Below are 72,089 nucleotides of genomic sequence, written 5' to 3' on the forward strand. Positions count from 1 at the left end.
CTGACTGATGGTTCGGCCCCATTCAACTTCTGGGTCTCCAAATTGTCCACGTGGCCAGAGCTAGCCTTTTATGCCTTGGAGGTGCTGGCCTGCCCGGCGGCCAGCGTTTTGTCTGAACGTGTATTCAGCACGGCAGGGGGTGTCATTACAGACAAACGCAGCCGCCTGTCTACAGCCAATGTGGACAATCTGACGTTCATAAAAATGAACCAGGCATGGATCCCACAGGACCTGTCCATCCCTTGTGCAGATTAGATATTAACTACCTCCCCTTAACAATATATTATTCTACTCCAGGGCACTTCCTCATTCAATCCTATTTTTATTTTCATTTAACCATTATATTGCGGGGCAACCCAAAGTTGAATGAACCTCTCCTCTGTCTGGGTGACGGGACCTAAATGTGTGACAGCGGCCTCTTCCAGTGGTGGGTGACGTGAAGCCTGATTCTCTGCTATGACATGAAGACTGATTCTGCGCTGACATAAGGCCAGATTCTCTGTTACGGGACCTCTCTCCTCTGTCTGGGTGCCGGGGCCTAAATGTGTGACAGTGGCCTGTTCCAGTGGTGGGTGACGTGAAGCCTGATTCTCTGCTATGACATGAAGACTGATTCTGCGCTGACATAAGGCCAGATTCTCTGTTAAGGGACCTCTCTCCTCTGCCTGGGTGCCTGGGCCTAAATATGTGACAGTGGCCTGTTCCAGTGGTGGGTGACGTGAAGCCTGATTCTCTGCTATGACATGAAGACTGATTCTGCGCTGACATAAGGCCAGATTCTCTTTTACGGGACCTCTCTCCTCTGTCTGGGTGCCGGGGCCTAAATGTGTGACAGTGGCCTGTTCCAGTGGTGGGTGACGTGAAGCCTGATTCTCTGCTATGACATGAAGACTGATTCTGTGCTGACATAAGGCCAGATTCTCTGTTACGGGACCTCTCTCCTCTGCCTGGGTGCCGGGGCCTAAATATGTGACAGTGGCCTGTTCCAGTGGTGGGTGACGTGAAGCCTGATTCTCTGCTATGACATGAAGACTGATTCTGTGCTGACATAAGGCCAGATTCTCTGTTACGGGACCTCTCTCCTCTGTCTGGGTGCTGGGGCCTAAATATGTGACAGTGGCCTGTTCCAGTGGTGGGTGACGTGAAGCCTGATTCTCTGCTATGACATGAAGACTGATTCTGCGCTGACATAAGGCCAGATTCTCTATTACGGGACCTCTCTCCTCTGTCTGGGTGCCGGGGCCTAAATGTGTGACAGTGGCCTGTTCCAGTGGTGGGTGACGTGAAGCCTGATTCTCTGCTATGACATGAAGACTGATTCTGTGCTGACATGAAGCCAGATTCTCTGCTATGGCATGAAGAGACTGATTCTCTGCTGACATGAAGCCAGATTCTTTGCTATGGCATGAAGAGACTGATTCTCTGCTGACGTGAAGCCAGATTCTCTGCTATGGGACCTCTGTCCAATTGATATTGGTTAATTTTTTTTTTTTTTTTTTATTTTAATTAATTTCCCTATCCACATTTGTTTGCAGGGGATTTACCTACATGTTGCTGCCTTTTGCAGCCCTCTAGCTCTTTCCTGGGCTGTTTTACATCCTTTTTAGTGCCCAAAAGTTTGGGTCCCCATTGACTTCTATCGGGTTCGGGACGAAGTTCGGGTCAGGTTCAGATCCCGAACCCGAACATTTCCGGGAAGTTCAGCCGAACTTCTCGAACCCGAACATCCAGGTGTTCGCTCAACTCTAGTTGCTATCAGTCAGGAATTGGCCCAGAAGTTGATTGAGAGCATGCCCAGTCGAATTGCAGAGGTCCTGAAAAAGAAGGGCCAACACTGCAAATACTGACTCTTTGCATAAATGTCATGTAATTGTCGATAAAAGTCTTTGAAACGTATGAAGTGCGTGTAATTATATTTCACTACATCACATAAACAACTAAAACAAAGATCTAAAAGCAGTTTAGCAGCAAACTTTGTGAAAACTAATATTTGTGTCATTCTCAAAACTTTTGGCCACGACTGTACATTAGAGTTGGCAGCTTGTGGTTTTGAATTACAGCCATTGTGTTCAATGGCAGTTTATACTACCACTACTTCGCATATCCCGGCATAGGTTACTTGTGGGCGTGAATTGTGCCAATGTGCTTGTATTTCTCTTTAATGCGATATTGCAATGGTTAATGTTTCCTGGCCTTGTGTCTGCATCTGTTTGACTAATGAGTTTGTTAAGTCTGCTATATATTTCTTGAGTTCTGTGTCAGTCTGATATGTTTTGAATTCTGTGACCTACCCTGGCTGTGCAACATTGATTCTGTTGGATCTTTGCACGTTATGTCTGCATCTGGATTCTATGATGTCTGTTCCATGGATACTGCCTGTGCGTGTCCGAATTCTTCCCAAATTCTGTGCATGTATGAACTTGATCCTAGTTCTGTTTGCCAATGAATTTTGACGTTTTCGTTTTTGTCTGATCTGCCTAGCCAAGTTCCTGCACTCTGACGTGTTGTGTGTGAACTGTTTCCTACATTCTTATGCCTGTTTTACCATGCCACGTTTCTGCATATGTATCTGCTATGTCTGAACTGTGTCCTGAAGTCTGTTCTGTGGATTTTGCATGTTCTATGATTGTTTGTCTGAAGTCTGGTTCTGTTCATGTTTTGCCTTGGATTCGCTTGTGTTCTGCCTGTTAGTTCTTGTCTGGTTGTGTCTGTGATCTTGCCTGTGCTTCCAGTGCACTGGTAGTTCTGACCCAGTGTGACAGCTCCCACCTACACCAGAATTATTCTAAGAGGTAGCCTGGTGGCTTCCCTGCAGTGAAGTCCAGATTCCTGTATAGAGGCTAAAGGATGAATACCAGGGAACCAACAGGTCTAGCCCAACACCAAACCAGTGTGTTGGCACAGTGGTTCCACAACCATTGTCTGCAACACGGAATCCCATCTACAAGTCACTCCTTCCCAAAGAATTAGTTTGAAAACTGACTCATATCCCTTTTTGATAGGCCATGTGTGTATATTTTTTATCAGTTAAAGTTAAGGTTTATTAGCTACACTTACAATTATTAGTTACCCTTGCATCATCTCTCTCTCTGAGACCAATATATTAACAGAAGAGAGAGCACCATAAGAAGTATGCAAAACTGTACCCTGTCTTTTCACCATACGAAACACCCTCCTAACTTCCTCCTTAGTCCATTTTGTCTTGATATTTCCCTTTTCTTTCACCCCCATAAAAGAGGAGTAGTTACATATTTTATACTTGCAGCAAAAATGCTAATCCCCCTAAATTGGCTGTATGAACCCATCCTTCACCAAGCCTGGCAGAAGACATCTCCTTCAGGATGGACTTCTACAATGAAACATTTTTTAAGATATGGTTTCCTCATCACTTTACCAAAAATATTGAGTTGACCAATGCAGACCTTTTCACATTTATATTTATACCTGTGGAACATCGTGTCTTTCTTGCATTTCTACCTACCACTCTATTTCTGACCCATTTATTGGGTTTCACACGCGCTGTCCTGCTGAAGGATATCTATGCAGAAGCAATGTTTCTTATTCTGTTTTGATTTGAATTATTATTCAACTCTTAAAGGGTTTCTATCACTTGGTATCACATATTTAGGTGTCAGACACTAGCGATCCGCTAGTGTCTGCTGTAACAAACCATCCTAACATGATAGGTTTTGGGGCAGCCGTTTTGCTAAAATAACAACTTATATCTATATGCTAATGAGCCTCTAGGTGCTATGGGGGCGTCATTAGCACCTAGAGGCTCCGTCTACCTTCATAAACTGCCGCCGCCCAGCGCGTCCCTCCAGCCCGCCCATCTCCTGCTGAATGCGATCCTCTCCGTGCTGGTCTCTGTTCTGCGCATGCGCAGTGAATGTCTGACCGCTCCCCTGCTCAGACATCTCCACTGCGCCTGTTCCTCGGAGCACTATGATGTCATCGGCGCAGGCGCAGTGGAGATGTCTGAGCAGGGAAGCGGTCAGACATTCACTGCGCATGCGCAGAACAGAGACGCGCACGGAGAGGATCGCATTCAGCAGGAGATGGGCGGGCTGGAGGGACGCGCTGGGCGGCGGCAGTTTATGAAGGTAGACGGAGCCTCTAGGTGCTAATGACGCCCCCATAGCACCTAGAGGCTCATTAGCATATAGATATAAGTTGTTATTTTAGCAAAACGGCTGCCCCAAAACCTATCATATTAGGATGGTTTGTTACAGCAGACACTAGCGGATCGCTAGTGTCTGACACCTAAATATGTGATACCAAGTGATAGAAACCCTTTAAGTGCACAGTGAATCCCTACTTAGGTCTGTATCCTCTGTGATACAATTAATCTCATATGCCAATACAGCAGTCTAACATATTATATTTTTCATACTTTTAAAGAGGATGATTCATTGATTAATGGTGGACTCTTGATTTCACAGGGTTTTAACACCCTCGTTGATGTCTATCTGTGCTACATTCTTCTTTTTGTATCGTCTTTGTGCTTAATAAAAAGAGGTTCATGAAAAACTAGCATGTGAAAAATGCAAAGCTGTACTAATTTTTTAATTACATGATCAAACATTTTTCATTTGGGTCACATAAAGAGGATGGCAGGCAAATACACATGCTAAAAGACCAAAGCAGATTAAGCCATGATAAGCTTCTCCATAAGAATTTGTAGTGAAATTGCTTGAAGTGAATGAGTCATCACTGGCTGTCTTCCATCTATTCAAATGTAGATTCCTAACATAAACCATTGTTTCAGCTTCCTGGTGCTATTACATGTTTAAAAAAAAATGTAAATTCAGCTTAAAAATATTATTGCTAGTACTATCACTATGCCTTCTGTGACTTAGTGAACTTTTGGTTGTTTTGTTAACTATGCAAGGAATGATTGCAACACTCTTGTAACATCTGAGAAAGTCCAGGTTTTGCAGCTACTATAACTCTAAGGATGTTTTGCAATCAAATTTCCCACAAAATTTTACGATGGTATGTTTTGTTTCCCAATACCTGTCTTGAACTTATAAAAGGGGTCTAGGCTACAGTGTGTAGTTTGTCTTTGCTATATTGCAAACAAGGCATACCAGTATATGGTAAGTTATTTTCTCTGTCAGTCTAAGCTTTTATATATAAAGTATATAATCTTTTATTACGAATTTTTACAAAAAAAATTTAACTAGATGAAAAGCTGCAATCCTGTGACTAAATACTTTAGACTAGTTTAGGTTCACTTTTAAAAAAAAAGAAAATCTGAAGTAATAGGTAGCACAATGATGTTGCATTGTAATAAAGTAATAATAATGTACATTATGGGGTGTATTTAATCCAATTTTCTGACTGCATTTTGTGAAAAGCATTACAATGTGTAACATTTTTCACCACTCATGGCACTTTTCAAAAAGTGAGTGGGGCTTACTTAGATTTTAAAACTAGACTAAAGGTTATTGTTCAACTGGATGTTGACACGGGGAGACCCAGGACCTGCAGAGCCAACATGGCAACAATGGAACAGGAACTAACCAAAAGGGATCAGTTAGGTATGATTATCACTGCAAATCCACTCAGTGAAGTCTTGTAGTAAAGGTCACTAAAGATGAACAACCTCTTTAAAGCTGGCACTATCCCTAGAATGTTTGTCACACTACAAAAAAAGCACTATGAAATCACTGTCCATAGGGAATGATTTGTGTAGCTTGAAAATGTCTTCAATATAACTATTGTTGTGAAATTACTACAGACAAGTGACTAGCTAGCAATGTTGTTTAATTGCTACATGCTGGGATATCAGAGGGATTGCAGAGCTGTTTTTTCTCCGCAGAGAAATGTGAAAATCTTTAGCAAATTAAGTAATTGTTTTGCTAGCAATTAAGGCGCTCAACAATGTCTAAGTGACTTTAAGTGACTGCAGCCATTTTGAAGAGATTTTCGAGTCACTTAATGCAATTCTATAGACTGCCATTTCATAATGACTTTTATGTATGCTAAAAAAGCTAGATGTAGCCCCACCCTACATAAATAACATATAGACTTCATCAATTCTTCAGCCACATATACCATATATTTATGGACAAGTACACTCCAAGTTATACAAATGGAAATCAGATAAAGCTGAAAAAATTGTTTTATTTCTATTTTACCTATTTTATCTCTGGCAAGGCATGTCACAAAAGAGAGAGACAGTATGACTGCAATTTCAGACTACACAGGCTTTGTTAGTAACCTGTAGCAATTGACACACATAGGTCTGCAGAGGAGCTTTAGACATCAAACTGTAGGGTATTTTGTTTATCAAGAGAATTACAAAGTTGAATCATTTTGAATTAACATTTTGAATGAATATTATTCCTTATAAAGTCCCATTTTATTCAGCAGAATAGACAACTTTTTGCCAAAGGGTTGTTTCTCACTTCAGCAAATGGCATTTATCATGTAGAGAAAGTTAATACAATGCACTTACTAATGTATTGTTATTGTCCATATTGCTTCCTTTGCTGGCTAGATTCATTTTTTTCATCACATTATACACTGCTCGTTTCCACGATTACGACCACCCTATAATCCATCAGTGGTGGCTGTGCTTGCACACTATAAGAAAAAGCACCGGTCTCTCTGGTGGCCAGGACTGTGGCAGGGCATGTAGGCTAGTGCTGTTTCCTGTGCAAGCACTACCACGACTGCATTGCAGGGTGGTTGTAACCATGGAAATGAGCAGTGCATAATGTGATAGAAAAATGAATCTAGCCAGCAAAGAGAGCAATATGGATAATAAAAAATACATTAGTAAGAGCCTTGTATGAACTTTGTCTACATAATTAATGCTATTTTCTAAAGTGAGACAACCCCTTAAAAGCATACCTGAGTTTTTTTTTATGTTTGCATAATGGTTGTGCTTCATTGTAGAATCTTAACAGTATTTTATAGGCTTTTCTAATGTCTTTCTCAGCCATATTATTCCCTGCTTCATCAGCACCACTAGATGCATTTCTCTCACAAGCAGGAGGTGTCTCCCTTCCATAGAATCTTCAAGCACGGTACTGCAGTTACCTCACTTCCCTCTAGAAAGCAGATAAGGAGGAGTAGATCAGGCTTATAGACACATAGGAGCTTCTCTGCTCTTTAAAAGGTGTGTAGAGGAAGTGTTTCTATCAGGCTGAAGAGCTTAGCTAGGTCTGACATGCCCCGATTTCTTGTGAATCTTCTCTGTTACTCTCTTTTATTAGAGATAAATCTAGCCTAACAACAGGCAGTAGACTGCTAATTAGGTAGAAGTGAGATCTCTAGTGGCCATGACTTTACAGCATTTTTTTTTCCAGGTGAATGCAGGAAGACCTTTTAATTGAAGTGATTTAAAAATTAGCTAATAACACCATTCTCTATTGAATTAAATTGTGTGAAAGTACAGTGACTGCTCAAATTGAGGGATATAAAACATTGCTATACATTATATAAACACAGAGCCATAGGTTTGCACTTGGGCCTTGGGTTCTGATGGATTCTAAAGGCCCCTCTGCCAAATGGAAAGACATCAATATTACAGATGGCAATTTGTAGAAAAGTGGGCTCTGCCACTGATTTTGCATTGGGCCAGTAATATGTGGAAATAGATAATTTGATGTTGTAGTAGCCAGCAGTTATGCTAAAGGTGTTGTACCATGAAAAATATTCTATAGTTTTCCAACCAGCACTTGGATCTGAATACTTTTGTAATTGCATGTAATTGAAAATTTAGCATAGCCACTCAGTTATTCAATACAATATATCTGTATAGCACCACCTGCTGTTTGTTTGTTTTTTTCCTATTTCTTTGATTTGCTCACTAAGAAGGTCGCACATGCTCGGTTTCATTCTTCAACTGCCTCCTGTGCTGTGATAGGGAGAGCTGAGACAGGCTTCCTTAGCTGCAGCAGAAAAGACACTCCCCTTAGGCTTTCAGCTTGATATAAATCTAGCAGAGCAATGAATGGATCTCTGGATCCATGTGAGGTACAGAGTGGGTTCTAGTTTGGTTAGAAAGAGGCCCGATGTACTATATGATGTCTAATTTTCATTAGTCACTAGTGATGAGCGGCAGGGGCTATATTCGAATTTGCGATATTTCACGAATATTTGGTAGAATATTCGTCATATATTCGCAAATTTCGAAAATTCGAATTTTTTTTATTGATTGCGAGAAATCGACAATGTAAATATCATGTAATGTGAATTCGTAAACGCGAAATACAGGCGTGGGTCACTTTGGCTACATTTTTCAAGCTGGTATAAGTTTAACGAGACTGGAGAAAATGGTTGGCATGGCAGAACATTAGAATAGCTTTATATGCAGATAGAGTCAAGTGGTCCAATATATTCACGATTGCGCTAATCGGCAGTGATTAGAATATTTTTTTCGCACTACGTGCAACTTCACATTTTAGCAGGTCTGACTACAGATTACTGATTGGTGCACTAAGTATTGTTGTGAACTTCACATTGCTTCCTTCTCATTGGCCCACAAGCAAGAAGCAGAGAGGAATCATGTGTTCAGATGGAAAAAATGCTGAATATTCAGTATAATAAATATAACAAATATATAGCACTATATTCTAAATATTTGCGAATTCTCGAAGTGGCGATAATCGTGATAAAAATTTGCCATTCGAATATTCGTGCTCAACACTATTAGTCATGGGATAACCGTTTTAAGGAAAATAAATTTCCATGTACAGTACACACTTCTGAGATGTAACCAAAATATGCTCTTGATATACCATAGATGTGTGAACTTATCCAGAAGAATATGGGGTTCTGCAAAAAAGTCGTCATTATTATGCTGACATCCTTCCTCCTGGCATCATGTGAAGCTCCAGAAAAACCAGTTGTATGCTCAGTTATCCAAGGATTTCAAGGTCTTAATGGCAGAGATGGTAGAGATGGTCCTCCTGGTACCAAGGGTGAACCAGGTAAATTCACTTGTAATAAGACAAACAGATGTAATTATTTTTATATTACAGTAAATTACTTATTTGTCACATATTATTAGTGTTGAGCAAAGACAAACAAATTGACCTTGATCTGCATTTCAGGAAAAATTTGATTCACCGTAAAATCGGAAATTTGTGGAGCTTTGTGGTAACAAATTACTTAAAAAATAAAATAAAAAAAAAACAAAAAAAAAACACTCACCTCATCCATTTGCTGCGGAGAGGCCATTGCAGCCATCTTGATTAAAGAAAATGCTCCAAATCTTCCATGCGCGGATGTGTGACGCCATATCCATTTCATCACGCTGGACAGATATGGTGACGTCACAAATCAAATTTCGTGTTGAAGCTCGTCAAAGCAGTCAAATCAAACTTTTCAAAACTTTGCTCATCACTAGTTATTATGTTACAGTTTTATTTTTATGCAATTAAGCAGCTAAAATGGTCATTGTAGTATACGTCGAATAAAAGGGGTTTACTGGTTTGCATAAACATCTTTTAAAATAATCTTTTATAAAGGTGGATATAATTTTGTAATCTATTTTTATTACCTGGTATATTGCTCTCATTAAGAGGAACAAAATAAGAGTCTTGCAGTTATTATACTTTTTGGTAAGTGTTGAGCGAATTCAAGTGAAATTAATTGACTTCGATCCGAATTTCTGAAAAAATTTGATTCGCCACAAATCCAAATTTCCTGTCGCTTTGTTGTATCAAATCATTTTTTTTTTCCTAATATAGTGGCCCAGGAATGCAATATGACCCATTATGGCATGCAGCCAGCCAATAGTGATGGCCTTGCGGTTTGCCCTGCGGTCGTTTCATTGCGAAATTTGTACGCTCGCTATTCGCCGAACATGCAAACATATGGCGATGTCCGCGGGCGCCATGTTCTTTTGCATTGTTCCCAACTTTGACCCATGACACACACATCAGGTGAGACAGGACAACCAATTGAGATGTTTCAGCACATGGACACACCCCCACTCTATAACAGAACCCGATCTGGCAGCCATTTTACATTCTGTGTTTTGCCAGTGTAGGGAGAGTTTGCTTTGGGAAGCAGGGACAGACTGTTAGGGACACCAAACGCTAGCTAATAGGGCCACAAAAGTCCTTTTAAGGACTGGTATAGGTGTGCTATCGATAGGTGTGATATAATGAGGGGTGCGATATACTTATAATATACTTACTAACATAGAAAGTATATTATAGCGTATTTGTATTGTGCAGCAGTTATGTGCGGTTCTGCTGTGATACCGCAGCTATATAGAGGGACAAACGCTATTGGAGTAACTAGTTTCAACTGGTGTGATATACCTATTGCCCCCCAAAAAACTGATTGAGGGGTGTGATATACCTATAATATACTTTCTAACATAGAAAGTATATAGTGCATTTGTATTGTGCAGCAGTTGTGTGCGGTTCTGCTGTGATACTGGAGGTATGTAGAGGGACAAGCGCTATTGGAACAACTATTTGCAACGGGTGTGATATACCTGTTGCTCCCTAAAAAACTGATTGAGGGGTGCGACATACCTGCTTCCACCAAATATAGATTTTTGGCCTACGATATACCTGCTTCCACCAAAAATTGATTGAGGCCTGCGATATACCTGCTTCCACCAAATATTGGTTAAAGGGTTCTATATACCTGCTTCCACAAAATACAGATTGAGGGGTGCGATAAACCTGCATCCACAAAATACTAATTAACGGTTTTTTATATACCTGCTTCCACAAAATACTGATTCAGGGGTATGAAATACCTTCTTCCACCAAATATTGATTAAAGGGTTCTATATACCTGCTTCCACAAAATACAGATTGAGGGGTGCGATATACTGGCTTCCACAAAATACTGATTGAGTTTTTTTTTATATACCTGCTTCCACAAAACACTGACTGAGAGGTGCAATATACCTGCTTCCACGAAAAATTGATTAAGGGGTTCTATATACCTGCTTCCACAAAATACTGTTTAAGGGGATTGATATACCTGCTTCCACAAAATATTGATTGAGGTGTGCGATATTCCCGCTTCCACAAAATACTAATTACGTTTTTTTTTTATACCTGCTTCCACAAAATATAGATTGAGGGGTGCGATATACCTGCTTCCACCAAATATTTATTAAGGGGTTCTATATACCTGCTTCCACAAAATAAATCAAATCTATATACTTGCTTCCACCAAATATTTATTAAGGAGTTTAATATACCTGCTTCCACAAAATACTGGACGCTGGACAGACATGGTGACGTCACAAATCGAATTTCATGTTGAAGTTCGTCAAAGCAGTCAAATCAAACTTTTCAAAACTTTGCTCATCACTAGTTATTATTTTACCGTTTTATTTTTATGCAATTAAGCAGCTAAAATGGTATATTGCTCTCATTAAGAGGAACAAAATAAGAGTCTTGCAGTTATGATACTTTTTGGTAAGTGTTGAGCGAATTCAAGTGAAATGAATTGACTTCGATCCGAATTTTAGAAAAAATTAGATTCGCCACAAATCCGAATTTCCTGTCGCTTTGTTGTATCAAATCATTTTTTTTTCCTAATATAGCGGCCCAGGAATGCAATATGACCCATTATGCCATGCAGCCAGCCAATAGTGATGGCCTTGCGGTTTGCCCTGCGGTCGTTTCATGGCGAAATTTGTACTCTCGCTATTCGCCGAACATGCAAACATATGGCGATGTCTGCGGCGCCATGTTCTTTTGCATTGTGCCCAACTTTGACCCATGACACACACATCAGGTGAGACAGGACAACCAAGCACATGGACACACCCTCACCCTATAACAGAACCCGATCTGGCAGCCATTTTACATTCTGTGTTTTGCCAGTGTAGGGAGAGTTTGCTTTGTGGAGCAGGGACAGACTGTTAGGGACACCAAACGCTAGCTAATAGGGCCACAAAAGTTCTTTTAAGGACTGATATAGGTGTGCTATCGATAGGTGTGATATAATGAGGGTGCGATATACCTGCTTCCACCAAATACAGTGGGGGAAATAATTATTTGACCCCTCACTGATTTTGTAAGTTTGTCCAATGACAAAGAAATGAAAAGTCTCAGAACAGTATCATTTCAATGGTAGGTTTATTGTAACAGTGGCAGATAGCACATCAAAAGGAAAATCGAAAAAATAACTTTAAATAAAAGATAGCAACTGATTTGCATTTCATTGAGTGAAATAAGTATTTGAACCCTCTAACAAAAAAAGACTTAATACTTGGTGGAAAAACCCTTGTTTGCAAGCACAGAGGTCAAACGTTTCTTGTAATTGATGACCAAGTTTGCGCACATTTTAGGAGGAATGTTGGTCCACTCCTCTTTGCAGATCATCTCTAAATCCCTAAGGTTTCGAGGCTGTCTCTGTGCAACTCTGAGCTTGAGCTCCCTCCATAGGTTTTCGATTGGATTAAGGTCCGGAGACTGACTAGGCCACTCCATGACCTTAATGTGCTTCTTCTTGAGCCACTCCTTTGTTGCCTTTGCTGTATGTTTTGGGTCATTGTCGTGCTGGAACACCCATCCACGACCCATTTTCAGTTTCCTGGCAGAGGGAAGGAGGTTGTCGCTCAGGATTTCACGATACATGGCTCCGTCCATTTTCCCGTTTATGCGAATAAGTTGTCCTGTGCCCTTAGCAGAAAAACACCCCCAAAGCAAAATGTTTCCACCCCCATGCTTGACGGTGGGGACGGTGTTTTGGGGGTCATAGGCAGCATTTTTCTTCCTCCAAACACAGCGAGTTGAGTTAATGCCAAAGAGCTCTATTTTGGTCTCATCAGACCACAGCACCTTCTCCCAGTCACTCTCTGAATCATTCAGGTGTTCATTGGCAAACTTCAGACGGGCCTGCACATGTGCCTTCCTGAGCAGGGGGACCTTGCGAGCCCTGCAGGATTTTAATCCATTGCGGTGTAATGTGTTTCCAATGGTTTTCTTGGTGACTGTGGTCCCTGCTAATTTGAGGTCATTAACTAACTCCTCCCGTGTAGTTCTAGGATGCTTTTTCACCTTTCTCAGAACCATTGACACCCCACGAGGTGAGATCTTGCGTGGAGCCCCAGAGCGAGGTCGATTGATGGTCATTTTGTGCTCCTTCCATTTTCGAACAATCGCACCAACAGTTGTCACCTTCTCTCCCAGCTTCTTGCTAATGGTTTTGTAGCCCATTCCAGCCTTGTGCAGGTCTACAATTTTGTCTCTGACATCCTTGGACAGCTCTTTGGTCTTTCCCATGTTGGAGAGTTTGGAGTCTGCTTGATTGATTGATTCTGTGGACAGGTGTCTTTTATACAGGTGACTAGTTAAGACAGGTGTCCTTAATGAGGGTGACTAATTGAGTAGAAGTGTCTAACCACTCTGTGGGAGCCAGAACTCTTAATGGTTGGTAGGGGTTCAAATACTTATTTCACTCAATGAAATGCAAATCAGTTGCTATCTTTTATTTAAAGTTATTTTTTCGATTTTCCTTTTGATGTGCTATCTGCCACTGTTACAATAAACCTACCATTGAAATGATACTGTTCTGAGACTTTTCATTTCTTTGTCATTGGACAAACTTACAAAATCAGTGAGGGGTCAAATAATTATTTCCCCCACTGTATCGATTAAGGGGGTTTTATATACCTGTTTCAGCAAAAAACTGATTGAGAGGTGTGATATTCCTGCTTCCACAAAATACTGATTAAGGGTTTTTTATATACCTGCTTCCACAAACTACTGATTGAGGGGTGCAATATACCTGCTTCCACAAAATATTGATTAAGGGGTTCTATATGCCTGCTTTCACAAAATAGTAATTGAGATGTGCGATATACCGGCTTCCACAAAATAATGATTAAGGGGCTTTTATATACCTGCTCCCACAAAATACTAATTGAGGGGTGCAATATACCTACATCCACCGAATATTGATTAAGGGATTCTATATACCTGTTTCCACAAAATACTGATTAAGGGGATTGATATACCTGTTTCCACAAAATATTGATTGAGGCCTGCTATACACCTGTTTCCACAAAAAAACGATTAGGGGTATTGATATACCTGCTTCCACCAAATATTGATTGAGGCCTGCAATACACCTGCTTTAACAAAATACTGATTAAGGGGTTTGATACACCTGCTTTCACGAAGTACTGATTGAGGGGTGTGATATATTTGCTTCCACAAAATACTGATTGAGGGGTGCGATATACTCGCTTCCACCAAATATTGATTAAGGGTTTCTATATACCTGCTTCCACAAAATACAGATTGAGGGGTGCCGTTACCGTGTGCGACGATAGTTATATATATTTATATGTCTATTGATATAAATATATATAATTATAGCAATAATAGACTGTAGACGTGTAATTGTTTTAATAAATTCCTTTTTATTATTCAAATTATAGCAAATAGTCATTTATTGTAGTAGTCGCCGCAGTAGTAGTATAACGCACGTAGTTCAGGAAAAATGTGTAAGTGCAACAGAGGTAGATTATTTTAACGTATAAATAGGCATCTATTGATGACTCCGCCTATTTATTCCTTAAAAGAAACTACCTCTGTTGCATTTACACGTTTTCCCTGAACTACGTGCGTTATACTACTACTGCGGCGACTACTACAATAAATGACTATTCGCTGTACTTTGAATAATAAAAAGGAATTTATTAAAACAATTACACATCGACAGTCTATCTTATATATGAAGCTGAGTGTATGTGTGTGTGTGTATGTATGTACAGTACAGACCAAAAGTTTGGACACACCTTCTCATTCAAAGAGTTTTCTTTATTTTCATGACTATGAAAATTGTAGATTCAAACTGAAGGCATCAAAACTATGAATTAACACATGTGGAATTATCTAAATAACAAACAAGTGTGAAACAATTGAAAATATGTCATATTCTAGGTTCTTCAAAGTAGCCACCTTTTGCTTTGATTACTGCTTTGCACACTCTTGGCATTCCCTTGATGAGCTTCAAGAGGTAGTCCCCTGAAATGGTTTTCACTTCACAGGTGTTCCCTGTCAGGTTTACTAAGTGGGATTTCTTGCCTTTTAAATGGGGTTGGGACCATCAGTGGCGTTGAGGAGAAGTCAGGTGGATACACAGCTGATAGTCCTACTGAATAGACTGTTAGAATTTGTATTATGGCAAGAATAAAGCAGCTAAGTAAAGAAAAACGAGTGGCCATCATTACTTTAAGAAATGAAGGTCAATCAGTCAGCCGAAAAATTGGGAAAACTTTGAAAGTAAGGGCTATTTGACCATGAAGGAGAGTGATGGGGTGCTGCGCCAGATGACCTGGCCTCCACAGTCACCGGACCTGAACCCAATCGAGATGGTTTGGGGTGAGCTGGACCGCAGAGTGAAGGCAAAAGGGCCAACAAGTGCTAAGCATCTCTGGGAACTCCTTTAAGACTGTTGGAAGACCATTTCAGGGGACTACCTCTTGAAGCTCATCAAGAGAATGCCAAAAGTGTGCAAAGCAGTAATCAAAGCAAAAGGTGGCTACTTTGAAGAACCTAGAATATGACATATTTTCAGTTGTTTCACACTTGTTTGTTATGAATATAATTCCACATGTGTTAATTCATAGTTTTGATGCCTTCATAGTCATGAAAATAAAGAAAACTCTTTGATGAGAAGGTGTGTCCAAACTTTTAGTCTGTACTGTATGTCCGCTAAAGGAATCCGTACTGTCGCATTTACAATCAACGAAATTTGGCACACAGGTACATCAGGTGTCCGGGAAGCTTTTAGACCAGGTCTCTGCTCTCTAGCACGTACCGTTCCTCAGAGATTCCCAAAAAATGCATTAGCCAATAGATGCTTGGTCACATGACCCTTATCAGCCAATAGAAGCTCGCAGGTCCTCCAGCCTCCACATACACAGTTTTACTCCAGGTTTCCATAACAACCAAGCCATTTATCTTTACTGCAGTAGGAGAGCTTTAAAGGAAATCTGTCACCAGGATAATCGCTATTGACGTAAAGCCATGGTCTAATAGCACTTAGTACCTTATTTCAAGATGTGCCTTTGTTCCAGCAATAGATGTTTTTATCCTTTGAAAATCCAGTTTATTTGGTATGCAAATGAGCCATTAAGGTGCCCAGAGGGGCGTCACTCTTGCAGGAAGGAGCCCAGACAACCCCCCTGCCACAATGTGTCCACCCTCAAAAGACTTAAAACCCAGCCCCCAGGCCCTGCTAAGCCACAGCCAGATCTGGTTAGGCCACGCCCCTCCCACGCCTGAGCCGACGGGGATTGAAAAAATGAAGGCAAAAATCTACTTCTGTCAGCTGCAGGGGTGGGAGGGAGAGTATCCTCGCCCACTGCATAAGTGGCGTCAGAGTACCCGTTTCTGTACCTGTACTGGCCAACAGTTACATATTTATCCTGTGACCGCCTAATGTACCTCCAGCTACAGAATCCAAAGTTCTTTGCTGTCAGGTGAACGCCTATTGGCTAATTTTTGGGGCCTGCACTGGCCGACAGTTAAATTTTTATCCTGTGACCGCCTAATGTCCCTCCAGCCACAGAATCCTACAAACTTGTGTGCTGTCAGGTGAATGCCTATTGGCTAATTTTTGGGGCCTGTACTGGAGTGGCAAGTTCTCACAACAATACTTAGTGCACCAATCACTAATATCTCATGAGACCTTATAAAATGTCAAGTTGTGTGTACCGCGAAAAAATAAATCGCATCATTAGGGATTTTCGCAATGGCGCTTTTTTTAAACACTCGATCTGCATATACAGCGATTTAATGAATTTAATGTCAAATTACTTACAGTGATCAGAAATTCTTCCTCAACGTTGCAAAAATTGTTGCCAAACATCTTTTCTGATCGCATCCAACTTCAGTTGTTGTAGTAGGCCGCACATATTTAGCGCATGCGCATAAGCGAAAATTACATTGCCGATATTTTGCATTGAAAAAAATAATGAATGGAGATCGCAAATTCGAATAATACATCTGGTATGTCACTGTCCATATTGTGGGACTATTTGTGCACTTCTAGTAATTATTTGGTGGCAGCAAATATGAGCTACAGGTTTTTCAGGTTTGCCTGCCATTAAAGTGAATGGGGACCGCCGCGAACTTGCGGTTCGCGAACATTTGATCGCGTTTGCGGGATCACGTTCGCGAACTGTCCCGGCCGATGTTCGTCCATCACTACTCATCCTTAATCAGGACTCATTGACACTATACTGGAGCTGTTCTATGCAATATTTTAGCAGTTAAAAAAGTGACCCAGCATTTTGCAAAGGGAACCTGTCATTCGTTTATTCTGCCCTCAGGACGGCATACAAATGGTAATATATTCCCTTTAATGCCTGAATGCTCTGTCCCTGTTTTTTCAACACATCTGTCTTTTATAGCATAGATGTTCTGCTTCAAAATAACTGAACAGTAATACAATGCTATAAATCTAACCCTGTGTTATTAAAAATAAAAAATAATAATTTACTATACTGCTTAGTATACTGAAATACTCCTAAATTTGGTGTATTTCAGGCGCAGATGGCGGTGCAACGGTTAGTTGCACCGCTATTTGCGACTTTGCCCTGCTCGCACCAGGAATAAAATTGTGTGCATGGCATGGGGGACAAAGATGGCATGGAAAATGGTCTAAATGTAAGACAGCTTGGAAGCGGTCTTACATTTAGAACTGGCGCTGGATGCGCAGAAGCTATGGAAAGGTTGCACCAACACGGGGCCTTTATTAAGACTAGTGATGAGCAGCTGGGGTCATATTCGAATTCGCAATATTTCGCGAATATTTTGTAGAATATTCGTCGAATATTCGAAAATTCACGATTTTTTTTTACTCAAAAAATTGGAAAGGTAATGATTGTGTAATATGCGAATTTTCAGAATTCGAATTTTTCAATTTACAACTATTAGACGAAGATTATAGCACTATATTAGCTAAATTGCTCTATATTCGATTTTTTTCGAATATTCTCTTTATTGCTATAACTTAGTTTTTTCGAATATTCGTAATATTCTAAAACAAGAATATATAGCAATATAGCAAATATAAAAAAAACGAATATAGAGCAAAATTCGCAAACACTACTACTCCTAAAGTCAAGTATATTGCAGCCTTCTTATTGGCCCACAAGCTAGAAGCAGTGAGGGATCATGTGTACTGATTAAAAAAATAAAATTAAAGAAATTAGAATATTCGAAATTACGAATATATATAACTATATTCGAAATATTCGCGAATTTTCTAAGTACCTATATTCGCGATAAAAATTCAAAATTCGAATATTCGTGATCAACACTAATTAAGACCAATGTCTAAAACGGCGGTGACCCAATGTTTCTATCACACTAATAGTTTTACCTAAAATACTGCTTTATATATATCATTATTGTCATGTTTTTTTTTTTATTCTAGGTTTGATTGGGCCAACAGGAAGCTCAGGTTTAAAAGGAAATCCAGGAATTCCAGGCAAAGCAGGCCCTCAAGGTCTGAAAGGCGATCGGGGTGATAAAGGGATAAATGGGACACCAGGTAACACAAGTCGCAATTATAGAATGTACAGTATATCATACAGTTTGGAAAGAATGCACAGTAAATGTAATTTTCTGACAATGGCTGGTATAGATATTGGCCATTGTCCCAAAATATCCAGTAGGTATTAGTATAAAATAATTTTCCTTTCTAAATGGTGGCTAGTCTCATGGTTCACTGTATGCTAAAATAGACAAAAAATGTTTATGGTAGGTTTATATATTATCTCTATGCAAAATAAACGTAAAATACAGGCCATTGCTGAAAGGCATTTTATGGAAGTAAAATATTAATGATCTATCGTCAGGATAATATCAGACCAGTGGAGAATCTGACTCCTGGCATTATCACTGATCAGCTGTTTGAGTGCTGCAGCCTTTTCTTAAAGGGAATCAACTTTATGCTGCCCATACTAAAGGCAGAATAAAGTAGAGACAGGTGAGTTGATTTCAGCAGTCTGTCATTTATAGGTTAAAAGTAAGTGGTTGCCGAGAACCAACATCACAATTATTGCAGACTGGGCCTGGAAAAGAGACATGGCCACTTGAGAAGAGTCCTGGTTATTCATGAATTCCTGCCCACCTGCTGATGACTGAGAGTCTTCTACCGAGTTTTCTCCCTTTCTCTTTAGGAGAGAACTGCCAATCATCAGCAGGTGGGCAGGGAAAGCAGGAGATTAGGAATAACCATGACTCTTTTCAAGTAGATTTGACTCTTTTCCAGGCCCAGGCTGCAATGATTATGATGCTGGTTCTCAGCAACCACTTACTTTTAGCTCATGAGTGACACACCGCTGAAATCAACATTTCTGTCACTATTTCATGCTGTCCTCAGTGAGGTCAGCATAAAGTTGATGACAGGTTCCCTTTAAGCTATTGATGTCATGTTCATTGGTTACATGATCCACAGTATGTGTAGCTTAGTCCAATTCAAGTCAATGGGCCTGGGCTGCAATACCAAGCCCAGCCACTATATATGTATGGTGCTGTACATGTGTAGAGATAAAATTGGGAGAGTAGAGCGCCACATGTGCATTAAACGCTTCCTTATTGAGTTAAAAAGCTTACGAGTCTGCTTACCAGATGTTGTTGTGAAGAGTCACAACAACTGTAGATCGCTTTGCTGGTTATTTGGTGTCCCGACCAGCGTGCGGTTGTCTTGGGCTGCGGCCGCGGTCTTCTGCGTGTGCTCAAGGCAGGTGGCAGATGAAGAAATAACCTTTAAAAAATGTTGTTGCGGACCCCTTTGGCCCTGCCTAGACCTTGATTGAATAAACTTCACAATTAATGTGTCTGGTATTAAGAGATCTTTTATTATTATACGATATAGTCAACGCGTTTCTGGGGCAGGATTACCCCCTTCAGCAGGATTACCCTTATTAATAGTCCTGACGAAGGGGGTAATCCTGCCCCAGAAACGCGTTGACTATATTGTATAATAATAAAAGATCTCTTAATTCCAGACACTTCAATTGTAAAGTTTATTCAATCAAGGTCTAGGCAGCGCCAAAGGGGTCCGCAACAATGTTTTTTAAAGGTTATATATGGTGCTGTACATGGTATTACTGATATACTGTGAGGAGGCTGCAGGACATCACCATGCGATGCAACTTTTTAGACAGTTGTTCAGATTGGTGCTGGGAGTTAGATCCCCACCAATCTGATATTCTTGGGGATAGGTCATCAATATTGTACTTCTGGAAATCCTTTTCAGTGTTAAAAAGTTAAATATTAATTGCCTTGACATTTGTATTAAAATAGCTGTCAAACCTGTGTTGAATTCTACAAATTACAACAATTATATGTTAATTATTTCTGGTTCAAGGTCCACAGGGTCTTAAAGGAGAAAAGGGTTCCCTGGGTCCCGCAGGTGCTGCTGGAGTTCCTGGTGCTAAAGGTGCTACTGGTACAGCTGGAGCCCCTGGGACTCCGGGCATTAATGGAGCCACTGGTGCCAAAGGAGACAAAGGTGACCTAGGTAATTTACGACATGATATTTTGTACTTATGATATCATCAATTGTGCCATTTTGTCTGTGTTCCAACTGTAGTAGCTGAGTGGAGGGAAGGAGCAACATATGGTTTTTGGAGCGCAGATTTTGATTGAATAATTTTATGGGCCCATGTTGCATTTGAAGACCACCTGATGCACCCCTACAGTGGAAACCCCCAAAAAGTGACCCCATGTTGGAAACTACACCACCAAGGAATATTTCAAGGGGGGCTGTGAGCACTTTGTTTCATAGAAAAAATAAACACTTGGCCATGAAAATGAAACATTACATATTTTCCAAGAAAATGTCACTTTAGCCCAAATTTTTAATTTTAACAAGGGGCAACATAAGAAAATGCACCCCGCTATTTGTTATTAATTTTCTCCTTAATACATCAGCACCCCATATGTGGTCATAAACTGCTGTATGGGCACATGGTAGGGTTCAGAAGGGAAGGAGAACCATATGTCTTTTGGTGGGCAGAATTTGCTGGGATGGTTTTCGGATGCCATATCACATTTGAAGAGACCCAGAGGTACCCCTAGAAAGGAAAACACTAAAAAGTGGCCTCATTTTATAAACAACACCCCTCAAGGCATTCATTGAGGGGTGTGGTGAGTGTATTGACCCAACAAATGTTTCATAACATATAGAAACACTTGGCTTTGAAAAGGAAAAATTTTATTGTTTACAATAAAATGTTACTTTAGTCCCAAATTTCATTTTCACAAGGGGTAACAGAAGGAAATGCATCCCAAAACTTGGTAGGCATTTTTTTCTGAATATGTAAACACAACATTGTGATTGTAAACTGCTGTTTGGGGGCACAGCTGCGTTCAGAAGGGAAGGAGCAGCATCAGGATTTTCTAACATGGATGTTATGCAAGCGGATGTGGACCCATGCGCTACTAACCGGCTATACCCTGGAGGGGCGTGACTAAGTAACTACCTGGTCTTCACTAGAGCCTCTGATGGTAAGGATAGGCATTGGGCCATTAGGGTAGTTAACAGGTGCCACTCCAGAGCAGTTCCTGGGTCAGTGGCAGCTGACCAGGGTGTCAGAGATACCAGTGCAATCACAAAGGGGAAGGACATAGTCATGAAGTTCGGAGTCAGGGCAGGCAGTGATCAAGCAAAGTCCGTAATCGAAGTCCAAGGTCAGGCAGGCAAACACGCAAAATCTGTTAAATCAGGAAGCAGGGTCCAGTACACAGAAAAGCAGAAACTTCCAAAACACCTTTACACAACACAAGAAACTAGACAAGCTAGTGACCAAGATTGCTCAGGTGCCTTCCTGGGGAATGAAGCGCCTTTAAATACTTCCTGCAACACAGCCATAGGCTGGGGAGACAGAGGATATGTACGTGCTGCCTTACAAGGGAGGAGAGACATGCCCAACAACAGTACAAGACTCAAGCAGGAAGTAAACTCTGGCAGGGAGCACAGATACAACAGTTAAGCTACCTGCTGCCCACGCTTGTCAGCATGGCGCACATTAGCAGAAGGGAATGAGGGAGCTCGTGCCCGCGTGTAGGGCCAGGGGCACAGGCACGGAGCGCTGGGCTAACAATGGAATGTGCCTAAATTGATTTTAGGTGCCATAACTTTCTTATTTTTTTGTTGACTGAGCTGTGTGAGGACTTATGTTTTGCGTGAGAAGCTGTAGGTTTTTTTTGTACCATTTTGGGGTACATATGACTTTTTTGATCACTTTTTATACCATTTTTTGGGAGGTGAGGTAGGAAAAATTGCAATTTTGTCATTGTTTTTAATTTTTATTTATTATGAGGTATTCCATGTGGTAAATATTATATCATAACTTTATTCTGTAGGTCGATACGGTTATGGCGATACCTCATTTATATAGTTCTTTTCATGTTTTAATTTTTCAGCGTAAAATAATTTTTTTATTAAAAACAAGTTATATTTTGCATCGCCACATACTCATTATGGATGTTGCGATACCAAACATTTGTAATGCATTTTTTTTAATTTTTAACCAATTATAAATATGTGGATACAGTAAAAAGCTATATATTTTGCTATTATTGAAATGTTTTTGTTTTTACTTTTATCACGTTTTCTTTTTTTAACACTTTTTTGTACCCTGTGGGTCTATTAGCTGTACAATACACTGCAATAATGTATTGCAGTATATTGTCACTTACACTAAGCCTGATCAGGCTCCTGCCTCTGGCAGGAGCTGTCTGACTGGTACACGGCAAGCCAGGAGGCTTTTGTAAAGCCTCCAGTTGCCATGGTAGTCATTGGGATGCTGCCACAGCAGTGCAGCAGCCAGATGGGAGAGGGAGAGAGCTCCCTCTGTTAAACCCTGAACCATCTGGATGCTGCCACGGCAGAACAGCGGCCCGAAAGGAGAGTGAGGGAGATCCTCTACAGACTGCTGCATGGAAGGGGTTCAATGGCCAACATCGGTGCCAGCACTGATGTCGGCCATTGCAGCAGAATGTTAGCTGTATGTTACAGATGACACTTGCTGCTAAGGCTCTCAGCCATCCTGAAAATGATTGGGGGGGCTGATATTGGGGGGATGCTTAGCTATCATGAAAGTGAATTGGGGGATCAGTGACATTGGGGGGCTGCAGGGCCCCATAGGAGCACAAAGAGGACTCGGATGACAGTGCAGCTTCTTCCTCCTTATCGGTCACTGACAGGATGAGGAGACTGCAGCTGTGCTTTTACATTTGAGCCTGCCGCCAATCAGGCTCATGCTGGGATTGGTCAGTCAGATTTGACTGACCAATCACATTGATTGCAGAGCAGGGACCATTCTGATCGGTCCCCTGTCGGGTGCCCGGACCACTCAGCTGTCCGTGAAATCTGTTTACATGCCGGTGTCGGCATGCATAAAGGAGGTGACACTTGTAGTTCATGACATACTGTGTCCTTCATGATGCGGGAACTAACATCAGATCATGACGTACACAATACTTCATGGGTCATTAAAGGGGTTTTCCCATCACATACAATGGGGGCCTATCGCTAGGATATGCCCCCATTGTCTTAAAGGTGCGGGTCCCTCCTCTGGGACCCACACCTACAACGAGAATGGAGCAGGGAAATGAATGGAGGGCGCACTGCACATGCGCAGCCACTCCATTCATTGCAAAGGGGCCGCCGAAAATAGCCAAGCGCTGGCTTGGCTATTTCCCTCTGCCCCATAGAAATGAATGGGAGCAGGGGACGCGGGTGCACGGTGTGCTCCCATTCACTTGTGTGGGAGCAGCGGGGAGCAGCGATTGGTTGTGGACGGACCCTGAGGTCCTCCAGCCACAGCTCTCCCAGCTCCGCTCTCCTCTCCACCTCTGGAAACCGCACCTATCAGACAATGGGGGCATATTCTAGGAATATGCACCCATTGCATGTGATGGGAATACCCCTTTAAGTGGTAAATGGTCTCCTCGTAGCATCCTCATTAGTGTTGAGCTTATTGAAGTCCACAAAGTGGACTTCGATCCGAATTTTAGGATAAATTCAATTTGCGGCAAAGCCAAATTTCCTCGTGCTTTGTGGTGGCGAATTGATTTAACCTGAAATAGTGTAAAAAAAACAAAAAAAATCATACTTACCTGATCTATTTGATCACAACAGGCCAGCCTCCACCATCTTGTTTGAAGATCTCGAACGACATCCTGTGCGCAGTGACATATGATGTCATCATGCCAGCCAGTGTGATGATGACATCATGGACTATGCAAGATTTTGTGCCAGATCTTCAAGCAATTTGACACTCTGTTATTATCAGACGCCGCAATCATGTATGAACTCTGGTACAATGACGGGGAGCGGTGCAATCGCCGCTCCCTGTCATTGCATCCACTACTTACAAAGAAATGCCCTTCGTGATGAAGTAATTCATCACAAAGCAATTAAAAAAAAATAATTTGTTGAAGCAGTCGAATCGAACTTTTAAATAATTTGCTCATCTCTAGTCCTCATCAATGGTCCCTCCTGTAGACTTGTATGGATCACCACAAGTTGCTGTAGGTAGCCACTCGGCAGCCCCTCAGACTTTCAAATCACAGTTTACCAGCTGGAGCTGTGTATCTTAGAATCAGATCATGATTCCAACACTCACAGGAATATGGAGACACAAAGAGACAGAGCCTTATGCAGGATCATTTAAGATAAAACAGCCTGCTGTATTTATTCAGAATATTCACAAGATAAACATCTTGTATAAAACATGTAGTAAAATAGTAGAAATCCTGTTGAATCCATTGAATCCTACTATTTTTCTATCTACACCAACTTGTGGTGATCCAAACAAAGTCTACAGGAGGGATCGTCAACAAGGACAGTGTCTACATTGCTGGTGAGTAGATTGCTCCTTTTTGAGTAAGGGCTCATGCACACGGCCGTTGCCTGGGTCCGCAATCCAGAAGGTCCGGTGCTAAATGTTCTATTTTTTGCTCTATTATTTTTAAGTTGAATGGGTCTGGATCCGTCTGCGGAATCCGCACGGATGTTGCCCGTGCATTGGGGACTGCAAATTGAAGTCCCCAATGCACGGAAGGGCCGACCAACGGCCGTGTGCATGAGCCTTTAAGCAGATGTTTTCACATTGACTGCACTACTGACCCTTACTACTAAAGTAGAGGCCATTTTCAATTTACAGTATACTAACAGTGTTGTGCTTAGATTTTTAGGTTTACCTGTTGCACTCCGGGTCATTACTTGGTATATGGTTATTTGTAGTTCTCATTTGTTTTACATTGCAGCCAGGGTAGTTTGCACCTAAACCCCCTTTTTAAACATAATTGTACTGTATGTGAATTGCTGTTTTTAATGCATTTTTAATAATGCCATTAAATAAATACAACTCTAACCTAAAAAGAACTTGTCAAGTCCAGCTTAAATGTTCAAGCAGTAAACTTTATTCCAGCGGCTTTAAAAACCGCACGTTTTTAAAGCCGCTGGAATAAAGTTTACTCCTTAAACATTTGAGCTGAACTTGACAAGTTCTTTTTCGAGGTTTGATATAGTACAAACCAGGGTCTATGTCCGCGCTCGTGGCAAGAAGACGCAGGTGAGAGCTGTACTTTTCTGTTTTGTAACTTTAACCTAAGAACAATAAGTTAGTTCTCATACAGCTACAATGCTTTCAAAAAGTAGGGATGAAAAAATGAAAACCAATTATTATAAATTTATATTGTTTTTCTAAGGTGCTCAAGGAATTAAAGGAGAGAAGGGACTACCTGGTGCTACTGGGACACCAGGCATTGCAGGTGCAAAGGGCTCTGTTGGTGCAACAGGATCTCCAGGCAGCCAAGGTTTAAATGGAAGCCCAGGTGCAAAGGGAAACAATGGAAGTCCAGGTATATAAAAAAACATACATTATCTAAGGATTTCATTGATATAATAAACTCTTTATGAATATATCTTGTCCTAAGTAGTAAATTAAACTCATTTTCAATTTATATTCAAAGGTATTCAAGGAGTAAAAGGAGACAGAGGCCTTCCAGGCCCTTCAGGTGCTGCTGGTTCTCCTGGTATAGCAGGCGCTAAAGAAGCAACAGGAGCACCAGGTACTCCAGGAGCCAAAGGTGCAACTGGTGCTAAAGGAGACAAAGGAGATTTAGGTACGCTTGTTAGTAGTATGATAAAATTTGTAGAGGTAACTTATGAACAATGAGAAGCAATGCCAAAGCTCATTGTTCTCTTCTTCAGCATGTGGCTCCTGTATTACACCTGTTGATTTTTTGACCGATGAATGATAATGAGTGTTTATAGTAATGCTCGTTAGCGCTCATCTGGCAGTGTTTGAGCGTTTATAGTAATGCTCGTTAGCGCTCATCTGGCAGTGTAGTACTGACGCTCGTTCATCAGGCAATCCAAATCTTTTGACAGATTAAAAAATCATTGTTTGCTGGAGGCAGATCGTGGAGTCTAATCACAATCTGCTGCCGGCAAACAATGATTCAGTATAGGGAAGAGTGATTGTATAATAATCTCTCCTCCCCATACGGAGGAGGAGATCGCTGCATGTAATAGCAGCAGTCTCCTCCACTAACAAGCAGACTATTGCTGGGCAGGAACGCTTCCTTACCGACAATCGCCTGTTAAATTGGGCTGTCTATTACAGCCTTTAGGCTGTTGCAAAAGTAAAACTCCAGGATATCAAAGTATGCTGGAAGTTGTAATTTCACAGCAGCCATAGGTCAAAGACCACTGCCTTGTGTCTGATTCATACATCAGTGTTAGGTCAGTGATTTCCATCAGTGATTTTGAGCCAAAACCAGGAGCAGCTCTAAACACAGAACTGGTGCAGATATTTTTTTTTATCTCTTCTCTTTATGACAATGTTGTACCTCTATTTAACATATTTTAAAGATATATTTCTATTAGAGTTGAGCGAACACCTGGATGTTCGGGTTCGAGAAGTTCGGCCGAACTTCCCGGAAATGTTCTGCTTCGGGATCCGAACTCGACCCGAACTTCGCCCCGAACCCGAACCCCATTGAAGTCAATGGGGACCCAAACTTTTCGGCACTAAAAAGGCTGTAAAACAGCCCAGGAAAGGGCTAGAGGGCTGCAAAAGGCAGCAAAATGTAGGTAAATCCCCTGCAAACAAATGTGGATAGGGAAATGAATTAAAATAAAAATAAAATAAATAAAAATTAACCAATATCAATTGGAGAGAGGTCCCATAGCAGAGAATCAGGCTTCATGTCACCCACCACTGGAACAGGCCACTGTCAGATATTTAGGCCCCGGCACCCAGACAGAGGAGAGAGGTCCCATAGCAGAGAATCAGGCTTCATGTCATAGCAGAGAATCAGGCTTCACGTCACCCACCACTTGAACAGGCCATTGTCAGATATTTAGGCCCCGGCACCCAGACAGAGGAGAGAGGTCCCATAGCAGAGAATTAAATAGCATGTCATAGCAGAGAATCAGGCTTCACGTCACCCACCACTGGAACAGGCCATTGTCAGATATTTAGGCCCCGGCACCCAGACAGAGGAGAGAGGTCCCATTGCAGAGAATCAGGCTTCATGTCACCCACCACTGGAACAGGCCACTGTCAGATATTTAGGTCCCGGCACCCAGACAGAGGAGAGGTTCATTTAACTTTGGGTTGCCCCGCAATATAATGGTAAAATTAAAAAAAGAGAATTGAATGAAGTGCCCTGGAGTACAAGAATATATTGTTAAGGGGAGGTAGTTATAAATGTCTAATCTGCACAAGGGATGGACAGGTCCAGTGGGATCCATGCCTGGTTCATTTTTATGAACGTCAGCTTGTCCACATTGGCTGTGGATAGGCGGCTGCGTTTGTCTGTAATGACGCCCCCTTCCGTGCTGAATACACATTCAGACAAAACACTGGCCGCCGGGCAGGCCAGCACCTCCAAGGCATGAAAGGCTAGCTCTGGCCACGTGGACAATTTGGAGACCCAGAAGTTGAATGGGGCCGAACCATCAGTCAGTACGTGGAGGGCACACGTACTGTTCCACCATGTTAGTGAAATGCTGCCTCCTGCTAACACGTTCAGGTGGTGGTGCAGTTAGCTGTGGCGTGGTGACAAAACTTTTCCACATCTCTGCCATGCTAACCCTGCCCTCAGAGGAGCTGGCCATGACACAGCTGCGTTGGCGACCTCTTGCTCCTCCTCTGCCTTCGCCTTGGGCTTCCACTTGTTCCCCTGTAACATTTGGGAATGCTCTCAGTAGCGCGTCTACCAACGTGCGCTTGTACTCGCGCATCTTCCTATCACGGTCCAGTGCAGGAAGTAAGGTAGGCACATTGTCTTTGTACCGGGGATCCAGCAGGGTGGCAACCCAGTAGTCCGCACACGTTAAAATGTGGGCAACTCTGCTGTCGTTGCGCAGGCACTGCAGCATGTAGTCGCTCATGTGTGCCAGGCTGCCCAGAGGTAAGGACAAGCTGTCCTCTGTGGGAGGCGTATTGTCATCGTCCTGTGTTTCCCCCCAGCCACGCACCAGTGATGGGCCCGAGCTGCGTTGGGTGCCACCCCGCTGTGAACATGCTTCATCCTCATCCTCCTCCACCTCCTCCTCGTCCTCCTCGTCCTCCTCGTCCTCCAGTAGTGGGCCCTGTCTGGCCACATTTGTACCTGACCTCTGCTGTTGCAAAAAACCTCTCTCTGAGTCACTTCTAAGAGAGTGGCCTGAAAGTGCTAAAAATGACCCCTCTTCCTCCTCCTCCTCCTCCTAGGCCACCTCCTCTTCCATCATCGCCCTAAGTGTTTTCTCAAGGAGACATAGTGGTATTGCAACGCTGATAACTGCGTCATCGCCACTGGCCATGTTGGTGGAGTACTCGAAACAGCGCAACAGGGCACACAGGTCTCGCATCGAGGCCCAGTCATTGGTGGTGAAGTGGTGCTGCTCCGCAGTGCGACTGACCCATGCATGCTGCAGCTGAAACTCCACTATGGCCTGCTGCTGCTCGCACAGTCTGTCCAGCATGTGCAAGGTGGAGTTCCACCTGGTGGGCACGTCGCATACGAGGCGGTGAGCGGGAAGGCCGAAGTTACGCTGTAGCGCAGACAGGCGAGCAGCGGCAGGATGTGAACGCCGGAAGCGCGCACAGACGGCCCGCGCTTTATGCAGCAGCTCTGACATGTCGGGGTAGTTGCGAATGAACTTCTGCACCACCAAATTCAGCACATGCGCCAGGCAAGGGATGTGCGTCAAACCGGCTAGTCCCAGAGCTGCGACGAGATTTCGCTCATTATCGCACACCACCAGGCCGGGGTTGAGGCTCACCGGCAGCAACCACTCGTCGGTCTGTTGTTCAATACCCCGCCACAACTCCTGCGCGGTGTGGGGCCTGTCCCCCAAACATATGAGTTTCAGAATGGCCTGCTGACGTTTACCCCGGGCTGTGCTGAAGTTGGTGGTGAAGGTGTGTGTCTGACTGGATGAGCAGGTGGAAGAAGAGGAGGAGAAAGCCGAGTAGGAGGAGGAGGCTACAGGAGGCAAAGAATGTTGCCCTGCGATCCTTTGCGGCGGAAGGACGTGCGCCAAAGAGCTCTCCGCCTGTGGCCCAGCCGCCACTACATTTACCCAGTGTGCAGTTAGGAAGATATAGCGTCCCTGGCCGTGCTTACTGGTCCACGTATCTGTGGTTAGGTGGACCTTGCCACAGATGGCGTTGCGCAGTGCACACTTGATTTTATCGGATACTTGGTTGTGCAGGGAATGCACGGCTCTCTTAGAGAAGTAGTGCCGGCTGGGAACAACATACTGTGGGACAGCAAGCGACATGAGCTGTTTGAAGCTGTCTGTGTCCACCAGCCTGAATGACAGCATTTCATAGGCCAGTAGTTTAGAAATGCTGGCATTCAGGGCCAGGGATCGAGGGTGGCTAGGTGGGAATTTATGCTTTCTCTCAAATATTTGTGAGATGGAGAGCTGAACGCTGCCGTGTGACATGGTGGAGATGTTTGGTGACGGAGGTGGTGGTGTTGGTGGTACATCCTCTGTTTGCTGGGCGGCAGGTGCCAACGTTCCTCCAGAGGCGGAGGAAGAGGCCGAGGCAGCATCAGAAGAGGTAGCAGGGGGAGCCTGAGTGAGTTCCTTGTTTTTAAGGTGTTTACTCAACTGCAGTTCATGCTTTGCATGCAGATGCATGGTTATGCAGGTTGTGCTAAGGTTCAGAACGTTAATGCCTCGCTTCAGGCTCTGATGGCACAGTGTGCAAACCACTCGGGTCTTATCGTCAGCACATTATTTGAAGAATTGCCATGCCAGGGAACTCCTTGAAGCTGCCTTTGGGGTGCTCGGTCCCAGGTGGTGGTGGCCAGTAGCAGGCGAACTCTCTTGGCGGCGGGTGTTCTGCTTTTGCCCACTGCTCCCTCTTTTGCTACGCTGTTGGCTCGGTCTCACCACTGCCTCTTCCTCCGAACTCTGAAAGTCAGTGGCACGACCTTCATTCCATGTGGGGTCTAGGACCTCATCATCCCCTGCTTCGTCTTCCACCCAGTGTTCCTCCCTGACCTCCTGTTCGGTCTGCACACTGCAGAAAGACGCAGCAGTTGGCAGCTGTGTTTCGTCATCATCAGAGACGTGCTGAGGTGGTATTCCCATGTCCTCATCATCAGGAAACATAAGTGTTTGAGCGTCAGTGCATTCTATGTCTTTTACCGCTGGGGAAGGGCTAGGTGGATGCCCTTGAGAAACCCTGCCAGCAGAGTCTTCAAACAGCATAAGAGACTGATGCATAAGTTGAGGCTCAGACAGTTTCCCTGATATGCATGGGGGTAATGTGACAGACTGATGGGCTTGGTTTTCAGGCGCCATCTGTGCACTTTCTGCAGAAGACTGGGTGGAAGATAATGTGAACGTGCTGGATCCACTGTCGGCCACCCAATTGACTAATGCCTGTACCTGCTCAGGCCTTACCATCCTTAGAACGGCATTGGGCCCCACGAAATATCGCTGTAAATTCTGGCGTCTACTGGGACCTGAGGTAGTTGGTACACTAGGACGTGTGCCTGTGGCAGAACGACCACGTCCTCTCCCAGCACCAGAGGGTCCACTAACACCACCACGACCATGTCCGCGTCCGCGTCCCTTACTAGATGTTTTCCTCATTGTTACCGTTCACCACAGTAATAAAAAAAAAAATTGTCCTAATGTATTGTCCTAACTTTCAAAAAGCGCCAAGAAAGCACCGAACACCGAACCCGAACTTTTACGAAAACACCCCAAAATTCGGTACGAACTCCAACTATACAGTTCGGGTTCGCTCATCCCTAATTTCTATACTTAAATGAAAATGCATTAATGAAAAAAAATATTCAAAACTATTTGTTCATTTACTGTGAGATTTTTCATTTTAGATGCTACTCTTTCAACAAAAATTGTAAACTTAGAAAACAAAGTAAGAACTCAGCATCTGGTACAATGACGGGGAGCGGTGCAATCGGCGCTCCTTGTCATTACATCCACTACTTACCAAGAAATGCCCTTCATAATGAAGTAATTCGTCACAAAGCAAATTATTTTGGAAAATTTGGTGAAGCAGTCGATTTGAACTTTTGAATAATTTGCTCATCTCTAGTCCTCATCAATGGTCCCTCCTATAGACTTGTATGGATCACCACAAGTTGCTGTAGGTAGCCACTCTGCAGCCCCTCACACTTTCAAATCACATTTTACCAGCTGGAGCTGTGTATCTTAGATCATGATTCCAACACTCACAGGAATATGGAGACACAAAGAGACAGAGCCTTATGCAGGATCATTTAAGATAAAACAGCCTGCTGTATTTATTCAGAATATTCACAAGATGAACATCTTCTATAAATCCTGTTGAATCCATGGATTCCTACTATTTTGCTATCTATAGCAACTTGTGGTGATCCAAACAAAGTCTACAGGAGGGATCGTCAACAAGGACAGTGTCTACATTGCTGGTGAGTAGATTGCTCTTTTTTGAGTAAGGGCTCATGCACACGGCCGTTGCCTGGGTCCGCAATCCAGAAGGTCCGGTGCTAAATGTTCTATTTTTTGCTCTATTATTTTTAAGTTGAATGGGTCTGCATCCGTCTGCGGAATCTGCACGGATGTTGCCCATGCATAGGGGGCCGCAAATTGAAGTCCCCAATGCACGGAAGGGCCGACCAACGGCCGTGTGCATGAGCCCTTAAGAAAAAACTGTTGACCCTTGCTACTAAAGTAGAGATTTTTTTCAATTTAAACTAACAGTATTGTGCTTAGATTTTTAGGTTTACCTGTTGCATTCCGGGTCATTACTTGGTCTATGGTTATTTGTAGTTCTCATTTGTTTTACATTGCAGCCATGGCAATTTGCACCTAAACCCCCTTTTTAAACATAATTGTACTGTACTGTATGTGCTTTCTTTTACACTATGAAAAACAAACCCATAAAATTTCAGAATTGGTGTTTTTAATGCATTTTCAATAATGCCATTAAATAAATACAACTTTAAGTTAGTTCTCATACAGCTACAATGCTTTTAAAAAGAAGGGATGAAAAAAATGAAAACCAATTATTATAAATTTATATTGTTTTTCAAAGGTGCTCAAGGAATTAAAGGAGAGAAGGGACTACCTGGTGCTACTGGGACACCAGGCATTGCAGGTGCAAAGGGCTCTGTTGGTGCAACAGGATCTCCAGGCAGTCAAGGTTTAAATGGAAGCCCAGGTGCAAAAGGAAACAATGGAAGTCCAGGTATATAAAAACAACATACATTATCTGAGGATTTCATTGATATAATAAACTCTTTATGAATATATCTTGTCCTAAGTAGTAAATTTAACTAATTTGCAAATTATATTCAAAGGTATTCAAGGAGTAAAAGGAGACAGAGGCCTTCCAGGCCCTTCAGGTGCTGCTGGTTCTCCTGGTATAGCAGGCGCTAAAGGAGCAACAGGAGCACCAGGTACTCCAGGAGCCAAAGGTGCAACTGGTGCTAAAGGAGACAAAGGAGGTTTAGGTACGTTTGTTAGTAGTATGATAAAATTTGTAGGGGTAACTTAAGAACAATGAGAAGCAATGCCAAAGCTCATTGTTCTCTTCTTCAGCATGTGGCTCCTGTATTACACCTGTTGATTTTTTGACAGATGATCGATAATGAGCGTTTATAGTAATGCTCGTTAGCGCTCATCTGGCAGTGTTGTACTGACGCTCGTTCATCGGGCAATCCAAATCTTTTGACAGGTTAAAAAATTTTTTGTTTTCAGGCGGCAGATCGTGGTGTCTAATCACGATCTGCTGCCGGCAAACAATGATTCAGTATAGGGAAGAGTGATGGTATAATAATTAGTGATGAGCGGCATAGGCAATATTCAAATTCACAATATTTCAAAAAACTTGGGCCTAATAAATTTGAAAATTCGAGAACTCGTGATCTCCAGTTATTGTTTACTTGATTGCGAAAATCGGCAATGTAATATTGTCACGATAAATTCGCAATAAATTTGCGATTAGAATATTCAACACTGTTCGCGAATACGAATATATAGCACTATATTCTAAATATTTGCAAATTCTCAAAGTGGCGATATTCACGATTAAAATTTGCGATTCGAATATTCGCGCTCAACACTAATAATAATCTCTCTTGCATGTAATAGCAGCAGTCTCCTCCACTAACGAGCAGACGATTGCTGGGCAGGAACGCTTCCTTCCAGACAATCGCTTGTTAAATCGGGCTGTCTAAGGCTGCGCTCACACGGGCGAGATTTCCGCGCGGGTGCAATGCGGTAGGTGAACGTATTGCACCCGCACTGAATCCCGACCCATTCATTTCAATGGGGCTGTTCAGATGAGCGGTGATTTTCACGCATCACTTGTGCGTTGCGTGAAAATCGCAGCATGCTCTATATTCTGCGTTTTTCACGCAACGCAGGCCCCATAGAAATGAATGGGGTTGCTTGAAAATCGCAAGCATCCGCAAGCAAGTGCAGATGCGGTGCGATTTTCACGCATGGTTGCTAGGTGACAGTCTATTCACTGTATTATTTTCCCTTATAACTTGGTTATAAGGGAAAATAATAGCATTCTGAAAACAGAATGCTTAGTAGGTGATCAATTGAGGGTTAAAAAAAATAAAAAATTAACTCAACTTCTCCTCTTGTTTGCGTAGTTCCTGGTCTCTTCTTTACTTCTTTAATGATGAACTACCGGCTAGGACCTGTAGTGACGTCAGATCACATGCTCCAATCACATGGTCCATCACCACGGTGATGGATTATGTGATTGGAGCATGTGATCTGATGTCACCAAAGGTCCTTTAGCCCACAGCTCATCATTAAAGAAGTAAAGAAGAGACCGGGAACTACGCGAACAGAGAAGAAGGTAAGTTAATTATTATTATTTTTTTAACCCTCAATTGATCACCTACTAAGCATTCTGTTTTCAGAATGCTATTATTTTCCCTTATAACCATGTTATAAGGGAAAATAATAACATCTACACAACACCGAACCCAAACCTGAACTTCTGTGAAGAAGTTCGAGTCTGGATACCACAGTCGGTTTTTTATCACGCACGTGCAAAATACATTGCACCCGCGCAATAAAAACTGAACATCGGAACGCAATCGCAGTCAAAACTGACTGCAATTGTGTACCTAATCGCGCGGGTTTGCCGCAATACACCAGGACGCATCCGGACCTAAGCCGGCCACGCCCGTGTGAACCCAGCCTAATACAGCCTTTAGACTGTTGCAAAAGTAAAACTCCAGGCTATCAAAGTCAAAGACCACTGCCATATGTCTGATTCATACATCATTGTTTTGTCAGTGATTTCCATCAGTGATTTTGAGCCAAAACCAGGAGCAGCTTTAAACACAGAGCAGGTGCAGATCATTCCCTTATACCTGATGTCTGTGGAGGCTCCAATCCTGGTTTTGGCTCACAATCACTGATGGCAATCACTGACCAAAACACAGAGGTGTGAATGAGGCTTTGAACAAACTTTTTTTTATCTCTTCTCTTTATGACAATGTTGTACCTCTATTTAACATATTTTAAAGATAAATTTCTATACTTAAAAGAAAATGCATTAATGAAAAAAATATTCATAACTATTTGATGTTTATTTACGGTGATTTTTTTCATTTTAGATGCTACTCTTTCAACAAAAATTTTAAACCTAGAAAACAAAGTAGCCATTCTAGAAAAAAGTCTTCTTTCTCTCAAAAAAGGTAAATATTTTTCCCTGGCTTGATCATTAAAAATGGTTAATAACGTTAGTACATACGGTACTGTACAAACGTTTTAGTCAGATTGTTCCAAGCATCATGGAGAATTAACCACAGATCATATGTGGATGTCAGCTTGCTCAAATCCTTTTGTTTCTTCATGAAATCCCAGACACAAGTGACGGAGAGGGCAAGAGTTAAACGACTGTACTAATGAATAGGGTTGAGCGAACCCGAACTGTACGGTTCGTACCGAACTTTAGGATTTTTTGACCCCGAACATTTCATTAAAAGTGTTCGGTTCGGCAATTGGTTCGGTGTTCAGCAATTTAATGGCGCTTTTTTAAAGGCTGTAGGGCAGCCAATCAACAAGCGTTTAACTCGTGTGCCCTTAGAAGCCATCACAGCCATGCCTACTAATGGCATGGCTGTGATTAGCCAGAGCAGCATGTGACCCAGCCTCTATATAAGTTGGAGTCATGTAGCACCGCACGTCACTCTGCTCTTACTAGTGTAGGGATAGGATGCTGCTGCTGTGAGGGAGAGAATAGGAAAGAATATGATATCAGAACTTGTTGTTAACTCTGCGATCTACAGCGATTTTTTTTTTTGTGGGTGCAATGCAACATTTTTGTACCTGCCCTGATCCCAGTGACACAGAAAAATACGTTTTATCCGTCTGTTAGTTAGGTGGGTGTCGGCGGCCATTTTGTGCAACAGCAGTGCACCAGCACTGCATATGTGCCAGGGGCAATAATTTAATCCTGTTCTTTTAGTTCAGTGGGCAACATATACCCATTTTTTAAGTGCACCTGCACTGCATATGTGCCAGGAGAAGGGAAAATATTATAGGTTATCCATCTGTGAGTTCAGGGACCCAGGAGGTGACATATTCAATTAATTTTTCTGTAAAGTACCCCTGTGCTGCATATGTGAGTATAATCAATTCAGTAAATCCATCTGGGGGGACAAATTACAATTTTTTCCCCATAAAATACCTTTGCTGTCTGCACTGCAAATCTGATAGTGAAATAAAATCAGTAAATCCATCTGTTTCACTGTGGGTGAAAAAGAATCTTATTTTTTTCCCCATAAAGTACATTTGCGGTCTGCGCTTCATTTCTGACAGTCCAATACAATGTTAAATACTGCTGTTATATTTTTGTTTGAAAAAAACACCCTTTTTGTGCTAGATACTACATTTGCGGCATTTGCTGCATTTCTGACAGTCCAATAAAATCGAACGACGTCCCACAGTACGTCGTTCCCAGCCGCCACTACTTTTCCAGGCGAGCCATCCCTTCCCTGCACAACCAAGTGGGGGACAAAATCAGGTGTGCACTGCGCAATGCCATCTGAGGCAAGGTCCACCTAAATTCGGATACGTGGACCAGTACGCACGGTCAGAGATGTTATATCTCCCTAACAGCAGGCGGCTGGGCCTGAGGCTGATAGAAGTTTGGCGCATGTCCTTCCACCACTGAGGATTGCAGGGTGTTTCTCTTTGCCTCCTGTTGCTTTCTCCTCCTACTCCGCTTCCTCATCCTCTACCGCCTCCTCATCCGGTCAGCGTAACACCTTCACCACCAACTTCAGCACAGCCAGGGGTAAACGACAGCAGGCAGTTTTAAAACGTATCTGTTTGGGGGACAAACCCCACACCGTGAAGGAGCTGTGGATGGCTATGGAACAACAGACCTATGAGTGCTTGGTGCCAGTGAGGCTCAAGCCCGGCCTGGTGGTGTGCGATAATGGGCGAAATCTCGTAGCAGCTCTCGGACTAGCCGGTTTGACACACATCCCTTGCCTGGCGCATGTGCTGAATTTGGTGGTGCAGAAATTCCTGAAAAATTATCCCAATATGTCAGAGCTGCTGCAGAAAGTGCAGGCCGTCTGTGCGCGCTTTCGGCGTTCTCAACCTGCTGCTGCTCGCCTGTCAGCGCTGCAGCGTAACTTTGGCCTTCTCGCTCACCGGCTCATATGCGACCTTCCCACAAGCTGGAACTCCAACAATGGATAGTGTTACTAATCCACTTCTATGCCTCCTTGAAAAAACGCTTCGGGCTATGATGGAAGAGGATGTGGCATAGGAGGAGGAGGAAGAGGGATCATTTACAAGGGTTTCACGCCAGTCATTCACAAGTGGCTAAGAGGGTGGGTTCCTGCACCAACATACGCCAGGTACACAATTGTCCAGCCGGGGCACAGTTCTGGAGGATGACGAGGTGGAGGATGAGAAGGAGGAGATGGAGGAGGAGGAACTGTGTTCATAGCAGGGTGGCACCCAAACCAGCTCTAGGCCATCACTGGTGCATGGCTGGGAGGATACAGAGGACACAGACAATAAACCTCCCACAGAGGACAGCTTGTCATTGCCTCTGGGCAGCCTGGGACACATGAGCGATTACATGCTACAGTGTCTCCGCAACGACCGCCGAGTTGGACACATTCTAACTTGTGCTGATTACTGGGTGGCCACGCTGGGTGGAAGATGATGTTGAGGAAGATGAGGTACTAGACCCCACATGGAATCAAGGTCATGCGAGTGACGTGTGCAGTTTGGAGGAAGAGGCGGTGGTCGCACAGAGGCACCAGCACAGCAAAAGAGGGAGCAGGGTGCAAAAGCTTACATTCTTGGGTGACATTTTACCATTTTTGCCATGAATAAACCCCTGCTCTTCATAGGTGACAGGGACCTAAATTTCTAAAAATCATCTGTTACATTCTCAGGTGACATTTTACCATTTTTGCCGTATACAAACCCCTGCTGTGCATAGGTGACAGGGACCTAATTTTTGTAAAACCGTCTGTTCAATTGGTGGGTGACATGAACCCAGTTTTGCCGTGAATAAACCCCTGCTCTGCATAGTTGACATGGACCGAAATTTAAAAAAATTGTCTGTTCCATTGGTGGGTGACATTAAACTTTTTTTGCAGTTGAAAACCCCATGCTCTGCATAGGTGACAGGGACTTAAATTTCAAAAAATCGCCTTTAATTGACGCGCGCCCCCTCCTTTCATTCGATTCTTCCGCTTTAATAACTTGTCCCACATTTCCGCCCAATCATATTTCAACCATTGACCTCCCTTGGATGTGGTATCCCTTTCTCACGCTCCCTCTCCGTCATGGAACCCTGATTCCCCTTTACCCGTGATCACCATGGTAGGCGCATAAAAGAACATCGAAAGTTGATAGAGAAGATATCCAATTGGATCGTGGACGTCACGGGACGTGCGATCAGGCAGAAGTTATCTAGAGTCAACAAAGCGGCAGCAGGGCCTCTCCTGTATAACACTTCCAAATCCAAAATACAGCCGTGACATTCCCTTAAATTTTTTATTACTCATTCCAATAACAGGGCATCTTAAGAGTCCTGTATTGTTATTTATCGTCACTACCTCCCCGAGTCGGGAGTGGGTAATTGCTGCGCGCCCCCTCCTTTACTTGGATGCTTCTGCTTCAATAACTTGTCCCACGTTTCCGCAAGATCACATTTCAGCCATTGACCTCCATTGGATGTGGTAGCTATTTCTCACGCTCCCTCTCCGGCATGGAACCCTGATTCCCCATTACCCGTGATCACCATGGTAGGCGCATAAAAGAACATCAAAAGTTGATAGAGAAGATATCCAATTGGATCGTGGACGTCACGGGGACGTGCGACATGGTGGAGCAGTATGTGTGCACACGCCTACACGTACTGACTGATGAGTCTGCCCCTTCAACTTCTGGGTCTCCAAATTGGGCACATGGCCTGAGCTTGCCCTTTACGCCTTGGAAGTGCTGGCCTGCAGCCAGTGTATTGTCTGATCGTTTGTTTAGCACGGCAGGAGGGGGTTATCACAGACAAGTGCAGCTGCCTGTCCACAGCCAATGTGGACAAGCTCACGTTCATTAAAATGAACTAGGCGGGGATCCCACAGGACTTGTCCGTACCTTGTACAGAATAGACATGTATACCGGCCTCACCCAGCCATTGTTGTACTCCAGGGCACATTCTCTATGTTTTATTTTTTATATTTCCCAATGTTTTGGGGTCTACCCAAATTTAAACAAAAAAATAATAATAATAAAATAAAATAAAAAAACAAAAACCAGTGTTGGCTACCTCCTCCTCCTCCACCGCCGCTTCCGCCTACACTGCCACATCCACCGCCTCCTCAACCTCCTACTCCATATGGACCTCCTCCTCCTAAATCAAGATTATTATTTTGTATTTTTACGTATTTTATGTTATTTTAAGTCATTTCCCTATCCACATTTGTTTGCAGAGCACTTGCCATGCTCTTAACCACATTTTGCTGCCTTTTGCAGCCCTCTAGCCCTTTCCATGACTTTTTTGTGAAGTTCTGCCGAACCCATCGAGCCCGAACATCCAGGTGTCCGCTCAACTCTACTAATGAGTGCTCCACAATGGAAGCACTCATTAGTAACAGTCCATATAGTAATCTGCCGGCAAAAATCTCCAGCACCGGCAGCCACTAAATTACCAGCTTGGCCGATGAGTTACCTACTCCCAGCATGCAACATTACTCCCAGCATGCCCAGGAGGAGGTATAGAAGGAGAGGACTACAACTCCCAGCATGTCTATGCCATTATTATTTAATATCAAAGCACGTCACAGAAGGAGCTACGGTATAAGAGGAGAGGACTATAACTCCCAGCATGTCTAGGCCATTATTGTGTAATATCAGAGCACATTACAGGAGATATAAGAGGAGAGGACTACAATTCCCCACATGTCTAGGCCGTTATTATTTAATATCAGAGCATGTTACAGATGCACACACATTCCACATCCTGCCAATGCCCCTCTAAGTGCCCCCACAGTAAAAGTGACCCACCTGGTTATAAGGTGATGCCTTAGGGGCAATGATGTTTGCACAATTTCAGACTGGTTGAACTTGATGGGCTTATGCCTTTTTTAACTGCACAAACTATGTAACATCAGTATTGACAGCCTTTATATGGCCCACATATATTGTAGACCTTCTATAGTAAATGAAGGGGCATTTATATATTTATCCCTTGTTTAGAGGCGCTAACAATCTTTGTTTTTCACACTATAGTAAATGAAGGGGCATATGAATGTGTTGGTCACTTGGGGAATCAAGCCAATTTATATGCTCTGTGATAGCAATGTCACTGCTCAGTTCTATTTTGTTAGGCCTTATTTACACATCCAGTGTTCGATCAGTGATTTCCATCAGTGATTGTGAGGCAAAACTAGGAGTTAAAGGGCTTCTGTCACCCCCCAAACAGCAATTTTCAGTTTTGGACTTAAAGGGAACCTGTCACCGGGATCTTGTGTATAGAGCTGAGGACATGGGTTGCTAGATGGCTGCTAGCACATCCGCAATACCCAGTCCCCATAGCTCTGTGTGCTTTTATTGTGTAAAAAACCTGATTTGATACATATGCAAATTAACCTGAGATGAGTCCTGCATGTGAGATGAGTCAGGGTCAGGACTCATCTCAGGTTAATTTGCATATGTATCAAATCTTTATTTTACACAATAAAAGCACACAGAGCTATGGGGACTGGGTATTGCGGATGTGCTAGCAGCCATCTAGCAACCCATGTCCTCAGCTCTATACACAAAATCCAGGTGACAGGTTCCCTTTAATATATTAGCTAATGTACGCAGATTCCATATATATCCCTCTTACCTCTGGCTGTGCTGTAATTTCAGTAAAAATCGTACTTTTGTGATATGCAAATTACTTCACTACCAGACTCTCTTCCGGGTGTAGGGCAGACATCTTCGGCGCAGGCGCACTGAGGAGGGAGCAGCCAAGCGAGCGTCCTTCTCTCAGAGCGCCTGCGCCGAATGAGGGCCGATACGGCGCAGGCGCGGGATTTGAGCTGCAGACAGGGCCAGCTGGAGGATGAGAGCGCTCGCTGGCCCTGTCAATCAGGGGGCGTTTTTTCAGACCGAGGATGCGGCGGCTACCATCAAGTCCACCCACCTTGCTGGTAGTGAAGAAATTTGCATATCACAAAAGTATGATTTTTACTGAAATTATAGCACAGCCAGAGGTAAGAGGGGTATATATGGAATCTGCGTACATTAGCAAATATATTAAGTCCAAAACTGAAAATTGCTGTTTGGAGGGTGACAGAAGCCCTTTAAGACTGCACAGAGATAAGGTGTAATAAAAAGATTTGCACCTGTTCTGTGTGTCTGACCCCCACCTGGTTGTGGCCTCATAATCACTAATGGAAAACACTTAATAAACACTTATGTGAATAAGGCCTTAGAACCATATTACACCAAAAGATTATCTGACAGATATCTGACAGATTACTGACCAATCATTGGTCAGATGGCCTATTACACACACAGATCTGTTGTTATACACATCAACTATTGGTCTGATTGGCCAGATATTGGTCAGATAATCCATTGGTGTAATACAGCCCTTAGTCTGCAGTCCAGACTGTTTAGTTCACAATGTTGCCTAGACTAGATACAGCTGTATCCACTTCTCAGCTTAAAGAAGGAATAGTTATGCACTGGTTTGTGTTATGACCAGAGGGTGGGAACCCACAGCTCCATGTGAACAACTCACTCTGAGGGCAATGTCTGAGCACAGCCCTCGTTCTTCACACAATACCTCTGGTGGTGAGGAGAGACTTTCCCAAGGGGAGTACCAGGTGCAATCTCAGAGAGGAATTGGAACACATCGGGACCAGAGTGTGAACCCACTCCAGTTGACACAATACACCCAGTGGATGCTGGGAGGCTAGAGACTGATCAGACGGTCAGGGTACGAAGGCAGAAGTCAGGGCAAGCAGCAGTCAGGCAATGTCCGTAAACGTAGATCAGGGTCAGGGCAGGCGGCAATCAGGCAAAGTCAGTAATACGTAATCCAAAATCCGGTACACAGAAAGAACCAACAGAACATCTTAGCTCAAACTGATTAGCTAGAAACCTAAGTTGCTCAGGCATCTTCCTGTAGAAGGAGACGCCTTTAAATACCTCCTGAAGACCAGCCATAGGCTGGGGAAGATAGGAGACGTGCGCATGCTGTCTCACATAGGGAGGAGAGGCTGACGCTTTTTCCTGTAGTGTGCAAGCAGGACCACGACTGATGGATTGCAAGGTGGTCTGTAACCATCGAAACGAGCAGTGTATAATGTGATGGAAATATGAATCTAGCCAGCAAAGGAAGCAATATGGACAATCACAATACATTAGCAAGTGCCTTGTATTAACTTTATCTACATGATAAATGCCACTTGCTGAAGTGAGACAACCTCTTTAAGGTCTGGCTGTCTTCTAAATATATCTGGCTTAAATGCCAGGATGAAATTGAGGAGGACTCCTGCTCTTCCTATCTGCAAAGTCCTTAATTCTTGCAGCTGTTTCCTTCAAGGCAATCTCGGTTTCCTTCCAAATCTTTAAAAAATCTCCAGTGATCTCATCAACTGCAGGAAGACCCGAAGTATATGGTACTGGAAGTGGGATATTGGGTTGCTGCACATAAACAATGAAGAACAGTGATTTCTGGGAGGCTTCGTTGACATGATAATTATAGGACCCAGTCCTCATGATGGAGATTAACAAAATGGCACAGAAAATTTGTAAGGATCTGGTTGACCTGCTCCACTTGGCCATTAGACTGAGGATGATATGCTGACGAGAAGTCCAGAGACACATTCAACAGCTTGCAAAGAGCCCTCCAAAACCTAGAAGTGAATTGAATGCCTCTATCGGAGACAATACAATGAGGAAAACTATGAAGACGGAAAATGTGATGGATGAATCTCTTGGCCAGTTGAGGAGCTGAAAAGGAAGACCTGATAGAGGGACAAAATGCGCCATTTTGGAAAATCTGTCCACGACTAACCAAATGACGGAACAGCCAGAAGAAACAGTCAAATCTGTGATAAAATCCATGGCTATTTGCTTCCAGGAAGCCTCAATAAGAGGAAGCAGGAAACCAGCAGGGCGCTGTTTAGGCGTCTTATTCTGTGCACACAAGGGACAAGCCAAGACAAAATCTTGAATATCCTTCCGCATGGATAACCACCAGTACCATTGAGCAATGAATTGGAAGGTCTTTTGCTGACTGTCATGACCTGCGACTTTTAAGGAGTGACCCCAGTGTAGGACCCATCTACTGAGAGACTCAGCAACAAAAGTCTTTGCAGGTGGGATCTCAGATAACTTGACAGGGCAGACAGCAATCTTAGCTGTATCAATGATGTGTTGGGGCTCCTCTCCTGACCAGTTTAATCAAAAGACCTGGAAAGAGCATCTGCTTTGATGTTTTTATCTGACGCTCGGAAGTGGAGAAAGAAATCAAAGCGGGCAAAGAACAATGAACATCTAGCTTGACAAGGATTAAGTCTTTGTGCAGACTGCAAATCGGTAAGATTCTTGTGGTCATTATAGATCACCACAGGATCAGCTGCTCCCTCCAGAAAGTAATGCCATTCCTCCAGTGCTATCTTGATGTCCAACAACTCTCTGTCCCTAATTGAGTAGTTGTGCTCAGGAGCAGAGAAGGCTCTGGAGAAGAAGCCACAGGTTGTCATCTTGCCAGAGGAAGATCTTTGTGACAGCACCACCCAGCCCCAATATACGATGCACCCACCTCAAGAAAAAATTGCTTAATTGCATCAGGACATTGGAGCACAGGAGCCATAGAGAAGGTCTTCTTTAGAGCTTGAAAGGCCGATTCAGCCTCAGCTGTTCAATTCTTGGGATTCACTCCTTTGCAGGTCAAGGCTGAGATGAGAGCTGTCAAGGACAAGAAATGAGGCACAAACTGGAGGTAATAGTTGACAAACCCCAGGAAATGCTGGATTGCTTTCAAACCAGAAGGACGAGGCCACTTTAAAATCGCTTCTCAGGATCTATCTGTAGGCCAATATCAGAAATGATATATCCCAGAAATCGGAGGACTGCTCAAAAATACATTTTTCGATCTTGGAATACAGATAATTCTCTCTTAATCTTAGCAAGACCTGACAGACCTGTGTCCAGTGGGAAGCCAAATCTGGAGAGAAAACAAGAATGTTGTCAAGGTACACCACAATTCAAGAATAGAGCAAGTCTCTGAAGATGTAATTCATAAACTCTTGGAAGACTGCTGGGGCATTGCTTAGGCCAAAGGGCATCACCAAGTACTCATAGTGACCATCTCGGTTGTTAAAAACGGTCTTCCACTCATCCCCTTGATGGATCCTGATCAAGTTATATGCTCGAAGTATATCTAATTTGGAAAAGATCTTTGCTCCCCTGAGGCGGTCGAACAACTCAGGAATCGGAGGAAGAGGATATTTGTCAAGTGAATGGGGGTGAGCGTGATACTGAGCACAGCTGCCATAAAATGGACGACGCTGTGCTTCGTAAGCTCACAGGATTGCTGCTGCCTTCTCAAAACAGCTGATTGGCAGGGGTGCCGGGTGTTGGACCCCCATGATCAGAAACTGATGACCTATCCAGAGGATAGGTCATCAGTTAATAAATCCCAGAAAACCCTTTTAACTTGGTATCTGTTAATCTCTGTATTCACGGGAGCTTAGTCTTAACTAGGGATGAGCGAACCCGAACATTTTGGGGTGTCCGTGACACGGACCCGAACATTTTCATAAAAGTCCGGGTTCGAGTTCGGTGTTCGGCGCTTTCTTGGCGCTTTTTGAAAGGCTGCAAAGCAGCCAATCAACAAGCATCATACTACTTGCCCCAAGAGGCCATCACAGCCTTGCCTACTATTGGCATGGCTGTGATTGGCCAGTGCAGCATGTGACCCAGCCTCTATATAAGCTTGGGTCACATAGCGCTGCACGTCACTCTGCTGATACAAGTGTAGGGAGAGGTTGCAGCTGCGACGTTAGGGCGAGATTAGGTAGTGATTAACTCCTCCAAAAGACTTCATTCAGTGATCGATCTACAGCTGTGGATCATTGAACTGCTGCTATTCAATTGCTCAGTGTTTTTAGGTTGCCCAGAGCGTTTTTCAGTCACTTTTTTCTGGGGTGATCGGCGGCCATTTTGTGGCTTGCTTGTGCGCCAGCACAAGCTGCCACCAAGTACATTTAACCATCAATAGTGTGGTTATTTTTTGCTATATCCTACATCAGGGTCAAGCTTTCATGAAGTGCATTTAACCATCAATAGTGTGGTTATTTTTTGGCCATATACTACATCAGGGGCAAGTTGAGCCTGTCACAAAGTGCATTTAACCATCAATAGTGTGGTTATTTTTTGGCCATATACTACAACAGGGGCAAGTTGAGCCTGTCACCCAGCGCCTAAAAAATAGGCCTCACATTTATATTAATCCAAATCTGTCATTACTGCTTTAGCTGGTCAAGTTATTTAGTGTCCGTCAAAGCACAGTTTTTGTTCTGGGTTGAAAAACAATTCCCAAATTTGCAATTCTCAAAATTAGTGGTTTCTGCTGTATCAGGCCTACTTTAAATCTATCCCTAAAAGGGTATATTAGATCCAAGGTGCTGATAGGGTAATTCTCAAGAACTTCACACACACGCTACAGTGCAGATCCAAGTCTAATTCTGTCCGTAAACGTATACCTGTCACCCAGCGCCTAAATAATAGGCCTAAAATTTATATTCAGCTAAATCTGTCATTACTGATGTGCCTGTATTAGTGTAATACGGTACCTAAATAGATAGCCAGATAGTGTTAGGTGTCTGTAAAAAAAAGGCCTGAATTTTAATTCAATACATTGGCCCGAATAATATTTTTCTTATTGTGGTGAACGGTAACAATGAGGAAAACATCTAGTAAGGGACGCGGACATGGTCGTGGTGGTGTTAGTGGACCCTCTGGTGCTGGGAGAGGACGTGGCCATTCTGCCACAGCCACACGTCCTAGTGTACCAACTACCTCAGGTCCCAGTAGCCGCCAGAATTTACAGCCATATTTGGTGGGGCCCAATGCCGTTCTAAGGATGGTAAGGCCTGAGCAGGTACAGGCATTAGTCAATTGGGTGGCCGACAGTGCATCCAGCACGTTCACATTATCTTCCACCCAGTCTTCTGCAGAAAGCGCACAGATGGCGCCTGAAAACCAAGCCCATCAGTCTGTCACATCACCCCCATCCATATCAGGGAAACTGTCTGAGCCTCAAGTTATGCAGCAGTCTCTTATGCTGTTTGAAGACTCTGCTGCCAGGGTTTCCCAAGGGCATCCACCTAGCCCTTCCCCACAACCACTTATGTTTCTTGATGATGAGGACATGGGAATACCATCTCAGCACGTCTCTGATGATGACGAAACACAGGTGCCAACTGCTGCGTCTTTCTGCAGTGTGCAGACTGAACAGGAGGTCAGGGATCAAGACTGGGTGAAAGACGATTTAGGGGACGAAGAGGTCCTAGACCCCACATGGAATTAAGGTCGTGCCACTGACTTTCACAGTTCGGAGGAAGAGGCAGTGGTGAGACCGAGCCAACAGCGTAGCAAAAGACAAAGAGGGAGCAGTGGGCAAAAGCCAAGAGACTCCGCCTGCTACTGACCGCCGCCATCTGGGACCGAGCACCCCAAAGGCAGCTTCAAGGAGTTCCCTGGCATGGCACTTCTTCAAACAATGTTCTGACGACAAGACCCGAGTGGTTTGCACGCTGTGCCATCAGAGCCTGAAGCGAGGCATTAACGTTCTGAACCTTAGCACAACCTGCATGACCAGGCACCTGCATGCAAAGCATGAACTGCAGTGGAGTAAACACCTTAAAAACAAGGAAGTCACTCAGGCTCCCCCTTCTACCTCTTCTGCTGCTGCCGCCTCTGACTCTTCTGCTGCTGCCGCCGCCTCGGCCTCTTCCTCCGCCTCTGGAGGAATGTTGGCACCTGCCGCCCAGCAAACATGGGATGTACCACCAACACCACCACCTGCGTCACCAAGCATCTCAACCATGTCACAAGGCAGCGTTCAGCTCTCCATCTCACAAACATTTGAGAGAAAGCGTAAATTCCCACCTAGCCACCCTCGATCCCTGGCCCTGAATGCCAGCATTTCTAAACTACTGGCCTATGAAATGCTGGCATTTAGGCTGGTGGACACAGACAGCTTCAAACAGCTCATGTCGCTTGCTGTCCCACAGTATGTTGTTCCCAGCCGGCACTACTTCTCCAAGAGAGCCGTGCCTTCCCTGCACAACCAAGTATCCGATAAAAACAAGTGTGCACTGCGCAATGCCATCTGTGGCAAGGTCCACCTAACCACAGATACGTGGACCAGTAAGCACGGCCAGGGACGCTATATCTCCCTAACTGCACACTGGGTAAATGTAGTGGCGGCTGGGCCCCAGGCGGAGAGCTGTTTGGCGCACGTCCTTCCGCCGCCAAGGATCGCAGGGCAACATTCTTTGCCTCCTGTCTCCTCCTACTCAGCTTCCTCCTCCTCTTCTTCCACCTGCTCATCCAGTCAGCCACACACCTTCACCACCAACTTCAGCACAGCCCGGGGTAAATGTCAGCAGGCCGTTCTGAAACTCATATGTTTGGGGGACAGGCCCCACACCGCACAGGAGTTGTGGCGGGGTATAGAACAACAGACCGACGAGTGGTTGCTGCCGGTGAGCCTCAAGCCCGGCCTGGTGGTGTGCGATAATGGGCGAAATCTCGTTGCAGCTCTGGGACTAGCCGGTTTGACGCACATCCCTTGCCTGGCGCATGTGCTGAATTTGGTGGTGCAGAAGTTCATTCGCAACTACCGCGACATGTCAGAGCTGCTGCATAAAGTGCGGGCCGTCTGTTCGCGCTTCCGGCGTTCACATCCTGCCGCTGCTCGCCTGTCTGCGCTACAGCGTAACTTCGGCCTTCCCGCTCACTGCCTCATATGCGACGTGCCCACCAGGTGGAACTCCACCTTGCACATGCTGGACAGACTGTGCGAGCAGCAGCAGGCCATAGTGGAGTTTCAGCTGCAGCACGCACGGGTCAGTCGCACTGCGGAACAGCACCACTTCACCACCAATGACTGGGCCTCCAGGTGAGACCTGTGTGCCCTGTTGCGCTGTTTCGAGTACTCCACCAACATGGCCAGTGGCGATGGCGCCGTTATCAGCGTTACAATACCACTTCTATGTCTCCTTGAGAAAACACTTAGGGCGATGATGGAAGAGGAGGTGGCCCAGGAGGAGGAGGAGGAAGAGGGGTCATTTTTAGCACTTTCAGGCCAGTCTCTTCGAAGTGACTCAGAGGGAAGTTTTTTGCAACAGCAGAGGCCAGGTACAAATGTGGCCAGACAGGGCCCACTACTGGAGGACGAGGAGGACGAGGATGAGGAGGAGGTGGAGGAGGATGAGGATGAAGCAGGTTCACAGCGGGGTGGCACCCAACGCAGCTCGGGCCCATCACTGGTGCGTGGCTGGGGGGAAACGCAGGACGATGACGATACGCCTCCCACAGAGGACAGCTTGTCCTTACCTCTGGGCAGCCTGGCACACATGAGCGACTACATGCTGCAGTGCCTGCGCAACGACAGCAGAGTTGCCCACATTTTAACGTGTGCGGACTACTGGGTTGCCACCCTGCTGGATCCACGGTACAAAGACAATGTGCCCACCTTACTTCATGCACTGGAGCGTGATAGTAAGATGCACGAGTACAAGCGCACGTTGGTAGACGCACTACTGAGAGCATTCCCAAATGTCACAGGGGAACAAGTGGAAGCCCAAGGCGAAGGCAGAGGAGGAGCAAGAGGTCGCCAACGCAGCTGTGTCACGGCCAGCTCCTCTGAGGGCAGGGTTAGCATGGCAGAGATGTGGAAAAGTTTTGTCACCACGCCACAGCTAACTGCACCACCACCTGATACGGAACGTGTTAGCAGGAGGCAACATTTCAATAACATGGTGGAACAGTACTTGTGCACACCCCTCCACGTACTGACTAATGGTTCGGCCCCATTCAACTTCTGGGTCTCCAAATTGTCCACGTGGCCAGAGCTAGCCTTTTATGCCTTGGAGGTGCTGGCCTGCCCGGCGGCCAGCGTTTTGTCTGAACGTGTATTCAGCACGGCATGGGGCGTCATTACAGACAAACGCAGCCGCCTGTCTACAGCCAATGTGGACAAGCTGACGTTCATAAATATGAACCAGGCATGGATCCCACAGGACCTGTCCATCCCTTGTGCAGATTAGACATTAACTACCTCCCCTTAACCATATATTATTGTACTCCAGGGCACTTCCTCATTCAATCCTATTTTTATTTTCATTTTACCATTATATTGCGGGGCAACCCAAAGTTGAATGAACCTCTCCTCTGTCTGGGTGCCGGGGCCTAAAAATATCTGACATTGGCCTGTTCCAGTGGTGGGTGACATGAAGCCTGATTCTCTGCTATGACATGAAGACTGATTCTCTGCTGACATGAAGCCAGATTCTCTGTTACAGGACCTCTCTCCTCTGCCTGGGTGCCTGGGCCTAAATATCTGACAATGGACTGTTCCAGTGTTGGGTGACGTAAAGCCTGATTCTCTGCTATGACATGCAGACTGATTCTCTGCTGACATGAAGCCAGATTCTCTGTTACGGGACCTCTCTCCTCTGCCTGGGTGCCAGGGCCTAAATATCTGACAATGGACTATTCCAGTGTTGGGTGACGTAAAGCATGATTCTCTGCTATGACGTGCAGACTGATTCTCTGCTGACATGAAGCCAGATTCTCTGTTACAGGGCCTCTCTCCTCTGCCTGGGTGCCGGGGCCTAAATATATGACAATGGACTGTTACAGTGGTGGGTGACGTGAAGCCAGATTCTCTGCTATGGCATGAAGAGACTGATTCTCTGCTGACGTGAAGCCAGATTCTCTGCTATGGGACCTCTCTCCAATTGATATTGGTTAATTTTTATTTATTTTATTTTTATTTTTATTCATTTCCCTATCCACATTTGTTTGCAGTGGATTTACCTACATGTTGCTGCCTTTTGCAGCCCTCTAGCTCTTTCCTGGGCTGTTTTACAGCCTTTTTAGTGCCTAAAAGTTTGGGTCCCCATTGACCTCAATGGGGTTCGGGTTCGGGACGAAGTTCTGGTCGGGTTCGGATCCCGAACCCGAACATTTCCGGGAAGTTCGGCCGAACTTCTCGAACCCGAACATCCAGGTGTTCGCTCAACTCTAGTCTTAACGCTTTTTCATACGTCAATATTTGGTCAGTGATTTCCTTCAGTGACTGTGAGCCAAAACCAGGATTAGAGCCCACACAGAGAAAAGGTCTAAGGGAAATATCCGCACCTATTCTGTGTTTAGAGCCACACCTGGTTTTGGCTCAAAATCACTGAGGGAAATCACTGGCCGAACACTGACTGTGTGAATAAGACATTATCTTGAGTACCTGACTTTCTGTAAACTACAGTATTTGTTATATAACTAGTCCCTCCTGATCCTCCCTGCTTCTTCCATTCTCTTCCTCGCCCTCCCATTATTTTCCTCTCTGTTTTGTAACACTGCATCTGTGACCTCCACTCCATGAGGGGTCAAAGAATAGGGCACAGTGGAACTTGTATTACTAGGCAGTGAGTTAGGCAGCATAACAACGCTGGGGTGGGATTTTCATTTCACTGAATACAGCAGAAAAACAGGCCAAACTGGTGCACAGACCCTAAAAAATAAACATTGCAATTTTAACAGTAAGTAAATGCATATTATGGCTATAGTACACAATACTGTAAAACCTGCACTGTATTCTAGCTTAACAAAATCCTGCAGTAATATAGCTGGATCAGTCCTGTAAGGCTTAATTTTGCCTTTTTATTGAAATGAAATACATTTCTCTGTTGCTCCATGATCATTTACTAAACTTACTTGCAAAATACGATTACCGTGCAAACATGAGATCCTGTGGTTTTCTGTTAATTCTTTTTACACTACATGTTGCAAAATTGGACCATAAACTCAAACTTCCTTTCTTTGACAGTGAGCTATTTCCAAAGTGGAGTTGTGACATCTGGAAACAAACTATATGTGACAAATGGAATGGAAGCAAATTACAATGCAGCCAAAGCTCTTTGCCAAGGAGCCCAAGGAATGATAGCCACACCACTCAACAGTGCTGAAAATGCTGCCATACAGCAAATTGTGAAGGCTAGAGGAAAAAGAACCTTTCTTGGCATTAATGATGAAAAAGAAGAAAATAAATATGTATACTCTAATGGCAACCAAATTACTTATAAGAACTGGCATCCAAATGAGCCTAATGGTGGCCGAAAGGAAAACTGCGTAGAATTAATTGAACAAGGACAATGGATTGATAGATCTTGTGAACATAGAAATATTATTGTCTGTGAATTCTAGGAATGAAGCATAATTTCCTTTTTTACCTGCTGTACTCAGTCAATGCAGAGGGAAATGGAAATTAGTGAATAAATGAAGTCAGATTCACACTTTATTTTCAATCCTATTAAGGCCTCATGCACACGACCGTTCCGTTTTTTGCGGTCCGCAAATTGCAGATCCACAAAACACAGAAGCCGCCCGTGTGCCTTCCGCAATTTGCAGGACCGGAACAGGCGGCCTATTGTAGAAATGCCTATTCTTGTCCGCAAAACAGACTAGAATAGGACATGTTATATTTTTTTTGCGGGGCTACAGAATGGAGCAACGGATGCAGACAGCACATAGAGTGCTGTCCACATCTTTTGCACCCCCATTGAAGTGAATGGGTCCGTAACTACCATAGCGGCAGACCAGGCGACTGCTATGGGGCCCAGGGCAAGAGGGGGCCTAGTCGTAGTTGGGAGCATATCGTCTTCTACTAGAGGTGAAAACTTGGTCAGGACTCTACCCTCTAAAGGAACAACTTTTAGCAAATGAGGCAGTGGAAAAATGGCCTAAGGGTCAATGAAAAGGGTTTAGGCGGAAACCCTTCTGTCCTGTGTGGGGGGCCTGGTTTGATCCTTGCTATGGGGCCCTTACTTCTCTATGTACGCCACTGTTAAAAGGTACTGTTTTTTTGTCAAATGTATCATTTTATACAGAATACGACAGAAAATTCAGAACCATGCAAAAATGCACACCAATGACTTAAACCACCAAAATTTATTCAGACGCCAGATTTAAACCAATAATGTAATTCAAATTCTATAAACAGACTTACAATGTAACTCAGACCACAGACTTAGACCCTCAAAATAAATTCAGAGACCGCAGACTGAGACCCCTAAAATCAATTCAGAACACACCCCCCCCCCCCAACACTATCACCAGAGTGTAAAACATAAGAGCTTAGAACACTAGAAAGTAGTAAGTATAAGAAATCCAGTGGTCATGCATTAAAATTTATTGCCACAGGGAGAGTAGATTGAACTTGTGCCAAACACCCCTGGCTCCAATTATTTCCTATTTGAACAAAAGATTATTCACATGAAATATCAGTTCTTGATGACATTGGGGCAGTTCCTGTACACTTTATTTTACCACGGGAAATCCACAAAGACCTGTCTCATTTAAACAGGTTCTAAAGGATTTGTAAATATGGCTCCTTTCTTCCGCAAACAGTTCTGTGGGTTGAGTCTGGTATTATAGTTCCGTGCTGCTTATGGAACAAATGGCCCAAATTTGGCAAAAGGTTCATGTAAACGGCCGTGTTTTGTGGGCAGCAAATCTCTGACCCGCAAAACATGGATACTGGCAGAGCGTACGCTGCCACATTTTCTTTTACTCCTGCAGAAATGTCCTATTCTTGTCTGCAAAACGGACAAGAATAGGACACGTTCTATTTGTTTGTGGGATTGGATGCAGACTGAAACTGCGGCTGTGTACATGAGGCCTCAACCTGAAGAGCCCCTTTTAAGACTAGAACACACAGAAGGTACCTATCCTAAATTATTTTCATACTAAACTAGAAATCATGCCTCACACGAGTTTGTATAATCTATTATGCCTACACTGTAAATCAAAAGTAAATCAATATAAAGGAGACAATTTAGGGTCCATTCACACATCTGTAGAATGGGTCCGGATCCGTTCCGCAACGTTGCGGAACGAATCCGGACCCATTCATTCTCTATGGGGCCGGAAGAGATGCGGACAGCACACAGTGTGCTGTCCGCATCCGCATTTCTGGAGTGCGGCCCTGATCTTCCGGTCCACAGCTCCCGAAATAAATAGAACATGTTCTATTCTTGTCCGCAATTGCGGACAAGAATAGGCAGTTATATGGGGGTGCCGGCCATGTGAATGGACCCTAATAGTAATTAGTAATTAGCAAATACTTGAAATTCAATAATTTATTGCGATTATTTTTCCAGATTATTTTCTGGAAATATAATTTCAGGCAAGGAATGTACTTGTGTATACAGTAATTATGATATCATTATTTTGAGCACAAAAAAAAAAAAAAACTTTTACACAAGCGTGACAGATTAGGTCCATATGCAGTCAGGGTACGTTCAGTGAAACTCGCACCGTTTTGCAAGCAAGTTTAATCTGTTTTGTCTGCGATTTTGTTCAGTTCAGTGACAACAACATCTCCTGGCAACCATCAGTGAAAAACGCATTGCATCCAGACTTGCTTCCGGATGCAATGCATTTTTCACTGAAGCCTCATTCACTTCTAGGGGGCCAGGGCTGCGTGAAAAATGCAGAATATAGAACATTCTGCATTTTTCACGCAACGCAGAACTGATGCGTGAAAGAAAAACGCTCATGTACACAGACACATTGAAATGAATGGGTCAGGATTCAGTGCGGGTGCTATGGGGCACGCATTGCACCCACGCGGAAAACTTGCTCGTGTGAAAGGGGCCTTACAGTTTAATGTAACATGCATAGCTTAATGCACATGTATAGTTTCTGTTTATTTTCAATTTAAATATAATAAACCTAAAAATAAAGTTTATTTTTGCGATATTTCAAATAAATGCAGTCTGTGGCTTTATTAATTAGAAGAACATTTTGGTGTTATGGTATATTGAAGGGGTTTTCTGGGAGTAGAATATTGATGACCTGTCCTCAGGATAGGTCTTCAATAGTGTTGATCACGAATATTTGAATCGTGAATATTAATCGTGAATATCGGCACTTCGAGAATTCGCAAATATTCAGAATAAAGTGATATATATTCGTAATTTCGAATATTCTAGATTTTTTTTCCATCAGTAACCTCCCTTCTTGCTTGTGGGCCAATGAGAAGGCTGCAATATCTTTGTCTGAGCTTAGCAACATCCCTAGCAACCAACAGGAAAGTTGCCTGCCCCTTATTATATAAGAAGCTCCCCAGCAGCCATTTTCTGTAGTTTTATGGAGTTCTGAAAGAGACAGCAGTGTCATTGCTGTGCTCTGTGCTTTCCACACTACATTAGATAGATTGAATTTAGACTCCTGTACTGCACTTGATTTTCAAGAATAATGCTTTTATTAGTGTGCGGTTCCAGTCAAGGCTTATAGCCTTCTTCAGTACAACTGGAAAGGCATATCAGAGTATAACAATAAGTATACAGTAGTATTCATACATTACACAATATATCGGTGGAAAATTAAACAAAAGAAGAAATGGCAATATCGATATAACATATTGCAAAGAACGCATGTCCATCTGAATATGACCATGACAAAATTACTCTCGACGGTAGCATCACAATAGATGTAGGGGGAGGAGCTATGATCCAAGGGTTAAGTGGGAGATCCTGGATGATGCATGGTGGTCCAAGTTGGTGTTGGGTCGGTGTTTATAGTCACAATATAGGGTAATAGGCAGCTTCCAAATAGGGTAAGAAATGTTAAGGAGAATAAACAGCATGTAGAGCTTCACGTCTGATTCCAGTAAATGATATAGTAGGTACAAAAGACAGTTGCCAGGTGTATGTCCTAAAAGGGGATTACTTTATAACAACATAAATGTAGGATCTATGAGGCTATAGCTAAAAGGGAACCATCTCCTCACTGCATGACCCTTTTTAGCATATGCAATGTATCTTATAAGCTATATCATATTAGAGAGATGCGATAGTTGAAATGCATAATGGAGTGTGGTACACATAGAATATTCATAAGGGTAAATGATGAAGCGGTGCCATGTGGTTCTTACCCGGTTCGAGCTGCATAGATGAGAGAAAAAAAGCGTGGAAGTAATAAACCCTCAGTGGGTAGCAGGAAGCTGAGTTGATTAGGGACTCTGTGGCCCTGTGTGGCGAGCGTTATTATGAGGCAGTAGCCTGAAAAAGCACCATGAGGATGTCAGTGTCCGGTCCCATTAAATGGGGTTTGCGTAGTGGCGGAAGTAATTGGGCAGGCTCTAGCTGACGTACTTCCGGTGTACGCTCGGGATGAGTTAAGATGGCGGGCGGAGTGCTGTGAAGCTACAGCGCATGCATGTATATTGTTGCCACTGTCGATGGTTAAGGTGAATTCGATACCAGGTGGCTATATTACATATATACTAAAAACTTTCTTGTTGGGGCAAGATAAAGCCACCAACCTCATATTCACGGTTGAGCCCCTTGGGTTCCAAGGTTTGTAGGCGGTGAATCCACATGGCTTCCCTATTCATAAGGATGCGGGATATGTCCCCGCCTCTTCTGGGGACTGATATTTGTTCCACCACCTGGAACCGCAGTTGGGCAATGGTGTGGCGTTTGGCTGCAAAGTGTGCGGGAATAGGTAGATGATCGTTTTGACAACAGATGTTGGATTTGTGTTGGCATATTCTGTCCCTAATGGTCTGTGTCATTTCGCCAACGTACGCAAGACCACAGGGACATTTGATAATGTATACAACATTTGTGGAATCGCACATAAAGAAACCCCATACTGGTATCCCTTTTCCAGTTAATGGATGAAAAATCTTATCCCCCTTTGTGACGGGAGAACATTGTGTGCAGTGGAGGCAGGGGAATGTGCCTTTACGTTGTGTCTGCAGGAACATCTGTTTTGGGATTCTGATATTGGAGCCTACATCTGCTCGTACAAGCATGTCCCTTAGATTTTTGGGGCGCCTGTTGCATGGTAGGAGTGGGAGTGAGAAGGCCTCAATCTGTGGGTACGCTTGGTGTAGAAGGTGCCAGTGTTTGTGCAGGATGTGCTGGACCTTAGATGCAAAGGGGTGAAATGTATGTACAAAAGGCACCCTCTGGGCCTGTTGTACTCTAACCTTTTGGTTGGGTCTCAGACAATCTTTAATGATGGTGTCAGGGTAACCCCTGTTGTGAAAACGAGTTGACATTTAGTTTAATCTCAGCTTTTTGACATTCGTATTGTCAACTATCCTGGAGATTCTTTGGAATTGGGAACGTAGGAGGGACTTCTTCATGCTAGTGGGATGAAAGCTGGAGTAGTGAAGTAGACTATTACGGTCCGTGGGTTTGGTATACAGGTCAGTGTGTAAGTGGCTGTTAGGATCCTTGGAACCTATGGTATCCAGGAAATTGATAGATGTATTGCTATGGTGCAGGGTGAACTGTAGTTCTAGCCAGATGGAGTTGAGGTAAGTAAAGAAATCCTATAAGGATTCCATTGTGCTATTCCATATGCAGAAGACATCGTCAATGTATCTTTTCCAAATTAAAGCATGTTGTTGAAACTGTATTAGTGTAAATGTAGTCCTCTTCAAATGTGGCCTTATAACAATTAGCGTAGGGTGGCGCCATGTGCGCCCCCATCGCGGTTCCCTGTTTCTGGATATAGAAGTCACCTTGGAACAGAAAGTAGTTCTTTGTTAGAACCAGGTGAAGAAGGTCAAGACAGAGTGAGGTGACTTCAGGATTGGTGTCCGTCGTTTCTAATAGTCTACTGGTGGCAGAGAGGCCCTTACTGTGTGTAATGGAAGTATACAGGCTCACTACGTCAAGAGTGACAAGGATAGAATCAGCTTGTACTTGTTTGATGTCCCTAATGAGATGTAGGAAGGTTGACGTGTCTAGGAGGAAGGATTTGGTGGTTTTGACCTTGGGTGTTAGAATTTTCTCCAAAAACTCAGAAAGGGGAGATAAAATAGAGTCAGAGGATGAAACTATCGGGCGTCCCGGGAGTTTATTCAAATGTTTGTGTACTTTAGGTAGAGTATATAGTACCGGCGTGATCGGATGTTGTTTAGATAAATAGGATACTGTGTCTTGGTCAATGGTGCCCTTATTAAGGTGGATTGTCAGTACCTGTTGGATATTTTCCCTAATAACCGAAATGGGATCTCTAGTTAAGCGTTCGTATACATTATTGTCATTTAGCTGTTTGTTAATCTCCTCGAGGTAGTCTCTTTTGTCCATAACTACCAACTGCCTTTGTCAGCGGGCTTGATAGTTAAGTCCTTGTCTCTCTGGGGACTCAAGAGTGCGGTGCGTTCATCGTGAGTTAGGTTGGATTGACATGAGAGTTTTCCCATCTCGATGTCCTTCCTGAACACCTCAGTATCCCTCATCACAAGTGAAATGAAGGTTTCTACCGGGTGAGAGTTTTTTGGGGGGCTGTAGGTGCTTTTTGGTTTCATGCCTAGGTCTTTGGAGGAGATCAGTGCTTTCCCCTCATCCATAATAGTATTACGGGGAGGGGACCACTTGTCTTCCTTACTAAATCCATCCAACCTTATACTACTTTCATTAGATAGATAAGTTAGATAGCTCATATATATAATACAGATAGTTAGTGGGAGATAGTCAGTGTGGGTTATATACTGATATAGTGTAGCTGTTGCAGTGCAGTGTGTTAGGTAGTGTGATAGTTTCTGCTGTCCATATATACATGCAGACCTGCTAAAATGTGAAGTTTCACGTATTATGGCAAAATATTTGCATCGTTAGTGCCTATTTGCGCAATCGGGAATATATTGGAGCACTCTAACTGCATATAAAGCCATATCTTTAATGTTCTGCCGTGCCAACCATTTTCTCCAGTCTCAGGAAACTTCTAGCAGCTTGAAAAATGTAGCAAAAGTGACCCACGCCTGTATTTCGCACGCATTGCGTGAATATTACATTGCCTATTTTTCGCGATCAAAAAAATAATCTCGAATTTGCGAATTTATGACGAATATTCGCCCAAATATTTCTTAAATATCGCAAATTTGAATATAGCCCCTGCTGCTCATCACTAGTCTTCAATATCTGATGGGTGAGCACCGCAGCCTCTTCAAACAGCTGATTGTTAAGTCGGACCCCCAGCAATCAGATATTGATCACGTATTCCAAGGATAGACCATCAATATTAAACTCCTGGAAAACTACTTTAAAGGAGTTAACCCACAAAAAGTATTTATCGTCTCTCCATAGATGGGTCTAGTGCAAAAACCCAGTGTCAGGCAATACTGGAGTGGGGACATCCTCTACCAGACCCCACTCTACAGTATGGCCATGACACGTCCCCGGTTTGAGGCCATCCGGAAATGTCTGCATTATTCAGATAATGCAGCATGTCCCCCCCCCCGAGGTGATCCTGCCCATGACCGTCTGTATAAGATACGGCCGGTCATCGATCACATCGGGGCCAAATTTGCGCAGGCCTACGTACTGGAAGGGAGGTCGTGGTTGATGAGTCTTTCGTTGCGTTCAAGGGGAGACTCAGTTTCCACCAATACATTCCCACTAAGCGGGCGAGGTTTGGCGTGAAAATGTACAAAAATTGTGAGAGTACCTCAGGGTACACTTACAAATTTTGTGTGTACGAGGGGCGAGATTCCCGTATTGAACCCCCAGAATGTCCCCCACTCTGGGTGTTAGCGGGAAACTCGTGTGGGACCTTATGTACCCACTGCTAGATAAGAGTTACCAATTGTACGTGGATAACTTTTATACTAGTATTCCCTTGTTCAGGTCCCTTGCCGCCAGATCCACGTCCGCTTGTGGGACTGTGTGGAAAAATTAACGCGGCCTCCCTACCTACCCCCTCCAGGTACCAATCCCAGGGGTGAGACCCGTGCCCTTACCAGTGGAAACCTGTTGCTGGTCAGGTATAAGGACAAGAGGGATGTCCTTATACTGTCCACAATCCATGGTAACAGCACCACCCCTGTCCCTGTGTGAGGTACCGCGGCAATGGTCCTCAAGCCCGATTGTATCGTCGACTACAATCGTTATATGGGAGGAGTTGATCTCTCTGATCAAGTCCTCAAACCATAAAATGCAATGCGCAAAACCCGGGAATAGTACAAAAAAGTTGCGGTCTACTTGGTACAGGTTGCCTTGTACAAAGCTTTTGTACTATCCCGAAGCGCTGGCAGCACAGGGACATTCCTCCAATTTTATGAGGCAGTCCTCAAGGACCAGATCTTTTCAGACCGGGAAAGAGCAGGCCGGAGTACCTCGGGAATTGGAGGCACCCGGATCGTCCCTGGCCAACATTTTCCAGGTATGGTCCCCCATACTGGAAAGAAGGGACGAACCCAAAAAAAGTGCAGAGTGTGTCACAGGAGGGGGATACGGAAGGATACCACCACTCAATGTGACACTTGCCCCGATCATCTGGGCCTCTGCGTTAACAATTGCTTCAGGGAGTATCACACTTCCATGGAGTACAACATTTTTATAATCCCCAACAGTCCCCTAGAGAACATAAAAAACTATGGCTCTCAGACTTTGGAGACACGGAAACAATTTTTTTCCCCAAAAATATTAGTTTTAGTGCAGGCATCCTCAAATTGCGGCCCTCCAGATGTTGTAAAACTATAACTCCCAGCATGCCCAGACAACCTACAGCCATCAGCAGGGTATGGTGGGAATTGTAGTTTTACAACATCTGGAGGGCCACAGTTTGAGGATGCCTGCTTAGTGTCTCCAAAGTCTGAGAGCCATACATCTTAGGCATCACACCGCGTCTGTAAAAATCTTCTCTATAAAAATACTGTAACATATAACCCAACCCCCTTTAAAAAAAAAAGTGTAAAAAAAAGAAATTTTTTGTCACCTAACATCATAAAAAGTGTATTAGCGAGTGATCAAAATGTCATATGCGCTCCCAATTAGTACCAATAAAACCGCCATCTCATCCCGCCAAAAATTTGCTTCTACATTAGATAGTCGCCCAACAAAAAAAAAAAAACTATAGCTCCCAGGCTTTGGAGATACTAAAATAATTTTTTTGGGTTCCTAAAATAATAATATAGTGTAAAATCTAAATAAATTTTAAAATGTAGACATATTAGGTATCGCCCCGCCCGTAGGAATCTTCCCTATAAAAATAACATTTGACCAAACCGCTCGGATGAACAGCAATAAAAATATAAAATAAAAACGGTGCCAAAACACAAATTTTTGGGCAAAATTTCCATTTGAATCCTTTTTTTCCGGTAATAAAGCAAGGGTTAACAGCCAAACAAAACTAAATATTTATTGCCCTGATTCTGTAGTTTGCAGAAACACCCCATATGTGGTCGTAAATGGCTATATAGCCACACGGCAGGGCATAGAACGAAGGGAACGCCATATGGTTTCTGGAAGGCAGATTTTGATAGACTGGTTTATTTACACCATGTCCCATTAGAAGCCCCCCCTGATGTAGCCTAGACTAGAAACTGCAAAAAAGTGACCCCATCTAAGAAACTACACCCCTCAAGGTATTCAAAAGTTACTTTACAAACTTTGTTAACCCTTTAAGTGTTCCACAAAACTAAATAGCGAATGTAGAAACAATTTTAGAATTAAATTTTTTTTGTTACCTTGTCTCAAAAAAGTGTAATATAGAGCAACCAAAAATCATATTTACCCTAAAATAGTCCCAAAACAACAACCACCTTATCCCGTAGTTTCCTAGATGGGGGTCACTTTTATTGAGTTTCTACTCTAGGGGTGCATCAGGGGGCTTGAAAGGGTACATGGTGTAAATAAACCAGTCCAGCAAAATCTGCCTTCCAAAAACCATATGGCGTTCCCCTTCTTCTATGTCCTGCCGTTTAGCCAAATAGTAGTTTACAACCACATATGGGGTGTTTCTGCAAACTACAGAATCAGGGCAACCCATATTGAGTTTTGTTTGGCTGTTAACCCATTTTTGCCAGTAATAAAGTAAGGGTTAAAATGGAAAATTTTCCAAAAGATAGAAATTCCAAAATTGTTTCTCCATCTGCCATTAACACTTGTGGAACACCTAAAGGGTTAACAAAGTTTGTAAACCCAGTTGTGAATACCTTGAAGGGTGTATTTCTTAGATGGAGTAAATTTTTGGGAATTTCTATTCTAGCGGTGCAACGGGGGGCTTGAAATGGGACATGGTATAAACAAAACCAGTCCTGCAAAATCTGCCTTCCAAAACCCATATGGCGTTCCCCTCCTTCTATGTCCTCCCGTTTGGCCAAACAGTAGTTTAGGACCACATATGGGGTGTTTTTGCAAACTACAGAATCAGGGAAACCCATATTGAGTTTTGTTTGGCAGTTAACTCTTACTTTATTACTGGAAAAAATAGGTTAAAATGGACAATTTTCCAAAAAATAGAAATTCCTAAATTGTTTCTCCATCTGCCATTAACTCTTGTGGAACACCTAAAGGGTTAACAAAGTTTGTAAACCCAGTTTTGAATACCTTGAGGGGTGTACTTTCTTAGATGGAGTCACTTTTTTAAAATTTATATTCGAGGGGTGCAACGGGGGGCTTGAAATGGGACATGGTATAAACAAAACCAGTCCTGCAAAATCTGCCTTCCAAAACCCATATGGCGTTCCCCTCCTTCTATGTCCTCCCGTTTGGCCAAACAGTAGTTTACGACCACATATGGGGTTTTTCTGCAAACTACAGAATCAGGGCAACCCATATTGAGTTTTGTTTGGCAGTTAACCCTTGCTTTGTTCCTGGAAATCGAAATTCTTAAATTTTATGTCCATTTGCCATGAAGTCTTGTGGAAGACCTAAAGGGTTAACAAAGTTTGTAATATCAGTTTTGAATACCTTGAGGGGTGTAGTTTCTAAAATGGGGTCATTTTTGGGTGGTTTCTATTACGTAAGCCTCACAAAGTGACTTCAGACCTGAACTGGTCCATAGAAAGTAGGATTTGGAAAATTTCAAAATTTGCTTCTAAATATCTAAGCTATGTAACATCCCCAAAAAATAAAATGACATTCCCAAAATGATACAAACATGAAGTAGACATATGGGGAATGTAAAGTCATCAAAATTTTTGGGGGTATTACTATGTATTACAGAAGTAGAAAAACTGAAACTTTGAAATTTGCCAATTTTCTAAATTTTGGGTAAATTTGGTATATTTTTGTGAAAAAAAATTAACTTTTTTGACCCACTTTTAGCAGTGTCATGAAGTACAATATGTGACGAAAATAACAATCTCAGAACGGCCTGGGTAAGTCAAAGCGTTTTAAAGTTATCAGCACTTAAAGTGACACTGGTCAGATTTGCAAAAAATGGCCAAGTCCTTAAGGTGAAATAGGGCTGAGTCCTTAAGGGGTTAAGTACTGTATTTGTATGCCTTTACTGATAAAGCTTGTCAAATGTATTTATAGTTTTGAACAAAAAAAGGCATTTCTTAGAGCCCCTATAAACATGAGTTTGGTCTGCCATTTTTCTAATATGAAAATAGCCATAAAAACCACTTGAACTTAGTTCCATACTGCAAGCATTTTTAATTGCATTTTTTTCCCCACCCACAGAAAAATGCCAGAGCTTCAATATGCTGCGATTAAAAAACACGAAGAAAACCTCCAGAAACCCAAAAAACACCACCTAATGGTAAAAAAAAGTCTCTGGGAAAAATTATTGTGTGTTCTGCATTTCATATTTCCCATAGATTTCACCTAATATCTAGATCTGGCATTTTTGCAACAAAAAAATACACAAAAAACACAGGTGCAAAAAACACCACTAAAAATTCAGAAGTGTTAAAAAGCGATTCCCTTAAGCCTTAGGCAGCATTCACACATACGTGGATTTTCACAAACCACGGACCACACGGATCACGGACCACACATCAGTGTTTTGGTCAGTGATTTTCATCAGTGATTGTGAGCCAAAACCAGTAGTGTAGGCTACACAGAGAAAAGGTATAAGGGCTCATGCATATGACCGTATGTATTTTGCAGTCTGCAAAAAACGGATCCGAAAAATTTTGGACATCAGTGTGCATTCCGTATTTTGCGGAACGGAACAGCTGGCCCTTTTTTAGAACTGTACTATCCTTGTCCGTAATGCGGACAATAATAGGAGATGTTCTTTTTTTTGCGGAATGGAAATACGGACATACGGAAACGGAATGCACACGGAGTAACTTCTGTTTTTTTTGCGGATCCATTGAAGTGAATGGTTTCGCATATGGTCCGCAAAAAAAACGCAATTGACGCGGAAATAAAATACATTCCTGTGCCTGAGCCCTTAGGGGGCTGGCACACAGTGCAGTTCTGACATGCATTCAATGTAGCCAGTTTAGCAGACTCATTAAACCCTGGTGTTCTGCATAGTGGAAATGATTTAAGTAATTTCAGCTAGCTACAATAAGGGCTCTTTCACAAGAGCGGATGCTGTGCGGGTAATCAGCTGTGTGAAAGAGAATCAAGCCCTGTTCCAGACAGCAGAAACACGGAGCATTAACACGGAGCATGATTTTACTACAAAATCACTGTGAGATAAAGTTGTCACCATAATTTTGTAGTAAAAAGATCACAGGGAGGCAAAGAGCTTTATCAATCATGTTACTGCTCCGTGTCTCCGCTGTCAGGAGCTGGGCTTGGCTGTCATTCATGCTGCGGATTACACGTATAGCATCCGCTTGTGTATAAGGCCCCTTTCACACGGGCGAGTTTTCCGCGCGGGTGCAATGCGGAGTTGAACGCATTGCACCCGCACTGAATCGGGACCCATTCGTTTCTATGGGGCTGTGCACATGAGCGGTAATTTTTACGCATCACTTGTGCGTTGCGTGAAAATCGCAGCAAGCTCTATTTTGTGCGTTTTTCAAGCAAGTGCGGATGCGGTGCAATTTTCATGCACGTTTGCTAGGAGACGATCGGGATGGGGACCCGATCATTATTATTTTCCCTTATAACATGGTTATAAGGGAAAATAATAGCATTCTGAATACAGAATTCTAAGTAAAATAGGGCTGGAGGGGTTAAAAAAAAATAAAAAATTATTTAACTCACCTTAATCCACTCTCTTCATTCTTCTTCTTTGAGGAATAGGACCTTTGATGACGTCACTGCGTTAATCACATGGTCCATCACATGATCCATCACCATGGTGATGGATCATGTGATGAACCATGTGATGAGTGTAGTGACGTCATTAAAGGTCCTTTTCCTCACAGATGAAGACAGAAGAGATGCCGGCTGCGCGAACAAGTGGATTAAGGTGAGTTAAATTATTTTTTATTTATTTTTTACCCCTCCAGCCCTATTTTACTTAGCATTCTGTATTCAGAATGCTATTATTTTCCCTTATAACCATGTTATAAGGGAAAATAATACAATCTACACAACCAGAACCCAAACCTGAACTTCTGTGAAGAAGTTCGGGTCTGGGTACCACAGTCAGTTTTTTATCACATATAAAAACTGAACAATGGAACGCAATCGCAGTCAAAACTGACTGCAATTGGGTACCTACTCGCACGGGTTTGCCGCAACGCATCCGGACCTAAGGCCTCTTTCACACGGGCGTTGTGGGAAAAGGTGCGTTTTGCACTCGCGTGAGAGAAATCACGCATGTTTGGTACCCAAACCCGAACTTCTTCACAGAAGTTCCGGCTTGGGATCGGTGTTCTGTAGATTGTATTATTTTCCCTTATAACATTGTTATAAGGGAAAATAATAGCATTCTGAATACAGAATGCTTAGTAGGTGATCAATTGAGGGTTAAAAAAAAATAAAAAAATTAACTCACCTTCTCCTCTTGTTCACGTAGTTCTCCCGGTCTTTAGTTCTTTAATGATGAGTTGTGGGCTAAAGGACCTTTGGTGACGTCAGATCACATGCTCCAATCACATGATACATCACCACGGTGATGGACCATGTGATTGGAGCATGTGATCTGACGTCACCAAAGGTCCTTTAGCCGATAGTTCATCTTTTGAGAAGTAAAGAAGAGACGGGAGCTACGCGAACAAGAGGAGAAGGTGAGTTAATTTTTTTTATTTTTTTTAACCCTCAATTGATCACCTACTATGCATTCTGTATTCAGAATGCTATTATTTTCCCTTATAACCATGTTATAAGGGAAAATAATACAGTTTATAGACTGTCACCTAGCAACCATGCGTGAAAATCGCACCGCATCCGCACTTGCTTGCGGATGCTTGCGATTTTCACGCAACCGCATTCACTTCTATGGGGCCTGCGTTGCGTGAAAAACGCAGAATATAGAGCATGCTGTGATTTTCACGCAACGCATAAGTGATGCGTGAAAATCACCGCTCATCTGAACAGCCCCATAGAAATGAATGGGTCGGTATTCAGTGCGGGTGCAATGCGTTCACCTCACGCATCGCATCCGCGCGGAATACTCGCCCGTGTGAAAGGGGCCTAAGAGTCCTTATGCATGTCAAAACAGTACTGCGTGCCTAAGGCCTCTTTCACACGGGCGATTTTTCAGCGCGAGTGCAAAGCGTTTTAATGCATTTTGCACGCGCGTGAGAAAAATCTGCATGTTTGGTACCCGAACCCGGACTTCTTCACAGAAGTTCGGGTTTAGGATCGGTGTTGTGTAGATTTTATTATTTTCCATTATAACATGGTTATAAGGGAAAATAATAGCCTTCTTAATACAAAATGCTTAGTAAAATAAGGATGGAGGGGTTAAAAAAGGAAATCAATAATTTAACCTCTTGGGGACATATGACGTACCGGTACGTCATGATGTCCTGGTACTTAAGGACACATGACGTACCGGTACGTCGTGTGTAGTTCCGATCACCGCCACGCGGCGGGTGGTAATCGGAACTGGGTGAAATCAATCAGCAGGCACCCTGGGACAATGCGCAGGGGGTCTCGTGACGTATGCCCACCAAAATTGTACCAATCTAAGCGTCACCTCATCCTGCAAAAAATGAGCCCCTACCTAAGACAATCGCCCAAAAACTGAAAAAACTATGGGTCTCAGAATATGGAGACACTAAAACATGATTTTGTTTTGAAAAACCTGTTATTGTGTAATACTTAAGTACATTTTAAAAAGTATATATATTAGGTATCGCCGCATCCGTCATAACCTGCTCTATAGAAATATCACATGACCTAACCCCTCAGGTGAATACCATAAAAAAATAAAAATAAAAACCGTATAAAAAAAAGCCATTTTTTGTCACCTTACATCACAAAAAGTGTAATAGCAAGTGATCAAAAAGTCATACGCACCCTAAAATAGTGCCAATCAAACCGTCATCTCATCCCGCAAAAATCATACCATATCCAAGATAATCGCCCAAAAACTGAAAAAACTATTGCTCTCAGACTATAGAAACACTAAAACATGATTTTTTTTGTTTAAAACATGAAATCATTGTGTAAAACTTACATAAATAAAAAAAAAGTATACATATTAGGTATAGGCACGTCCGTAATAACCTATTCTATAAAAATATCTCATGACCTAACCCCTCAGGTGAATACCATAAAAAAATAAAAATAAAAACCTTATAAAAAAGCAATTTTTTGTCACCTTACATCACAAAAAGTGTAATAGCAAGCGATCAAAAAGTCATACGCACCATAAAATAGTGCCAATCAAAACCGTCATCTCATCACGCAAAAATGATACCCTACCCAAGATAATCGCCCAAAAACTGAAAAAACGATGGCTCTCAGACTATGGAGACACTAAAACAAGATTTTTGGTCAAAAATGAAATCATTGTGTAAAACTTACATAAATAAAAAAAATAGTATAAATATTAGGTATCACTGCTTCTGTAACAACCTGTTCTATAAAAATACCACATGACCTAACCTGTCAGATGAATGTTGTAAATAACAAAAATAAAAACGGCGCCAAAACAGCTTTTTTTTGTTACCTTGCCTCACAAAAAGTGTAATATAGAGCAACTAAAAATCATATGTACCCTAAACTAGTACCAGCAAAACTGCCACCCTATCCCGTAGTTTCTAAAATGGGGTCAGTTTTTTGGAGTTTCTATTCTAGGAGTGCATCAGGGGGGCCTCAAATGGGACATGGTGTCAAAAAAACAGTCCAGCAAAATCTGCCTTCCAAAAACCGTATGGCATTTCTTTCCTTCTGCGCCCTGCCGTGTGCCCGTACAGCAGTTTACGACCACATATGGGGTGTTTCTATAAACTACAGAATCAGAGCCATAAATAGAGTTTTGTTTGGCTGTTAACCCTTGCTTTAATTATTCCAATAGCCTACTGACTATAATTAAAATATAACTTTTAATTTTCCTTTTATTAAACTATATTCCACACAGAAAAAAACACACTTTTAAAAGGTATATGGAGGACTTAGGGCTCTTTCACACCTGCGTTCTTTTCTTCCGGCATAGAGTTCCGTCGTCGGGGCTCTATGCCGGAAGAATCCTGATCAGTTTTATCCTAATGCATTCTGAATGGAGAGAAATCCATTCAGGATGCATCAGGATGTCTTCAGTTCCGGAACGGAACGTTTTTTGGCCGGAGAAAATACCGCAGCATGCTGCGCTTTTTGCTCCGGCCAAAAATCCTGAAGACTTGCCGCAAGGCCGGATCCGGGATTGATGCCCATTGAAAGGCATTGATCCGGATCCGGCCTTAAGCTAAACGTCGTTTCGGCGCATTGCCGGACCCGACATTTAGCTTTTTCAGAGTGGTTACCATGGCTGCCGGGACGCTAAAGTCCTGGCAGCCATGGTAAAGTGTAGCGGGGAGCGGGGAGCAGTATACTTACCGTCCGTGCGGCTCCCCGGGCGCTCCAGAGTGATGTCAGGGCGCCCCAAGCGCATGGATCACGTGACCCAGTATAGGACTCCAAATCGGAAGACCCAAGATCAACAGTCCAGAGACACTCCATGGTGACAGTCCATATCTTACGTGATGGATCTTTGGAGTCGCAAGATATTCTTATATGGGTAAATATCACAGTCTCTGAAGTCAGTTGTCATATGACCATAATTATTTATGATTTTTTCACATATACCGACACTGAGAGATTTTATTATTGTGGGGGTTTTATCTAGATGTTCAGAATCAATTCCTATTACTTTTTTACATCCATTTTTCCAAACTTTTAAAGGTGTCTATATTATCCATAATCCATTGTTTATTATTTTTTATTAATATTTTATTTTAGGATACATCTCTTGAGTTTCCCTTTGATATGTGATGGCCTGTATTTTTCTGATCGAATCTTGATCTAGCTAATTTTTATGTATTTATTGTAGTCATTTACTACAACGTATCATAGAGAGAAGGATATGTAGAAGATATATTTACCATATAGGTCTATGACCTTTCTACCATTTATTTATTGTATTTTATTTTTTTCTCAAAATAAGGTGTCATATAAATGCTGTGTAAAAAAATAAATAAATAAATAAATAAAATAAAATACAATAAATAAATGGTAGAAAGGTCATAGACCTATATGGTAAATATACAGGCAGGTCTATAAATATTGGGACATCGACACAATTCTAAGATTTTTGGCTCTATACACCACCACAATGGATTTGAAATGAAACTAACTAGATTTGCTTTAACTGCAGACTGTCAGCTTTAATTTGAGGGTATTTACATCCAAATCAGGTGAACGGTGTAGGAATTACAACAGTTTGCATATGTGCCTCCCACTTATTAAGGGACCAAAAGTAATGGGACAATTGGCTTCTCAGCTGTTCCATGGCCAAGTGTCTGTTATTCCCTCATTATCCCAATTACAATGAGCAGATAAAAGGTCCAGAGTTCATTTCAAGAATGCTATTTGGATTTGGAATCTGTTGCTGTCAACTCTCAAGATGAGATCCAAAGAGCTGTCACTATCAGTGAAGCAAGCCATCATTAGGCTGAAAAAAAAAAAACAAACCCATCAGAGAGATAGCGAAAACATTAGGCCAAAAAAACTGTTTGGAGCATTCTTAAAAAGAAGGAACGCACTAGTGAGCTCAGCAACACCAAAAGACCCGGAAGACCACGGAAAACAACTGTGGTGGATGACCGAAGAATTCTTTCCCTGGTGAAGAAAACACCCTTCACAACAGTTAGCCAGATCAAGAACACTCTCAAGGAGGTAGGTGTATGTGTGTCAAAGTCAACAATCAAGACAAGACTTCACCAGAGTGAATACAGAGGGTTCACCAGAAGATGTAAACCATTGGTGAGCCTCAAAAACAGGAAGGCCAGATTAGAGTTTGCCAAACGACATCTAAAAAAGCCTTCACAGTTCTGGAACAACATTCTATGGACAGATGAGACCAAGATCAACTTTTACCAGAGTATTGGGAAAAGAAGAGCATGGAGAAGGAAAGGAACTGCTCATGATCCTAAGCATACCACCTCATCAGTGAAGCATGGTGGTGGTAGTGTAATGGCGTGGGCATGTATGGCTGCCAATGGAACTGGTTCTCTTGTATTTATTGATGATGTGACTGCTGACAAAAGCAGCAGGATGAATTCTGAAGTGTTTCGGGCAATATTATCTGCTCATATTCAGCCAAATACTTCAGGACTCATTGGACGGCGCTTCACAGTGCAGATGGACAATGACCCAAAGCATACTGCAAAAGCAACCAAAGAGTTTTTTAAGGGAAAGAAGTGTAATGTTATGCAATGGCCAAGTCAATTACCTGACCTGAATCCGATTGAGCATGCATTTCACTTGCTGAAGACAAAACTGAAGGGAAAATGCCCCAAGAACAAGCAGGAACTGCCCCAAGAACAAGACAGTTGCAGTAGAGGCCTGGCAGAGCATCACCAGGGATGAAACCCAGCGTCTGGTGATGTCTATGCGTTCCAGACTTCAGGCTGTAATTGACTGCAAAGGATTTGCAACCAAGTATTAAAAAAGTGAAAGTTTGATTTATGATTATTATTCTGTCCCATTACTTTTGGTTCCTTAACAAGTGGGAGGCACATATGCAAACTGTTGTAATTCCTGCACCGTTCACCTGATTTGGATGTAAATACCCTCAAATTAAAGCTGACAGTCTGCAGTTAAAGCACATCTTGTTCGTTTCATTTCAAATCCATTGTGGTTTTGTATAGAGCCAAAAATGTTAGAATTGTGTTGATGTCCCAATATTTATGAACCTGACTGTATCTTCTACATATCCTTCTCTCTATGATACGTTGTAGTAAATGACTACAATAAATACATAAAAATTAGCTAGATCAAGATTCGATCAGAAAAATACAGGCCATCACATATCAAAGGGAAACTCAAGAGATGTATCCTAAAATAAAATATTAATAAAAAATAAAAAAATAATAAACAATGGATTATGGATAATATAGACACCTTTAAAAGTTTGGAAAAATGGATGTAAAAAAGTAATAGGAATTGATTCTGAACATCTAGATAAAACCCCCACAATAATAAAATCTCTCAGTGTCGGTATATGTGAAAAAATCATAAATAATTATGGTCATATGACTTCAGAGACTGTGATATTTACCCATATAAGAATATCTTGCGACTCCAAAGATCCATCACGTAAGATATGGACTGTCACCATGGAGTGTCTCTGGACTGTTGATCTTGGGTCTTCCGATTTGGAGTCCTATACTGGGCCACAGGGAAGATAAAATATTAATATCATTGCATGTGATGCATAATAGCATATACATAAATGAGGCGATATAGGTTCTAATGGAGCCCTGTAAAGATTGAAAATGCCAATATGAGCGCGTTATAAGTGATATGTAGAGGTATCCGAATATTAGCACTTATATGTACACATTAACATGAAAAAGAGGACAATAAGTCCAAGTCCGGATACCCCTTAATTGATGATGGAATTCTTTGATTCTATGCTCCCCTTTCCCCCCCCCCCCCCCTCTTCCAAAAACTTTCTAAATGTAAAACATACAGGGAAGAACTGGAGAAATGAGGAGACAATCAAATTCCCTGTGTATATACCTGTAGTTTGGTGAAATAAGAACTGATAATAAGTCTATCTCCCAACACATGCGCACAAACTTACCAGTGGGAAATGTTTTCTAACACCAGACGCAAGCGCAGAGGACATGGATAGAAGGAAATTGAAGTCCCTGAGTATGCGAGTCTAAACCTATTTCCCGACGCATGCGCATAAAGCTGTTGAGTGAAAAATCTACTAACACCGGACGCAGACGCAGAAGATAAGAGAAACAAGGAAATCAAAGTCCCAGAGCATGCGCACATGAGGTGGGGATCTAGCTGACAATACTTCTATCTGTTCACGCATGCGCATAACTCGTAGTAGTAGGAGAAAGTTTCAAACATCGGACGCATGCGCAGAACATACCCTGAAAAACCAGCAGACATTAGACGCAAGTGCAGAGTCCACCCGAAAGCAATATGTGATTGGCCGTAGCAGACATCAATCAACACGAGATCGCAATGTGATAGGCGACTTCTAATTGAAACCCACCCCACTGATATAAAGACGTGGAGTCAGAAAACACTCGTGTTGATAGTAGCTCCATTCCCCTGAAGACGCCGCTGATGCGGTGAAACATGTTGGGGGAGCTGTGTCTTTAATATTTTACCAATAATGGTAGGGCTGAGAATGACTTAGGCTGGGTTCACACTTGAGCGTTTTACAGCGCGTTCAAACGCGCTGTAAAACGCTCAACACATGAAAACCAATGCTTCCCTATGGCCCTGGTTCTCACTTGAGCGTTTTACAGCGCGTTTGAACGCGCTGAAAAACGCCCTACGCTCAAAAAAGTTCTTGAGCTTCTTTGGGGCGTTTTGTCGCGCGTTTGCGGCTATAGGACACTGCTGTCAATCACACAAACGCGCGTAATACGCGCGTTGACTATGGACAAAAACGCTCACAAAAACGCGCGACAAAAACGCGCGTTAAACGCGCATATCAAATGTGAACCCAGCCTTAGGGAAAGGCGATCTGCAGACGCCGAATCCCCCTGAGGGCCAGAGTAGGAATAC

General features: G+C 43.1%; 1 protein-coding gene across 2 annotated transcripts; it reads left to right on the forward strand.

Moving 5' to 3' along the window:
• The first annotated feature begins 4,970 nt into the window (after positions 1-4,970).
• Positions 4,971-51,471, forward strand: LOC121004925 (pulmonary surfactant-associated protein D-like). Of its 2 annotated transcripts, none has more exons than XM_040437357.1 (10): positions 4,971-5,099; positions 8,759-8,945; positions 18,394-18,510; positions 20,335-20,487; positions 25,689-25,841; positions 25,953-26,105; positions 32,540-32,692; positions 32,805-32,957; positions 35,091-35,171; positions 51,071-51,471. In XM_040437357.1, exons 1-10 carry the CDS (start codon positions 5,097-5,099, stop codon positions 51,445-51,447), a joined length of 1,530 nt encoding a protein of 509 aa, XP_040293291.1. In that variant the 5' UTR covers positions 4,971-5,096; the 3' UTR covers positions 51,448-51,471. The 2 variants fall into 2 exon arrangements, with proteins under 2 accessions (XP_040293291.1, XP_040293292.1); XM_040437358.1 differs by lacking the exon at positions 4,971-5,099 and adding an exon at positions 7,024-7,129.
• The last annotated feature ends 20,618 nt before the right edge of the window (positions 51,472-72,089 follow it).

This window comes from Bufo bufo, chromosome 6 (genome assembly GCF_905171765.1).
Source record: "Bufo bufo chromosome 6, aBufBuf1.1, whole genome shotgun sequence".
Classification (NCBI taxonomy): domain Eukaryota; kingdom Metazoa; phylum Chordata; class Amphibia; order Anura; family Bufonidae; genus Bufo; species Bufo bufo.

Excerpts from the sequence above, each read along its gene's own strand:
- LOC121004925 (XM_040437357.1), top strand. Across the intron at positions 20,488-25,688 it reads AGGAGACAAAGGTGACCTAG|GTGCTCAAGGAATTAAAGGA; the intron begins GTAATTTACGAC and ends TGTTTTTCTAAG. Across the intron at positions 35,172-51,070 it reads TCTTCTTTCTCTCAAAAAAG|TGAGCTATTTCCAAAGTGGA; the intron begins GTAAATATTTTT and ends TTTCTTTGACAG.